Here is a 61,281-nt window from a genome sequence, read left to right as displayed (position 1 = left end):
AAATTGGTGTGGGGTAGCACTTTCAGCAAAGAACAGTGGTCAGGTGAAAGAAATAAAACTCTAATAAAACCCCCAAAATTTTGCTTTATGGACCTGCAGATAAATGACACCTGCAGCCCTTCTCTTATCCACTGATATAGTTACCCCATCACAGAAGGCCACTAGGTTGGTTGGAGAGGATTTTCCCTTGGTGATGCTATGCTGTCTTGAATCATCTCCCTATCCTCCATTGCTTTAGAAACATACACTTGGCTCATCTTTTGTTTTAAGGAAAAGCAAAGACAATCTCAATACAAATGGACTGTCTGGACAAGAGCCACCAGGAGTGAAGTCAGGACTGAGCTGGGGAAAGGTAATCCTGGCAGTGGGAGACTTTGACCACCAATTCATTGCCTACCTACCCAAAACGAACCCCAGACTCAAATGGAAGGAAGAACTGCACCTACAGACTGATTAGCATGAGACGCGATATCTATAGCTAACAAATACGGGGTTAAAGTCGAATTAACAAATGACTTATGTAATTTGTAACCAATGAATGCTGATGTCGTTGTTAAAATGTATAGCGTCAAGTTTTAAAATAGGTAAGCCACCCTTTCGTGGGTCACCACCTATGTCCCTACTTTGTGCAAACTAGAATAAAATTTAGGGTTCATACACTCGCCTGGGTGTATGAATTATGGGTGTATGAATTAGGCGCTGCGCGCCGGTTAACGAGCCCGCGTTCCGGACAACACCCGGGGGCGATGACACCGAGCAGGGGCAGGCCCCTCTGGCAGCTGCACCACCACCGGGTGAGAGCGGGTCCCCCGCGGGGTCCTGCCCGGCCACCCCCGGCCCCGGCTGCTCCCCTCTTCCGCCTCGGCCTCGGGGCGGCGGCCGCGTGGGGGGGCGGCGGCGGCCCGGAAGCTCTTTGGGCTCCCGCCGCTTCCGGGGCGGCTCGGCCCGGTCGGCGCGGCCGCGGGGCGGACATTTCCCGGAGCGGAGCCGCGGGCCCTCCTCAGCCGCCGGCGGCCACAGCAGGCGGGCTCCTGCGGCTGGCCTGGGAGGCGGAAGAGACGCCTGCGGCCGCCGCCGGTCCCGCCGGGAGGATGTTTTCCTTCTCTACCGTGCAGCCCCAGGTGAGGGGCTGGCGGGGCGCTCCGGCCCGGTGCGGTGCGCGGTTCGCCGCGCCCCGGGCTCGCTCTCCGGCGGGGGCTCGCTCCCTGTCCGGGCGGAGGCGCTCGGAGGGCCCGGGAGTTGCGGCAGGAGGAACCGAGTTCCTGCCTGCCACGTTCCCGGGGCTTTGGGCGTCAGCGGGGCCGCAGCGGGGAGAGGAGCGGGTGGGGGCAACGGCGGTGTGGGGTGCGCATCGGGGAAAAAGACGTAAATGGAAGAGAGAGGAAGGGGCTTTAAAAGCTTGTAAAGAGTAAAAGCGTTCTGAAATGACGAAATAACCTTAGGTGGCGCATTTTAGTGTCTGTTTTTGTAGCAGAAGGAAGGGGTGGTGACGTGTGTTACTACAGTTAAACTATGCTGTTAATTTTAACGGGTTATTGTGAAAGCCAAAAGGAAATGGCTTAGAAGGGTTAGTGGAGGGAAAACCGTCGGTGATTTGTTTCACAGAACAGTCCGAATGCAATCGGGAAGGCATCGTTAATTAGACAATGAGTCTGATGGGATTGGTGAGTTTTATGGATTTTGATCTGAACCAGTGGTTTTGGTTTTATTTTTAAGCTTTTTATTACTGTGTCATAGTCTGATTCCAGAATGGGATTTGATTGTTCTTTCCGCATGTGGAAAATGTGTTTAAAGCTTTAATTAGAGTAGTGAAATGGAAGAATTTTTAAGTTTCTAGTAACGTGTCATTTCACCAGAGTGAGAAATACAGGTGGAAAGTTTGGTTAGTGGTTGGGATGTTTGCTTTCACCTCTAGAAGCTTTATGGTTTTACCACAAGCTCTGAGTCTAATTACAACTTTGGGCAATTAATTATGAGGCAGTTTTTATGTCTCACAGCATTTTCTCTTTTGATCTTCTGTCTAGTCAACACAAAGGTGGTAGTCCTTGCAGAAGGATGTTCATAGGCATGCCCAATTATGCTTCAATCAGGGATCATTCCAGCAGCCAAGGTTTTGTCCCAGCTCCTTCCTAGTGACGTGTACTGAGTGGGGAGGTTCGGAAATGCTGGGGTTATTTATCCGATATGTTCACAAGAGATGTAGTCATGTGTTAAGAGGAGGAGCCCTGGTAGGTGGTGCACCTGGGCTTTTGTATTGGTTCATGAGGTGGAATGAATGCTGCTGAACTGCAGATTTGACTGTGCTTTCATTTTGATCCTTAAACTGAAAGTGTGATCCCAAGGGAAAAACGTAAAGGCAATGTTTAGAAATAGCTTATAATAATGCAAGAAAAAGTATAGATAATTCGAGTTATGAAAGTATTGCTTTAGAGATGAAAATAGGAGCTTCTAATCTGTCATATGTGCTTAGACTTTCTCTTTTTTCCCTTTAAAGAAAGTATCGGCTAACACTGTGGTTTTGAAGATCTTACGGTTTATAATTAAGTCCTCAGTTAAAAAGCAGTGTACAAGATATGCAATTATGTTAGAGTTTGGAGCCGAAGTATGTTTAAATAGTTTAAACAAGCTTAAGTCTTTATCTAATTTTTTTCCAGGCTACTGTTCCTCTGAGTCACCTTATCAACGCCTTTCATTCACCAAAAAGCTCCACAACTTCTGCCAGCAAAGCATCCATACAGCCTGTCCAGAGGGACTCCTCTCCAGAGCATGATCCTCAGAAGAGTGAGGTACAAAAAACCTTTTGAAAAAGTGATGGTGTAACTGATGGTAAATCTGAGTAATACCAGTTTAAGTGGCTGTAATATTTGTCTGGTCTATAAAATAATGTAATGTGACTAAACAAAACAGGGTGTTAACATATAGAGTGTATCTTTTTGGCAGAACTGCAGTCAATCAAAGTGTTTTGCCAGTAAGGATTCTACAAAAATACAGTATTTAATTTAAAAAAAGGAGCTGGTACTTGTCTCAGTAGTACGTTGCAAATGAGGAAGGTATTTGTTTTCATTTCCAATTTAATGGTTCTTTCTGTAAAAGTAGCAGTAAGTTTTCTGTTAATAGACCCTGTATTTTTATTCTGAGTTCTAGCAAAGTTTGTTTCATTATTGCTTGTGAGAAAATGGAGACTGTAACTTAAGGTGTGTTGAAGGTTTTGAGAGATTAAATGGCATATTTTCATGTTTGGTTTTATTTTTCTGTTAAAATAGCTTTCATTATCATTGGTTATTTCTTGCTTTTGACATTGAAAATTAAAACAGAGTGCCAAATAGTATTAGATATTACCACTTCTCTTTCAACTAATTTCTTACAAGTTTTTAACTAAGCACTTTTTTTGGGAGGAGAAGCATGGAATCCCTCAGTAACTTCAAAACTGTGGAAAATAGCATGGGTTGTACAGCTCACCACTGTGTTGTAATTCCATTCTTGGGGTTTTGTGGGTTTTTTTGGTTTGGTTAGTTTTTTTTCTTCAGTCTATATTTGCTTCTGCTGCTAATGCTTTCCCTCAGGTAATCTTATGTAAATTTTGAACATTTATTTCTATTTTTCAGTCTGTATTTAAAAATTTAAGAGATCTGGGATTGTCTGATTTGAAAGCTAACCAGTTCAGAGAGTTGGTGAACAGGCTACTTCCTGGCTTCTGTACAGAAAGCAAAGTCTCCTCACAGTGGCACACGTCGTACGTCTCTGCTCAGTCCTTCTTTGAAAATAAGCATGGTATGTTTGAGTGAAATGTTTATGAGAGTTGGTGGAAGTTAAGTTATAAAGGTCAATAGAGTTATTCTTTAGTTTAATCTCTTGTGCTGTCAATAATTAGTAGTTAAACATATTTAATAAAAATAGTATTAATCTATTTTTTATTGTATATAGCTTGTCTCTGTAAACTTGGGAAATTTAGAAAATTTAGCAAATCGTTTCTTCAGATTTCAAGTTAATTACTGTTAAACTTTTCTGAACTCAGCTGCAGTACAAGGCACTTGTCTTAATGATGAGCCTGAGCTGTGACTTCTCCCACCAGTTTGTTTTTAGCAAGACATTAGATTTTGCTAATCTACTTATGTCACAGACATCTCCATTTTATATTTTTATCCATTTTTTGCTTGAAGCAATGTTACGAAAAGATATTAATTAGAAAGGAATTCAAGGTGGCAGACTGTTAACACTCCATGTGGAGTATTTAATTGCTGAAATAAACAAGAGTAGTTCTTTGCAGGTGAAGATATCTTGTTGGAATTAGTCAAAAATGAAGGAAGTAAGAATATTGCAGATGCTTAATAATGTATTAGAAAAAGAAGTATATAGCTGGCATTTGAGATACTGCCTATACAGTACTGCAGTAGAGAGGAGTGCTAAGAATAATACTGGAGGACTGCTGTTAGAGAAATAATATTAAACTCCAAAAAAAATATCTGTGACCATTGCCTGAAAGCAAACAAATACTTGGAAATGCTTCAAAGTTTTGATAATGTTCTGGTAATTTCTTTCATTAAAGATGTCTGGAGTACTGTAGTAAAATAGAATAAATATTTAAAAAACTAAGACAAACTGTGCAAGAAGTAATGTTGAGTTGCCATTTAAAATAGGGTGTTTTTATACTTTGTTGTATCTTTTTGCAGGTTTTGTGGATGTTTTCAGTGCTTTACGCTCATCTTGTTTGTACAGGCAACATCCTAATCCCCTCCAAAATTTCTGTTCAGATGTTCGGTGTTGGCCAGGTATAAAGCATTAAACTACACTGGTTTTAATCTGTGTAGAATTCGTCTAGTCTGGAAAAGTATTTTTGCATTTGTTGTAGAGGCGTCATCACTCAGGAAATAACAGTAAGCTTCCAGGAGGAACTTACATTGATATTAACACTTTAAATCATGAAGTTATTTTTATACTTGAGTAGTGTGATTCTAGAATTTAGTAAGCACCATGTTGTTCTAAGATGTCAGTATTTGTGGATCATAAACTTGAAAGACCACAGACAAACTGACTATTTTTAAATCAATAAATATGTTGAATTAAATATGTTGAATTCAGTACTCATCCAGTTGAATTTTCTGAGGGGTTTGGTGACCGGCAGCATTAGTGAAAACATAATCAACAGTTCAGGAAGTTTAGGTATTCTCCTAAATTCAGTTCTTCTGATGCTATTCTAGATATATCTAGAGGGTTTGTATCTTGTAGTGAAGAGAAATGCTGACAACATGGAGATAGCCCAGTGATGGGTCACAAGAAAGGGTGCAGATTTTTAAGCATTTTATATGGGGAGGAAGCTGAAGGATCTGAGGCTTTAGTTAGCAGAATAAAAAGCAAGGAGTGATCCAACTGCTATTGGAGCCGTATCAGTTACCCTTCTCACATACACCTCAAAGAAGAGGCAACAATCCCATGTAAAAGCAAATTAAAACCTGTTTGAAAATTTTCACACTGAGAATGAAACAGATTGTCTGGAGAAGTTTGGTTATCTTAATCCTTGGAGATTTTCAAAACTGAGCTGAACAAGGTCCAGAGCTACCTGATTAAATGTTAGACCTTTCTTGAGCAGGGCTCAAGGGTCAGCTGCAGAAGTTCTTTTTATCCAGTACTGTTCTAGAATACCAAAAAGCTTAGTGAAACTGATCTGATTGACTGGCATTGATGTTTATTTTAAAACACAGTAGTGAAATGAGAAAAATATTCTTTGCTTGTGTTAAAACGTCCATCACAAGGTTTCTGATGTGGTAGGAGATGACTTTAGAGTGCCATAAGCTCGCTGTGATTAAATGGTCTCACTTCTTTTGTCACTTCCAAAGTTAACAGCACACTGAAGCCATTACAGATTTCCTCAGGGCACCTGATCAGCAGAGCTCACAAAGCATTATTCCTATCTTGCTGGGTTTGCTTCTGAATGTTTCATGTTTGTCAGCCTGCCTGGATTTAATTGCCTGAATGTCTCCTCTTCCCTGAGTAGGCCAATTAGCTATAATTTACAACATGAACCCTGATTATTTTAACATGAAATTTTATGTGAAACAGAAGTTTGCTTGCAAGGGCAGACTACAAATAGGGTTTGTGATCACATAACTATCCATTTACAGTACAGTGGATATGTTGGGAAGATTATATTCCATATTCTTTCATATAATAGTTTCTGAATTTTCTTAAGACCTTTTTTTTTTGTAGTGGTAATAATGATTAGGTTTTAATTTCTGTTTATTATTATGTAAAGTTTACATACAGACACGGAACTTTAAGACTCTGAGATCAAGAGCAAGACGTCTGCAGTCAACATCTGATCAATTCACAGAAACAAAAAGTTCACTTTCTTCACTTTTGAAGGTAAATACAAGTAACATGAAGTTGTTTTGGGCTTACTCAGGCCATCTCTTTCTCTTGAACAAGCCTTCAAAATTTTCGTGTTTTCTGTCACTAGCATGAAAAAATTTCTTAATTGTAAAACTTGAGCTAATGGCAATGTATTGTTTTTTCTTACCAATGTGTATATTTGCTTCACATATTCCCAGTTCTGAGATTATTTGAATTTTTAAGAGAATGGTTTCAGCATATAACTATGATTTTAACTCTAGAAATTAAATTCTTCATATTCTGTTTCTAAAATGGAATATAAACTAAAAATAGCTTCAAGTCAAAGGATTTATTTCTTTAAGCAGAAATACAGTCAGTTTAACATACAAGAATGTGTGTTTTCAAGTCAGCAGATAATTATTGAAAGCACTAACAAAACCAAGTTAACCTGGGTACTCTTTGCTTCTAATTGGCTGTACAGAAGTCAGGCTAATTAAGGCTTTTCATTTTACTGTGTGTGTAAATTGTTTTTGAACTCTTCCCTTCTTGTAGCCGTATGTGGTTTATTTCATCTGTGGACTACGTGTACTGTGGATGAAGATAAACCAGAGCTAGCTCCATGCAGTGCTGCTCTGAAATTTGACAGGGCATATGAGATGTATTTGCTTAAGTTCCATCAAAACAATACTTGAAAAGATACTTTGCAGTTGGAAGTAAAGCAAGAAGCTTAAGCTAAAAAGTCCCACTGAATCCAGTGAACAAAGCTGGTTGTGTACAGATCTGTCTTAGGCTGCATTTTCAGTTTGGAACTGGGATCCAGGAGGGCTCCAAAACCGATTTGCTGAGCAAAAATGGGAATGCCTATGCTCAAACCATGGGGATTCCACACTTGAGCTACTGGCCTGTACCTTCTAACCACCCCAACAGCACGTGAATTGCATGCTGTTGTAATTTTATTTTTTCTTATCACCCATGTTACCCAGATGATAAGCTAAGTGTTTATGAAAGCTTGGTGTATACTAACACTGCTTTGGAAAATATTGCAGGGTTTTATCCTGAGAAGGCGACGAATTGATGTTGAAAACTTAGACACACTAATGAAAACAAAAAACATCCCAGAGGCGCACCAGGATGCTTTTAAAACTGGTTTTGCAGAAGGCTTTTTGAAAGCACAGGTATTCCTGCAAAAAACACTTGGTAAGTTGTTTTAATTTACATATCTTATCTTTGCAATCAGAAAGAAATTTATTTTAGCCCCTATTAAATATGTTTTTATTTTCTTTTACAGATTCCTTAAGAAGATCACGTTTGCTTTCTTTCTTTCTCTTTGTTCTTTGTTTTTATCTTGCTATATATTCATCATTTTTACCTGGGAAAGGTTCCTTTTCTGATGCTGGTTAGTTAATTTTTGTTTTCCACACTGTTCCACTTGTGTTGTTTCTTCCAGCAGATTTAGCATAAATTAAATATATTTTGACATTATGATTCGGTTTTATTAGTACATTGAAAAGTTATCCTAAGAGTTATTTACTGCTTCTGGCTACAGCCCTTCAGATGATAGTGTGACAAAACGTTTATGAAAACAAAAATGTTCTGTATCAGTAAAATTACTTTATTTCTCTTGGTTAAGCAATTGCTTGGAACCAGAGAAGTCAGGCTGGTCACCAATTATGTATTGGACTTTCAGTTTAGATGATGTATTGTCTAGATCAGCTGTAAGCAAGATGGTTTCAATTTTCAATCTGTAATCACAGCCTAGTTTATAGCAACTAGGAGCTTGCGTTGTTAAATTGCCATCTTGAGAAATCTCTTGGAAATAGTGGAACAATCAAAAGGCTGAGCTCATGTAACTGGAAACATTCAAATTGATGCTAAGTTATCACCTAGGTCTCAAGGAAGTTAGGATATGTATAGAAACATTGAGGGAGAAGTTCTGGCTTTGTGTACATGCTTCTGGATGAAGAGCTTTCTGTACTACATGACTAAAATGCGTATCACTGAATTAATTGCAAATATTTTAAAGATTATTTTTGAAACATAAATCTTATTCCTGCTGGACACTTGTAAATGAACACATGCCCTGTCAAAAGGGCAGGTATAAGGTCAGTGTCTTACCTGCATGTGTTCAGGTGCAGCACTCAGTCTTGTAAAGAAATGACATTGTATGTAAATTTGTTGTTCGTCATCTGCTGTTTGCTCTTAGTACGCTTTCGAACATCAAGTATCTTTGATGCAGCAGTTGATCCAATCCAGTTGAAAAATGTCACCTTCGAACATGTTAAAGGGGTAAGCTCAAAAGTAAAATACGTGCAAGTTCTTGTTTTAAGTAATCATTATGAGTCTGTCTGATGTTTAACTAATCATTCTGAATGTCTTGCTCTGTTCAAGAAATATCTTTATATGAACTGAAGCCTTGTATACATTGGCCATTCCAAGAAGAAGGAAGGTTTTAGCCACTCTTTTTCTACTTTGTTTTTGTGGCATTTAATACCTTACAAAAGATGCACTCTCCACTTGTTGAATAACATTTTTAAGGCTAGAATAATAAATGGCAGGCCGTAAATATCAGTGTTTATCTACCTTTTGCAGAAGTTAAGTAGTATAAGAAGATAATGCCATTTGATCCTTTCTCTCTTAGTACCATCTCTTTCAGGCAGTGTTATTGGGACAGGACATATGGAGATTCCCAGAAAGAAGTGGGCATGTCACTGCTTAAGGGATACCTCTAGTTTTTCTGTTCAATTGTTCTTTGACTGTTAGTGGCAAATTGAGGATGTCCCCCTTTCCTTCCCCTTGGACAAATAGAATTAATCTCTGTGTAATTAATGAGACTAATACCTTAATGTAGAATTTTTGATTTTGTATTTATTTCTTTGGGCAGATCTGGTCTTGAACTGTTTGGTTGTTACTTCACTGTTACTAAGTTTAGTGTTTACTTAGACCTGCAAACAGATTTAGGATAGGTTGAATTAAATTTTGGTATCCACACAAATTCTGTGGTACACTTCAATATTTTTCTATTTGTATTTTTGATCAATACAAAATTAACGGCTTAATCTCTAGTGCAAAACTTATGTACAAAAGCATGCACTATTTTATAAATGCTTAGTTATATTTGTGGCATGTTTTTCATGTACAGGTTGAAGAAGCTAAGCAGGAATTGCAAGAAGTTGTGGAATTTCTGAAAAACCCTCACAAATTTACTGTATTAGGAGGTAAACTTCCAAAAGGTAAGAATCATTGTTCAGCAGAAGTGAAAAACCTGTGTAGCCATGGCTGTGAGACTTGTTCTGTACTGGGTGACTACAGCCTAGTTTCTTACTGTTTCTTCATGTATTATGCAAATGAAAATTTTGGGGTTAGACAAAATTTACTGTGCCTTCTTCAGTTATTGAGCTAATAAACAGTAGTACTTTGCCCTGTAAAACAGGGGGTTTATTAACTGAACTCTTGAAAGGGCTTTATTTCTTCCTTATGGCTTTTAGCACCTTGAATGCTTCCTAACTGCTTTAGATAGCTCAGAAACAAATGTTTTCATGTAAAAGGATGATTAAGATCACAGTGGAAATCCATGTGAATCTGAAATGTGTAGACCTGAGAAATCTGTTTACTGTTAGTGCTCTGCACTGTTTAAAGACAGTTACTTGGAAGGATTTGATTTAAAAATGAAAGATTCCACAGAAACAGCCAGGAAGATGTCAGTTTGAAGCAAACACTATTAGGGATTCAGCTGCTAAACTCAACAGTGAATCTGCAGAATACTTGAGGCTTCTGTTTTGATGGTCTTACAAGTCCTTGTTGTTGTTTAAATACGGATCAAATTTTATCTAGATTTATTGCAAGGAAGCTCCTTTAGACTGGCAGTAATGAGCAGTACCTGAAATGAGATCTTAGCAGCTTTTTGGAGCCAAGTGTACATTATTTCTTTTAATGCATGGAAGAAAATACTCATATAAGATGACTGTGTGGATGTGGTGGTTTTGTTGGTTTTTTTGTTTGGTTGTTTTTTTTTTTTAGGCATTTTGTTAGTTGGACCACCTGGTACTGGCAAGACACTTCTTGCACGGGCTGTGGCTGGTGAAGCTGATGTTCCATTTTATTACGCGTCCGGGTCAGAGTTTGATGAGATGTTTGTTGGTGTGGGAGCCAGTCGCATCCGAAGCCTGTTCAGTAAGTTAAATATTTGTGGGTTTGAAATCTTTTCACATGCAAGAATAAGTGTTCAGTGTTGTTTACGTGGCTTGATTAGTTACAATTCTGGTTACTGGAAAGCAGTAGTGTATAAAGCTAATGAATAAAGCTTTAGTTATGTAGGTAAATGTCACAATTCTGTGAGCATCAGTTAACTGTAGAATCTTCCTAACCATCACATGAAATTATAGCTAAACTTATAACTGATTTTACAATGTTCCCAGAGAGAAGTAGTAATTTGAGATGTAATGTTCTATAAACTAAATTGAATACTTGAAATTGTAACTTTTTAGTCATACATAAATTGTTGTAAATTTGAATTGTAAATTTCAGATAAAAAAATTGTTAACCTTTTTAATTACTGCCCTCATATTTAATTTTTTTTTTTTTTTTTTTGCTCTGAATTAAAGCTTTGTGGTGTTGTGGCATGGTAATAAGCTGAGATTTCCTTTCTCAGACCCATCAGTAGGCTCAGAGTAAAGAGCATGATAACAAAACTTTCAAAACTAATGCTTAGATTTATAACTTTCACAGAAGATACTTCCTGTTTTAAGTGTGGGGAGTTTTAAGTCCTGTTTTAATATTACTGGGGAGGAGAAAACCCAGTTTCTCTCTTAAATGGAGGATTGGTAGAGTCAAATATATGCAATGTATGATGTAGTTTGCATTTGTAGAAAAAAATGTGACTTCACATGGATGGGATGCAAAATATAATACATGTAGTATCTTAAAAATGCATTTCCTTCTGTTGACTGCAGAAGTGTAGATGCCTGACTTGTACATCAATATTATTACATATATGTTAATAATGTTACAGATACACATGGGGGGTGAGATGAATTGCATCCTGGTATGCATGTACCAATTTATGGTCTTCACTTTTATTAATGTGTTTTTATTTTGTGTTTTAATGCCTGTAAACTTGAGCGTGAACCCTTTGCTGTAAAATAACAAATTCTATTAAAGATAGTTAGTGTTGAGACCTGTCATATTTCATATTATTTTTATTTAATAGGCAAATATTCTCTATCCAAGCCTATAAAATAAACTCTTGTAGGAAGTTCATACAAAATATGACAATTTTGTAGTTTATTTTATTAGTGATTTCTTGTACCATGATAAAAATAAGCTGATGAGATACAATTTTGAAATGGCGAAATAAAGAGAATCAAGATTCTGTTTCCCTTTTTTTAGGCTAAAAGCAATACCCTTTTGGTGATGTCTAATAGGAATAATAGAAACAGTAGAATCCTAAACTACCTGATACACTGTCTGTTCCTTTGTGTGGTTCAAGGCTCCTTCTGCTATTTTTCTTTTGTCAGGGGAAGCAAAAGCAAATGCACCTTGTGTTATTTTCATTGATGAATTGGACTCTGTTGGTGGGAAAAGAATTGAATCTCCGATGCACCCGTATTCAAGACAGACCATTAATCAGCTCCTTGCTGAAATGGATGGGTAAATATATGGATTCTGAGGGCACAGGAGGTGCTTGACTAACTAGTATTTTGGATATGTGGGTGCATGTTTTCTTCCTGACACCTTTGAAGTTTCATGTAATTTTTTGTAATGCTTTTTAGGATATATATTTAATATGCTTTTATGGCTGTTTTCTAGTACTGCCAACAGTAGCGTTAATGGACTTATTGTAAAGAATATAGAAGCTTTTGAGTTGTATTTGCACAATAGCTGCTGTTTATTTTAAATAATTTCTCAGGTTTTTTAGCTTGTTTAGTTTAATATATCTATAGGAAGAATCTCAACACTGAGATTAGACCATGTTTTTAACTACTTGTTGGGTTAAACATGGTCATTCTTGGATCCCATGTAGTTGTGTGAAAGCATATTTTTGACTGGTCATTGAGGTCAGTAGCAGTAGTTACTGACAAAATTGTAAATTCTATGTCCAGAAAAAAAAAAATTCACACCTTGTTTTCCACACAGCTTTAAACCAAATGAAGGTGTTGTTATTATTGGTGCAACAAACTTCCCTGAAGCATTAGACAAGTGAGTATAATTCACTGCTTATTTTACAGACCATGCAGTAAAAAAAAACCCTGCAACAAATCCAAAGTTGCTTGTGATAATCTGCAAGTATTACAGTGTCATAGCTGCAGTTTTACAGGTTAAAAAGGATGTGTATTGACCAGTTTTTGGTATTTAATAGGTTGCAGAGTTAAATACTGAGAAATGATTAATATGTTTCTAAGCATTTGAAATTTCTGTTAAGTTTTCAGCTAAATTGATAAGCTGCTTTCCCTGTTCACAATGCAAAATTTTTAAATGCGTAAAACTCTTCAAAATGAATTGTCAATAAATATCTTTCATATTTTTACAAGCAGATAAGAAAAATATATTCTTTGCATATGTGCATGAGGCATAATCTATATACATATTTTAGCAATGGATTTTTGTTCCTTGATATACGTTAGTGAGTTTGCTGCAGCATTTTTGAGTCAATGTACTAAACTGTCATTTCCTTTAGTGCTCTAATACGTCCTGGTCGCTTTGATATGCAAGTCACTGTTCCCAAGCCTGATGTAAGAGGTCGCACAGAAATTCTGAAGTGGTACCTTAATAAAATCAAATATGACCCATGTAAGTAAATGTTTTACTGTAGTATCTTTTTATGTAACAGTTTTTATATGAGGGATATATATATACATATATATATATATAATATGAGGGATCAACCCGCTCATATTTGTCCTGTATTCCATTGGCAATTGCGGCTTTACTGCATCAATAAAGAACACAAAAATTGTCTTATATGTATTATTTCTCTCTAGTCTCTGAGTTCATAGTGTCTTGAAAATAAGGCTTAATTTCTTCTAAAACTGATTTATTTTGTTTATTTTTTTTGTGGGGTTTTTTTGTTGTTGTTTTGTTTAATGCATAATTTTTAATAGGATATGATTAGTTTAAAATTTCAGGAGCAATATGGACGTTAATAAACCAAATGGTTTTGTTTTGTTTGTTTTTTCTTCCCCTACAGCTGTTGATCCAGAAATAATTGCACGAGGCACAGTAGGATTTTCTGGAGCAGAGCTTGAAAATCTTGTAAATCAAGCTGCCTTAAAGGCAGCTGTTGATGGAAAAGATATGGTAACCATGAAAGAGCTAGAGTTCTCCAAGGACAAAATTCTAATGGGTAGGATTTTATACAAATGACATGCATGTATATTACAATACACAGAGCTTTTCTTGTATGATGAAGACTTTTACAGGGAAATAGAGAAGTTTTTATGGTGTTGTTTTTTGGGTTGTTGCACTGTGGCTTTTTTTTGTTTGTTGGTTTGCTTTTTTGTTTGGTTCAGTTTTTTTATTGTGGGGGTGGGGGGTTTTTTTGTTTGGATTTTTTTCAACAAATAAAGTTTCCTATTAGTTATTTCTGAATAGAACCTTTTTTGACCAAAGAATATGTAAAATCTAGTGTGGAATGCATTCTTTAAAATTTGATACCATTTTTAAAGTTAAAAATGCTACATGTCATACTTCATTCTGGAGGGAGACACAGGCTTGATTTCTTATCCTTTCCCTACTTAAGACCAGAAACCTGGAACTTAAGTTTAACTTCTCATGTGGCAGCACAAATCTTAAACATCTTAGACATAACCACTATACATCTGGTCTGTTCATGCTTGAGAGAAGAAATGGAATTTTCTCAGATACTTAGACTGCATTTAAAATGTATTACTTTAAAAGCAGCTTGTCTGTAGAATATGTTTGGGTCCATTTTTAGGCATTAAAATCTGACTAGTAAACATTTTGCATTTAAGCGTTAGTTCCCTTTGATCGTATGTTGTTCCTCGGCTGCTTTGTGCTTTGAGTATGTGTGGATTGTGGTGGCCAGCTGTACAGAAAGGTTAATTTAATGTTCCTCTGTTTAAGGACCTGAGCGTAGAAGTGTAGAAATTGATGAGAAGAACAAAACCATCACAGCTTACCACGAGTCTGGACATGCAATCATTGCCTATTACACCAAGGATGCCATGCCGATCAACAAGGCCACGATCATGACACGAGGAACAACACTGGGACATGTGAGTGTTTCTTCATCCAGCTTTTTTAGTATTTTTAAATTGTATTTAGTTTATTTGTATTTATTTAGTTTTATTTTTATGTTGGTTTGGTGGTGTAGAGGAATTTGTAAGGATGCTATTTGCTGTGATTATGTTAATAAATACTGTAGTCTGTTGAAATACTCAGTTATGAGCAATCTCTTGGAAAACCCAAGGTCATCTTTTCTGTGTGATAAAAAGCTTGCTTTCTTAATTTCGTAATAAATTACCGTGCACTAATATAACAGTTCACATGGGAAATATAAGTAAGCTTGATTCTATTGAAATGTTGTGTGCAGTTGAAATAGCACCCAACAGCGAAATTTTGAAGGACATCTAAAGGACTAGCAAGTAGAAGCTAACTGTACTTCTAACACAGACATCCTTTATCAGGTTGTTCTTTGTCCAGTTTGGCTTTTTTAAACTTCATCAGTTACCTGCCTTGTTTTTTGCACAGATATCCATAAGTTTTTCTATTTTGCCTTTATCTACCATGCATTTGAACAGAAAAATATTTCTATTACGTCTCTTCCTGGTGAACATTTTCAAGTTTATGTGTTCAGTTAATGAAAACCATTGGTCTGAATCCTCTGGGCAAGTTGATTTGTACTCAGTCCAGATGTAAGAAATAAGGAGAAACTGACAGAATGGGTTGTTCTGTTTCTTCTGGCAGTAGGTGCAAGTTGCTTGCATTGATGGGGTGCTCAGGGTCCGAGGAGGCTGTTTCAGTGGCTTAACCGAGGACCTCCAAGCAATCCTGATGAATTCATATACTAGAGGCAGGCCAGAGCATGCAAAGTGTTACATAAAATCTTTACCTGCTTCAGATATAAACTGGAATATTTGTGAGATTACTTCAGTACTTCTTCAGGTTTTGTTACCTGACCACAGTTCTGTACCTTACAGGTATCTTTGCTCCCAGAAAATGACAGATGGAGTGAAACTAGATCCCAGTTGCTTGCACAGATGGATGTCTGTATGGGAGGAAGAGTAGCAGAAGAGCTCATATTTGGAAGTGACCACATCACAACAGGTCAGCAGATTTGTAGTTAAGAATTTTTGATCAAGGCTGTGGACTGGCATGTTTAATGTGGTTTCAGTAATATAACTTAGATCTGTTTGCTCTCTAGGTGCTTCCAGTGATTTTGATAATGCTACTAAAATTGCAAAACTGATGGTGACTCGATTTGGAATGAGTGAGAAGGTAGTATCATCAATCCTGTAATATTTATATGGAGCAAAAACAGGTTCTGTTCTGTAGCTAAAGCCTATTTGTCTGTCAGTGATCTCTGAGATTAGGGTAAGTGGTTTTCACAAAAAGAGTAAGCCTTATGACCTGGTCTGCTACAGAGAGGCCAACTAGAAAACCTGTATATTTGACAGTTTAAAAAATTGCCTTGCAGGATTTTCACTTCAAAATTGCCTTGAAAATTAGTAATATCTTCAGGAAATAGTTACAATAAAGCCAGACATTTTGGAATTGAGGATAATTCTGAATCTGGGTGGGCAAAGGGGGTAACAACAGTTAGTTTTCTAGACTTTCTTTAGAAGCTTCTTTAGTTGTGTTGATTGTCCATCAAGTGTTAGTAGTCTAGGCATTTTGTTTTGGTTTTTAAGTAGGAGAGCGCCTAATTTGGATCTGTACCGTGACCTATTGAAACAGAATTCTGCAGTAACTACATAGTTGATGAATAGGCTTCTTGTTTTGCTTCTGCCTAAAGCACTTCATTTAACTCATGATTTTGTTTGCATGCAGAAGCAATAGGTGCTGAAACTCACAGAGAGTTTTATGTGTATGACTGCAACAGCAGTGGCAAGATAGAGATATTTTTGTTGTTGTTTAGCTTGGTGTTATGACCTACACTGATACGGGGAAAGTCAGCCCTGAAACCCAGTCCGCAATTGAACAGGAAGTGAGGACGCTTCTACGGGTAAGAGCCCCTCCCCGTCCACTCATACTTCTGACATGAATTGAACACCTGCTTGCTTGATTAATTCATTTAAGTAATGTGTACTGGTGAAAATACACAAATGGGTGGAAGTATTACCAAGTATTTAATGTAGCTGCAACTTTGAATCTCTGCATATCAAAACTTGTTGGTGATTGTCATGCACAAGTAGCGTGAATCAAGTTGGTGGCGTTGGGCTCTTTAATATACTCTTTAACATTTCTCTTGTATTTGGTCAGGATTTGTATTTTTCTGATTCAATTCACAGGAAAAGTATGGCTACAAATTGTTTTAGATTAGATATGGATGTTTTATGTTACTTTCACATTTCATAACTCCCAAGACAGATAATTTTGTACAAAATCACAGGAATGGTACTATCAGATCAAAGTGTTGCCTTCAGTATCCTGTTCCTCACAGTGATCAGTGTCAGATGCTTAGGAAAATTTGTAGCTTTTGATAATCACTGAACTTCCTGATCACTGTTCTGGTAATCTGACTGAGTATGGTACAAGCAGGAGAATTACTTGTAACATTTAAATGAGTAACACTTTTGCTGTAGTTGTTTTTGAACTCACTTGGCCTTGTGAGAGCTTCCAGGGCAGAACTAAAAGTTGAAGCTGGTAATGCTGGCAGTGTGCTTGCAGCAACTGGTGACTTTCAGTAGCTGGTAGCTTTCAGCTTTCTAAAACTACATAGTATTTTGAGTTTTATAAATATTAGAAAATGCTAGTCTTTGAGGAACAATCTGTGAATGTTGTGGTTTTGCTCATAGTGCAAAAAAAAAAATTTGTTATAAAAATCAGGGAACTTTCAAATCTAGCAAGTCTTTCCAAGTCATATGTAACAATATTAAGGTTTGTCTCAGAATTTTGTTTCTAACCCTACTTGTGCAAAATACACAGGTGGCATAAAGTGTTTGGTTGTTTTTTATTCATTATGTCAGCTATACTTTAAAGCTTTATGAATTAGGGGCCGTGCTAGCTTTGAAATGTAAGGCACAACTTTAAATGTTTGTCTCAAGCTCTGTTTACCTGGAAACAATTTTTAAAGTGGAATCTTGCTATTGTTTTTGTTGTAAAGTCTTAAAATCTCCTTATACCTGTTCTTCAAATTAGGACTCCTATGAGCGAGCAAAGAACATCCTGAAGACTCATGCAAAAGAACACAAGAATTTAGCAGAAGCTTTATTGAAATATGAGACTCTGGATGCCAAAGAAATCCAAATTGTTCTAGAGGGGAAAAAACTAGAAGTAAGATGATAACTTCTGGGATATGTAACTGATAATTTGAAGAATGTACATCTAGCAATGCAGTAGTCTTATGCAGCATAGCCTCTTTTTCTCTTCCTGATGTGTGTATGGCATTAATATTAATCTGTCTCTTGTGAGCTTCTGTTACTCATCTATTTGTTGTGTCTCATCAGAATAAGACACAAAATAAAGCAAGTTCCTCATGCTCTGCTCCTTATACTCTTCGCACAAGAAGTTATTCAGAAGGATAAATCTCAGGGTTGAATTCAGCATTTTGATTCAATCAAATGTGTTGAAGCTGAGAAGAAAAACACGTGGATACTCCGGTGTGTGTTGGCACAGGTTCCTGGGCCATGCTGCTACATGTGTGTTTGAAGTGATGCCCCACAATATGTGCGCTGGAATGCGTTATGGAGAGTGACAGACTGAGATGTAAAGCAGTAGTATGTCATGTAGCTATTGCTCGTACTCTGAGGTTAGAGACCACTATTAAAGACTTCTTATTTAGAAATGAAACAAAACATCTCAAAGAATGAGCAAGCTACATTGTGTGAGCACCATGCTAGACAAAAATGCTAGTGGTCATGTTTCCAGTACTCTTGGGGTTAAAATATGCGCATGTATGGCTGGGAGAGAAATTTTATTGCAAAAACAACAGGCTAAATGTTTCTAAGCCTCTTTGGACCATGTTTTGGGCAGAGCCATAGCAGGGATAAGAGAAATACCTGTGACCTCTGATGTGCTGCTGACAAATTTCTTAAAATTTTATTACTGCAGTAGATAGATGACAGTGCTTTGATGACAGTGCTTTTACACTGCTGGAGATTCTGCAGAACTAGTTTCTATTAATACTGTGTATGGGCGTTTGATAATCCAAAAGATAATCTCTTTGAAGAGGACAACATTGCTCAGTGAAGAGTAATTCAGAAAATGTTTGAAGCATGTGTTGTTTCAAATAACATTCCCAGTTCTGTTCTATGGTAGAAGTAGGGAAATAAAACTTTTTATTTCAACCCTTACAGAAATCTCAGGAAATTCTAAGAAAATAAAAGGTTTTGAAAACAAGAGCAGTTTCCAATCAAGTGGAAGTGATGGCAAGCAATTATATGCTAGTATTCCTCTGATCTCATGGAGCTGTTTTTTTAGGAATAACACATCTTGATCATAATTCTTCTGCACAATCATTCATAGCGTTGTGGTATTACAAGCTTCTGTTGCAGAGAGGCATGTATTAGCATATTAATGTTGAGGGTTACCATACTTGGACATTATAATAGTTGGGCTGGTGCCAATAAATGTGAATGGATGCCGGTAGCTACACCTGAAACTAAAAGTAACAGTACTGTAGAATTTTCTGAGTGTAATGCTTGATTATAACCTAGTTTTTTTAGTAGGAGCACGTTTGGTTTATTTTTTTTTTTTCCCCTTTCAAAACAAGATCAACTTCTTGCCTGTTTTTGTCAGCTTACTATAGTGGCATCCCACTCAGCGTGGGAGAACTTCCAAATGTTATAAAACAGTATAGGAAATATCTAGGCTGACTAGTTACAGTTGTACTTGTATTTCAGAAATATGCCAACAGAAACAGAAATATACTGCATATTTGGCATCTGTTTTTGGAGTAATAAAGGTTAATTTTAATTATGCACATTGGTTTTCTTCTTACTCACTGTAAAGTGATATAAAATGTAATACCAAGTTCCCTAGAATGTAAATTGAGATGTATAAAACATTTAAAATTGTAAATAAATTTAAGAATTATGGCAAAATTTCACTCTCTCTAAGTAAGATTTCTAGGGAATGTTCTCCCTAGAAATTCACACATTTTTTCAATTGCTGCTTCAGTAGTGGGATATGAAAGTAATCTTTTCCAGCTAAATAGTGTGAATTTGCATTTAGAAAGAGAAGCAAAAAACCATTTTCTTGTTTGAAGTTACTAAAATCTGTATTGAATGATCTTGTTTGGGGGGGTAAGTCCTTGAATTCCAACTACTTTTCTTATTCAAAAACTTCTTGCTACATGCATAGGATAGTGTCAAAAAGGAAAAAAAAATAGTGATGTATCACTGAGTCATGAAAGATTATTACAAGATTAGCCATGAAGTTGTAAAGGCTGTCTTTGCTTTCTGGCCAACTTAGTAACACAAGTGTTACTGAAGAGTTTATTGTCATTCCTAGTTGGTTTTGTGTGTGTAACATGAGGTTTCCAAGAAGCTTGTCTGTTGAGGCATTGGATTTGATCACTGATGCTCTTGGGAGCACCTAGGAGCTGAAAGGTCACCTTTCAGAATTACTGGGCACAGATGGAAGAGCACTGGATTGGGTTGGTGTGGCAGGGTTGTTGTAGTGAGAAGGCTACATGGGTGGCAACTGGGAGAAGATGCCAGAAGCTTTCCTGTGTCCAATAGAGCACTGCCAGACACCTCTAGGAGAACCTGCTCCTGTCCAAGGCTGAGCCCATCAGCCCCAGTGGTAAAGCCTCTGAGACACCACATGTAATGAAGGGGAAGAAGCTCTGCCCTAAGAGCAGCTGCAGCCAGAGGAGTATGTGGGAGAAACAGTTCTGCAGACACCAAGGTCAGTGAAGGAGATGTAGCAGGGTTAGAGTGGGAGTGGCAGAGACAACCTGTGATGAACTGACCACAACCCCAATTCCTGTCCCACCCCCACCCGGCTCTTACCACTTGAGGGGGAGGAGGTAAAGAAAAGTGGAAGTGAAGTTGAAAACTAAAGGGCTAGCGGAAGAGGTGGTAGTAAGATTTGGTTTTATTTCTGGTTTGGTTGGCATGAAACTCATTTTACCGACTCAAAACTGTTTTGTCCATGATGTTAAGTGGTGAGTGATCTCTCCCTGCCTCCATCACAACCCCCAAGGCCTTTAGCCATGATTTCCCTGTCCAGCTAAGGAGGGGAGTGGCTTTGATGGGCTCCTGGTGTCCAGCCAGGGTCAATGCATCACAACCACAAAAGCAGCTTCCAGAAATCAGTCGAAAGGGTGAGAATAATAACCTCAGTTCCCTTTTAAGTAGGAACAGCCACCTGCTGTTGAAAATGGGGCAGAGCTAAGTACTTAAATAGACTGTTTGCATATTAAATACCTCTAGTCACAAGCAGGATGGCACATAAAAATAAGAAATTCAGACTTGGACATAATTCTGAATTTTTTGTATTCCTGAGGCTGGCATGCCAGAATTCTACTAGCAAGCTTAATACAAAGCAAATGCAAACTTCCAGTGAAAGTCATGGCCTGCTCCTTCTGGCTCCTTCCTACTCTGTGATGACCTGAGTCAGCTGAAATGTCAGTAGAATTTTCTACATCTTAATCCTTTAAACTGGCTGTGAAGTTAGAACAATCAAGCCATTCCTAACTTTCTGCTCTATTGATTGGAAACTTTGGCTAGAAGCAAGGAGAGCTATTTTTGCTTCTAAAACATGGCCAAACACCACAATGAGAGGTGAGAGTACATGCTTCAAATAGGCTGCTCGCTCTGCTTTCCTCAGATTTCCATTTTTCCAAACCCATGACTCACATGTGTTTATTAAGAGGCCTTTCTCTGCCATTGGCCAGTGTGAGAGCATTGTCTGCTGCTTCCACAGCATCATCAGTGCATAAATGGCTGCATCATTAGCCATTAGAGCACTACTAGGAACAGTGAGGTGTTTAGTGGGAGAAGTGGGGACTAGTGCATGGGGTTGTGCAGTCTAGTGCATTTGTTTTTCCCCAAATCTAGCTTTGTGGCTAGTGCCCTGTCCTGGAAACTTAGTGCTGCTGGCTGTAATTCTGATTCAGCATGGGATTTTGACTTCAAGCTCAGGAGCAGATTTGTTCTAAGATTGATATGAGTTTTCAGTCTTTCACTACTCTTTCAGAAACTGTTCTGGAGGAAACAGAAGGATCCTGCCCTGTTTACCGGGTCTCATGAAATGGCCCAGAAGTCACAGGAAATAGAGGCAGACTGTCACACTTGCTCAGTCAGAAGAAACCCTCCACAGTAGCAGATTTGGACTGAATGGTTTAATAAGTCCTTCACCAATTTTTCCATAATTACATCAGTTACCATAATTCACTTTATTTCCAATGGGTCATTCATGATATCAGCAACAAATTATGAATTTACTTCTACCTACTATCTTGTCCCTATAAGTTAGAAGGCGCTTCATATATTCTTAGCTCTTACTCAGTGAAAGCTCCTCTGTTCTATCAACGTATCAGAGGATGAACAGAATGGAATTTATGCGTTTACAGGACTGATCTGCTTAAACTTGAGTTGCTTTTTCACTTTGTCCCAAATCAAGCTGTGATTCTCTCCAGTGAATTCTTGCCCTGTCATACCATGGCACAACATCTCCCAGGGTGGTTACTCAGGAGGTCCATGCAAGTTCAATAACCTACAGCCCATCCCTTTGCAGGGAATGCAGCCAACAGAAGCTACAGAAGCTACACATAAACTTCTTAAGGGTACCAGATGTTCAACCTTAGCTAGAAAACAGGAGACCAAGAAAAGGCTTTGAATAGAAAATGGGAGTCTTCCCCAAGGGTTTCTCATGCTGCATTAGGGACCTAGGAACATGTTGTCTCCTGAAGGCTTACGAGATATCACAGTCTGAGACAGTTCTGACCTCTTGTAATTTTGCTGTAAAACATCCAGCTTTGAGCCTCTTGGGCAAAAATTGTCTTCCAGCTCAGTGTTGGGATGAGTTACAGCACCAAGGCAAACAGGTGAAAATGCAGTATGGTGGAAGTTACTCTTCCCCATTGTGAACGTGTCCTGACAAACACGTAATGTAGTCTGTTAAGCTGATGCATTGGTCAGTATTTTTAATAACTTTAATACATTCAGTAAACACAAAAAAATATTTAACAACATTAAGACATTGACACAAAAATGAGAAATGCAAATGCAATCTCTAAGTTTTATTTTTTCTGTTATTTTTCTTGCCTGGCTTTTCTGAAGCTTTTGCTTCCCTGTTCTGTTTATTTTTTTTGTCTTTCATTTTCTTCATGTCTTATATTCCCTGACAGTCATTACAATTGAATCTACATATAATAAATATAAATTATAACACATTAAACTTAGTCACAAACAACTGTTACAATTTCTCAAGCTCAAATTTTTTAGTTTTGGTATTGGGAGATCTGCCAAAGTTTCCAAAAAGTGTTAAAAACACTGGAATAAAAACAAGACCATGAAGAGCCCCAAACAAAATAACAAGGAACATGATCTTGAAGAATGTCCTAAAGATGTAGGTGTTTGCTGCAGCCAGGACAACTATTCCTAATATTGTAGAAACTGCACCTTGTAGTACCGGGTAACCTAGCAGGGACAGAGCTTCAATTGCCCTTTTATTGGCTGATGACTCTCCACTTGTAACAAAGGCATAGGAAATATGAGCAGAAAAGTCTACTGAAAACCCAATACAAATGACCAGGTTGATCATGGATATGGAATCAAGATTGACATCCCAGAACGTCATGAAACCAGCAACACCAACTATAACAGAGGCTATAGCAAAAGTCACCCACAAGCAGCACAGTGGGTTGGGAATGAGCAGAAGGGAGACAACGAGCATCGCCCCGGCAGCAACGACAACGTTCTGAACAGTGTTCTGCACTATTACTAGGTACTGGTCATAGTAGATGAAGGCTGGGTGATACACCTTCAGTGGAATGCTGCACTGCTTGGCTGCCTCTCTTAACTGATTGAGGAGATTCTTCTCATCCACGGCTGATGTCACATTCACTGTCTGAATGAAGAAACGTGAAGCTTCTATTTCATCCTGAGTCTTGTCTATGTCCCACTCAAAACTGGGAAGAATTCTGAACAGTATAGTTAAGTTATTTAAGAAGTCCGTCTTACTGTTTATATTTATCAATTTGTTTCTTTTGGCAAGTTGTGTGTATTCTCGCAGCCATGACTCTGAGTAGTTTTTATCTACATAGGAAATGTTCTCTAAGTTCTGTACACAGCTCTCAATGCCAAGACGCACCGACTCATTCCAATAATCTACACCCTCAGTAATGACAACCATGACCCTGGGTCCATATGCCGAGAAGTATTTATCATCATCATCGTAATATGGAATAATGTAGGAGTCGTCATTTGCCAGATTTCGGAGATCGATGCCTTCCCTGATCTGAGTACACCCATAAATGCTGCCACCCAAATATGCTCCGTACAGCAACACCATGAGCAGCTTGATCCATTTATTTGTAACAAAAGGGCCATAATACTTTTTAAAGAATACACTCATTGGATGCTCCCCTTCTGGCTGAGATGGCTGCCTAGAACAGCTGCCGATACAGAAAGCATTGTACAAGCAGGAGTTCTCAGCCTGATCTTTACCTACATCCACACGCATACAAGTCAGCCAGTGTCGGTTCCCTTGCTCCCTTTTGTGATTTAACACCAGAATTGCCCCAAAGAAGGTCATGGTATATACATAGCAGAAGACAAAAGCTGTACCCGTATAGAGGCAAAAAGACCTCACAGATGGAAAAGCAGTCCAGGTGCCAATGAAGAAGGCCAAAACATCCGTGAGAGTGGTGATGGTCACAGAAAGTGCTGCCTCTGCATAAGTCTCAGACAGCAGAGATTTAACATTGGATTTCTCTTTTTTCCTTGAACTTTGTTCCCAGGAAGCAATCATGATGAACATGTCATCAACGCCAACCCCTGCAAGAGGAGACACTGTTAACGCTGCACTGCAAATGGCAGCTTCCAACACCCAACAAAACAACATCAATCACATTTCATTCTGCATAAAATTTTGAAAAAGGAAGCTTTACTACTAGCAATGCTCTAGTGCTGATGCAAGTTACAAGAGAATGAGGAAAACAGATCCTTTGTGTGTAGCTGAATATATTGTCTTTCAGCACATTCCTGGTGACCTGGTGGTTTGTTTTTCCCTCACTGACTGCTGAAGGACTGAGCACACCTACTGCATCTCTGACAAGTGTCTGGTAGCTGATGTCCACATGTCCCCTGATGCAGATGACACAGATTTCAAAGCATCGCATATTCTGATGCTCAACTATTCTTATCACTGGAAGCATCCCCTATTATCTCAGGAATCTCTTCTTCAGCACTGCAGCAACTCTGACCAGTAATTTCTTGTTCTGCCTTCAGAGTGCAGGAAGAGCAGTTGCTACCACATGGGAGAAGAATGATTCCAGTGGCTTACTTTTTTAATGCTCTTTGCCTTCCACTTCTCTCCAGTTTATCTTCCAGCACTTATTCACAATTTATTATCCATTTTTGTTCACATTTATACTGATGCACTCACAAATATTACCTGCCAGGTCCCTGGGAAAACCTGCTGGAAAGACTGGATCTTCCTGGATCTTTTTGCTAAGATGTTACAGTAAGTGAGCTGATGTTCAAAAACGGAGAGCCAATGGGCTTCTCTCACCTCTGCTAACTCCCAAGATTATTATCTCACACCTTTCAGTATTTTGCCATGTTGTTAAGAGCTCTTGTGTTCACTAAAAATTACTCACACAAAAGGGAAAGCAAGGCTATGTGAATAGTGGAGTGAGATTTAGCCAAGCACAGAAAAAGAGATTAAATCATTACCTGCTACCTGAACAGGCAATTGCCAGTAAACATGCAAAGATAAATTAAGCAGCATGTCAAAAGGTACTATTGGATGGCACTGAGCCTGGCTGATTCAAAAAGCAAGCAGCCTTCAAAAAAACCCTCTGATGTACTGAGAATTTGTTTGCTTTAACTCAAGGAAAAGTCTGTATGTTATTTCTGAAGATCTGAAGAGACTGGGCTTAAGCCCTTTCCCATACAAAAGGGGCTTTTTGATAGTTGGAGCCACTGCAATTGATAAGCAAACAAAAGTAAATAAAAAATTAATTGCAATTATGCAGGAAACAAAGAAACAATACCTGCCCTAAGGAGCATTTGCATTGGACAGTTTAGGATGATGCACAGTCTCTGTCAACCTGGGAGCTCCATTTGTTTTCCTCAGCATGAGACCAAGCCCAAGAAAACATCAGATTAATGTATCATATATGAGACCAGAAAGGATTTAAAAAGCAATTATTTGTTTGCAGCAACATTCTCTAACAGTATTTGGAAAGTTCAGCACTGGCTGTTAAGCAGTCTGTGTAACAAGGAGGCAAAGATACCAACTTCCTTTGGTTTTTGGGGGGAGCTGCTTTCACAAATGGTGCATCACTTCCGTTGCACAGCTAAATAAGACTGGTTAGTACACAGATGTTCTATAGCAGAGGATTAATCATTCTGGCTACATTTCCAGGGACGCTAGAATGCTAGAAGTACTACCCTAACCACTCTCTCATTTACAGTCTTCCTGCTGTAGCAGTAGATTTAGATCAGTCTTGTCCTCTGGAAAAAGCTGCCATTGCAGTAGAACCCATCTCCAGTCCCACTGTGGGCACACTGAGCTGAGCTGAGGGGCTTGCCCACCTGTAGGTGCTCTGAGGGGGCTGCACCTCTGGGTATCTCCTCCACTCACTTCAGGAGAAAATGTTGTATTATCTGACATTCACATCATAAAAGACTGACATTATTTTAACTTCACTCTGGTCTTTGTATCTGAATACAACTCACATTTTCTACTTACCCAGAATCAGGAATGGTGCATTTGCTACAGTGACCACAAATGGCACTCCACAGAGGAGCAGCAATCCAAAGCTGCTTAATACAGCTAAGCCAGAAGAAAGCACTCCACAGCTTGCAAGCCAGATATTATTTCTTATACAGCTCAGTCTGAAAATATTTCAAGGAATATTTTAGTTATATTTCACCAAGTGTTTAGCACGACAAGTATACAGATACCAGTGATACCCTCTCTCAGAATAACTCCTGATAAAAGCTGCTAGGAGAGTTCACAGGTGTCAGCATTACGCAAAGTTAATTTCTCCAGGAGGTTGTGGGAACTGACAGTGGTCAAATAAGGGATTTTCAGGCTTCAGGCACTAGCTTGAGCCTGTGGAAAAGTCAAGTACACAACTTTCTCACTCTGGCCTGGGAAATCATAAGGAGGAATCCAAACAATCCTTGGAAGGTGAAAAACCATTAGCAGGTGGTGTCTTTCTAACTTGTTATTTACTTGGAAATAATGGTCAAAGATGTTGTTCTAAATGACCAGTCATATTCATTGTACCAAAGTGGTGTAAAAGAAGAGCATGTTTCTAATAAACCTTCACTCTAATGCCCTCTGATGAAGGCTTGGAGTCTCATATCATTATATTACTGTCCCAACTTGTAAAGATAGGAGGTGTTATACACATTATTACCACTGTCCAACTGCATTCTGAAGAGTAAAGATGTGTACCTATCTTTGCATCAATAACAACAGATGACGGCAACATAAGGATACATAAACTCTACCAGTGAGGCTAGACTCTGGGTGACCCAAAAAAGGTGAATTTCTAGAATGTCTTTGATTTTACCTGAGTCCCTGCCATAAGCATATCAGTGGAAGCACCCTTCAGGCAGTACATGCCGTGTAGAGAAGCTTTCTCATCAGGCAGGTTGGCTACCAGCCTTTGAGGGCTGGCTCAAGCATTCCACAATAAATGCTCTAACAGGTGTGATGCTTGATGCAAGCACTAAACCAGGCTGCTCACCCTGCAAGTACAATTTTCTTTGGAAGTACAGGACACAGACACTGCTGTGGTTCACTTTCCATCAGGACAAAGAAAGGACAGGTTAAGTTCTCTGTGGACAGCATGTAAGGCTCTGATTCTACTAGCAAGCAAAAGAACTAAGGCTGTACCTAGACTTGCAGGAATCTATGATGCTCCTGCTCATCCACCTGATCCTTAACTAAGTACTGAACACTTGTTCAAGTTTTCACGGGCCATCTAAGCATCTGGGAAATACACACAAAGAGACAATAAAAATCAAAGAAATAAATTTTGCCTCTAAAATGTCATAGAAATTCTGCAGCTTCGAGAATACCTTCACTTAGCAAGAGCAGAAACCAACTGAGAGAGGTAAAGAGCAAAGATCACTGCTCGTTGAGCCATAGATTAGAGACATTTTACCTTAGGCAAGAGATGACTGCAAAGTTTATTGTTAAGAAGTATGTTATGGAGAAGAGCGGAATCACACTCTTGGCATTTCCTTCAAACTCCTGTTGTCTGGACAGCGAGGTAAAGTAAGTCACCTGCCGTTAAAAGACCAAGGAAAGAAACGATGAAACACTTTTCCTTCTCTTCTTGGTCTTTTTGCACACACACAAGCAAGGCCAAACACCAAGCTGGCAGAGGAGCACTGCCCTGGCCCTCGCAGCCATCCCGCCGTCCTCTGCCACCGTCTCTTTCCCTTTCCTTTTCCCTTTTCCTCTCTCTTTCCGCGAAGGAGCTGCCCGGACATTTCTGTCTCGGCGGCTCCGCACGGCCGTACCCACTCCTGCGTTACCTGAATGGAGCCGAGGCGCAACTCCGCCACTTTGGACGAGATGTCCCGGAGGAAGCTCTCCAGCCACTGCCGGCTGTCCTGCGCCTCGGGGCCGTCCTCCCGCAGGTAATACACCAGCTTCAGGGCCCGCGCCCCGCGCACCCGCCCGCCCTCCGCCTCCACGCCGCCCAGCGCGGTCCCCAGGAAGACGCTGTCGTTGACGGGGAAGCGGAGGCTCCCCGGGGCGGGCGGTCCCGCATCGCCCCGCCGCGACAGCAGCGGGTTGGGGCTGGCGCAGCCGCCGGCGGTGCGGGCGCAAAGCCGCTCGTACTCGGCGTCGTGCACGGTGGCGTTCAGCCGCAGCACCTCTGCCCACGCCGCCGGGTCCAGGACCGAGGTCCCGTTCGTCGCCACGGCGATGAGGGCGGCGTAGGCGCCCTCGGTGGGCAGCCGCGGGGCGGAGAAGCGCTCCGAGTCATTGGTGGGGAAGTGCCGCCGCACGAAGTCGCGCTCGGCCTTGGCGGGCCCCCACGTCGGTGTGAACTGCCCCTCGATGTCGTTCGCCTGCCGCTGCGGCAGGAAGAGGAAGCCGGCGCCCAGCCCGCCCGAGAGCAGTAGCGGCACCAGCACGAAGGGCCAGGGGCAGGCGGCCACACCGCTCGCCAGCCCTGCGAAGAGCCGGCGCAGCGGCCGCTCCAGGCAGTCTGTGCTGCGGCAGGAGCAGCGCCCCGCGGGGTCCCGCGGCCCCGGCATGGGCGAGGCGGGCACGGGCTGCCGGCCGCAGCTGCTGCCGAGGGCGCGTCCCACGCCGGGGCCCGGCGGTGCGGTCTGTGCCGGCGCCGGAGGAGAGGAGAGAAAGAAAAAGGGGAGTTCAGAGCAGCGCTCTGCCTGTCAGGACCTCGAACCGCGTTTTTCAGCGAGCGGAACCGCCCCCGCCGTGACTCAGCGGGGATTCCACCGCCTCCCTGCGAGGCAGCGGGGGCCCGGAGGGCAGAGCAGGCTCCCCTCACCGCGTCCCGCCCCGGCTTCCTGCCCCCCTTGCTTTCTGTTCTCCCCGTGGCTCTGGCTCCGCGGGGTCCGGCCCGTTTGCATCGCCCGCCTTGCTGAGCCGCTGTCCGCAGCCCTGCTTTGGCTCCGTGCTGTCCCTGCCGCTTCCCGGCACAACCCCACGCCTGCATTTCATCCTCTAGACGTCATCGGCTTTTTAAGTGTTTTCCCCGAAGCCGCTGCAGCCGCTACTTTACTACTATGCATTATTCTTCTATCTGAAAGCAAAACACAGACAGTGGTGATGTAAACCTTGCAGTGTTTGCTCTCTCAGCGTACTGGTTTAGAAAACAGGAACGTGACAGCGGAAGAAATAAAAGACTTTGAAACAAGGGTTAGTGATTCCAATTGTCAAGTCACAAGAATATCACCGGTGTGATATGTCAGAGCTTTATGCAGTAGCAGTGATAGAAAGGACCTTTTACAAGTCCAAAAACTATCTTGCAGCCTGGTGTTCCTGACACCGGTGCAAGTGATTTGAGTGGCTTCAGGCTGAGAAGAACATTAAGTTCAGATGTGACAGTGCTAGAGAGGTGTCCAGACAATGTCACTGGCAGGCACTTGTCCTTGCCTTTGAGAGAAGCAACTCCCTTCTCTCCTGGCAGTACTTGCAGAAAAGTTGTAGGTATTTCTTTTCTCACAACTAGGGAAGACAGGCTTGGCACCTGTGAGTATAAAAGCCAGCCAGCCTCTGAGCAAGGTTATATATCTCCTGCTTCACTCAGCGCCTGGGGCAGATTGGATCCTGGTGATTCCCTTTTCCGTGCACAGGTGTTCTGAGACAGGTATGTCAGGCACTTAGAAACTATTTCCTGTAGCTCCTAACTTGTTGAAACCTAGGAACTGGTCTGGTGGCAGTAGCTGCCCAGTCAGGATACCCACTGGGCACAGGCCAGTGCCTTTAGGCTAACTCTGAGGCTTGGGAATCTGCCTTACAGCATGGAAAGATGGCTCCACCAACTCTCAGTTCAGAGTGGTGTTCAAGAATGTGAAAAACAACATTCACTTTCCTGGTAAATTTTTAAAGGTTTAATAAAAAAAAGACAATAGGAGACAAAGAAAATAAAGCAAAGGGTTAAAATGACCAGGTGCTTGGCACTCTGCTAAGAGCACACCTGGTGTTTTGGAAACACCCTTTATATACCTTTATATATTGCATCAACTTGATGCATATTCATAGACTTTATGCATATTCAAACTTTTCTATTACCTAGTTTACATTTTCAAGGAACTTTTGAGCATGACCATTCCTTGGGTCCACCTTTTTTAGAGCATGTGTGTTTCTTGGCTTGTGGTTTTAATCCTCTTCTTATCACCTTTTAATTTGGGCCTTGGCTCCCTCTTTCCACAGATGGTGAGTGGTGGTAAGCAGCAGGGTCCTCATCCTCTGTTCATTGAATGTTATCCTAACTAAGCAGACAGTTCAAACATACTATATTGACTATTACAGCAAGGCCATTTTAACATTATACATATAGTATTCATCTTAATACTTGCAAAAAGCCAATATTATAATATGTATTTATAACAAGTGCATGCCAGTCTTCTCTCAGAATCTGGATTATTGTCCTTGTTCCCTGGCCTATTCATGCACTTCATCTGAGTTCTAATAAGATAAAGTATGCTCCTTGGGGCAGGGCCAGGAACAGTCACAAGACTTCCAGCAAGTCAAGGTTTCTGGTATTTTTTGAAGGAAGTCACAACCTTTCTCTTTGTTGTTATGTTGCATTTGCTGGAAGTTTCAAAATGAGATTCCAATGAATTACTCTTTGGCCTTCCTTCCTTCCCTCCCTCCTTCCCTCCCTCCTTCCTTCCCTCCCTCCTTCCTTCCTTCCCTCCTTCCTTCCTTCCCTCCTTCCTTCCTTCCCTCCTTCCTTCCTTCCCGCCTTCCTTCCTTCCTTCCCTCCTTCCTTCCCTCCTTCCTTCCCTCCCTTTGCAATTTTTTTGAGGACCCTCTAACTTTTGTAGTTTCTTTCAACCACGAGCATTTACAAATCTTGACTGCTCCCTTCCCTTTAAGGTGTGACATCCCTTTTCATGGACAGGATGCCGTGGTTAAAGGGGTCCATTTGGGATATCACCCGTGAATTCCAGACAAGTAGTGATGGGAACAATATAAGGTGTGCCCAACTCCCCTGGGCACAGAATGAGAATGTGCAAATGGAAATTCGAATAGCCCTGGGGCAGGACTTAAATGGATAAATGTGGTGTTAAGTGAATAAAAGGTACGGAAGCAGAAAAGTAAAGCAGTTTTATCTGCTATTTTTTGCCCAAAAGGAGAGGTATGCCAACAAACAGGCAGGGGGAGAAATTATTGGATCGACGCAGGGTTTGGTGAAAGGACTGCAGGATCAGTTAAATGAGAGAGGAAATAGGCTTTAGTAGCAGGTGTTGCTTGCTGCCGGGGGCGATAGTGAGGACAGGCTGCGGGCTGCTCGCTGCTGAGCGGCCTGAGGAAGAGGAAGAGGAAGAGGGGCGGTCGGCGGACGCGCTGCTCGAAGCGCTCCAAGAGGCTGCAGGCACAGGGGCTGCTCGCAGCTCAGCAGGCTCGGGAAAGGGACAGTGAGCTGCAGGCAGAGGCAATGCTTGCAGAGCAAGAAATCCACAATGGAGAAGGAGGAAGGAAGAGGGGATACCTGGGCGGGGGTTGGGTCCAAGGTTTTACCAGAGCAGGAGCTGAAAGGTGCAGCCTGGAGAAGCTGCTGCCAGTGAAGGAACCAGCCCCGTGTTCACTGGTCTCCTGTGCTACCCACTGCCTCAGCAAAGGAGCTGAGCATGGCCTGGAGTGAGGGCACTGAGGAGCAAAAGGTCTGGGGAGGGAGGAGGAAGTGTCTGAAGGAAAGCAGGATTTGTCCTGAGAGTTGTTTGGTTTTTTTTCAGTCTCCCTTGATACCAGAATCTGTAATTAATAGATTGTAAAATGGCAAATAAATTAATTTCATTTAAATTCCCTGAAGGATGAAACAGCTTTTGCCTGTGACAAAATCTAATGGAAATTTCTCTGGTACAATTTGTAACAGTCCATCTTTGTTCTTTCCCAAGATACCTCTGAGAGCATCCTGGCTGTGTCTTCCCTGTACCTTCCCATAGGATGTCTGAAGACATCAAGATGCTCCCTACCCATGGTCATCTCCAGATGAGACCTAGGTCCTTTGCCCTGGTACATTCGGTGCTCCAGAACCCAACCATCATGGTGCCCCTCAGTGGTCTCATTCCAGTGAGCTGGTATCTCTCTTGTGCTGGAGAGCCCTGCCCTGAGCACCATGGTCATGATGAGGTCTTGAGCTGAATGAAGAAGATAATCACTTCCCTTGCAGTGCTGGCTAAGCTCTCTCACTGATGCAGTCCCCAGTGTGGTTGGCTGTCACCACCGCAAGGTTGTGTTGTTGACTCATGTTCATACACTGCTAACTCATGCTTAGCTGGGTTTAAAATAAAACTGTGACGTGTAAATTCTTATGAAATAAGGAGGAAGGGATGTCAACAGACTTAGCGCTTTTTAGTTTCTCAGCTTCGTGAGTATTTATTTCCAAGCATGCATTAATGAAAATCCCTGTCTGCTCCGTGTTTCATAGGTAGAAAATATCTTTGTGATTTCTTAATTATTTTCTTTTGCTTAATAAATCCCTTTAGCCTAAAGTAATTTCCTTACAAAGCTGCAAAGATACTTTGCAATCATGTTATTTGAAATAAAATGCCATGAGATAGCATTTCATGTAAGTTTTCCCAATTTTTTGAAAATCTCATTAGGAATTCTAGCTTGTACATTCTATTGTTTGGAGTGTTTAGTTTACACAGGAGAAATGACCATTTTTCTGTGCTTTATTTCAAGTTATGTTAATACTGTTCTTTAGCTACTTTTCATTTCTTAGCTGTCTGCTTTCATGAAAAAATAGGAAATCAAAATGTCATTATTAATAGTAAAGCAAAATCAATTTCACAGAATAGTTCTCGTTAGAGAACTGTCTAGAGATCTAGTACATTCTGCCCTGCTTAAGGGCCCTCTTGCTCAGGACATTGTCCAGTCCAGTTTTGAACATCTTCAGTGGTGGATCCTCCACAACTTGGAGCAACCTGTTCCAGTACCCGAGAATCCTCACTGTAAAAAGGTCTTGGTTTGATTCTTACTATGGAGGTAGTATAGAAAAGTTGTAAAATCCACTGTGAACACCAGTGCAGCTATCAAGAAGTTAAGAACTGAATTTGTCTTGTCTATTTTCACAAAGTCTTTGAGCTCAGTGGTAGACTGTGGTGAAGGGCAACACAACCAAGTCTCAGAAAACACAGTGTGTTTTAATTTCAAAATGCAGACCTGTGTTCTTACATTTTGAAGGGACATTTGTAGTTCCAAGTTCTCAGTCAGAGCATAAATGGCTTATTTCTGACCCTCTCTTTGGAATGCCAGGGCAGAGGGGCATTTCCAAATACTTCCAGTCTGCCCTTGGAAGGTGCTTTGCAAATTGTGTGAGACACACTGGACATTGGAGTAAAACAAAGTGGTATCAAGTAGTCTTGTTCATTCATAGTTTATTCAGTAGGTGTTTATTCATGCCGAGGAGCTGCTTTTCCTCTGCTTTGGGAACTCACAGTGACACTGAAATTGTCACGTGCTGGGCGCTGGCAGGATGAATGCCTCCTCTGCTGCATGATAAGACTGCATTCATTTGATTTTTCCATTTTTGTTTTTGAGACGAATGAAGATGCTTAAATGTTTTAAATGTCTGGATGATACTGTGGATAGAAACTGTCTATTTCAATTGAACATTATCATGATGAACAGAATTTCAGCTTTTCAGTGTAAGATACCAGAAAGGCAAGGTGAGCTGCCAGATATTACTTTAATTCTGGGGAATATTTTTTCCAAGCTGACTTAAGAAAAATTCTTGTCTCCACAGAGATTTCATAATCACGAGGTTTCCCAAGAAGACTGCATAAAACCCTGGAAGGCAACGATCTGATGTAATGTGAACATCATTCTACTGAAGAACCCAATCAACTTTTGTACTTGTACATCCCTATAAAAGGTCCATAACATTTCACTTAATGTGCATGAATGATTTCCCAACTTGCTTCCATGAGAACTGAATTTGTTTGCCTCTGTAATCAGTTGTTATTACTAGAGTGTGTTATCTTTGTAGTCTGCTTCTTTTTGCATATGTTTATAAGTTTCCTCATAGAATGGTCAGTCATTCAGGAACTGTAAGTGCACATTATTATGGAGAAAAACAGAAAGTAAAACTACAGTGCCTCTCTTTTACTCCTGCTTTGATCAGGTAATGTCTGCTTGAAAATTTTTGGTGGCTTTTTTTTTAAACACTACCTTATTTTGTATATTTATGTATCAGAGAATACTGATCTGAATATATACCGAACTGTGATTTATTAGAGCTCAGAAACACAACAAATATATTGTAGGGGCTAATGTGAGCATTTATTCTGTTACCCATGGAGGGGATGACCTTTCAAATCCCTCCCCATTTCATTTACTGGAAGGAAATTTTCTTCCCTGACAAGGAAATTTTCTGCCAAACACACAACTAATATGACCACTGCCCTTTTGCCCCACAGTGTTTCTGTGCCAACAGGATATTAGAGAAGGTGACTCCTTGTCAGGTTAATCCAGTCTCCCCTGGCATATGTTGATTTATTATGGGTGTGCATATCAGGGTAATATCTTCTTCTGTTGCTGGTGCAAACATGGAAGTCTGCTTGTCTGGCTCTATCTATGCCTATATATTTTTATCAACGTGTGGTTTTAAACTTCATTCTGTGAGCCAGAATATTTCCAGAGATGTCAGTACCTGCTTCACATACAGTATAGCAAAGCCCTATAGAGAATTTCAGCTTATTGAATGCCTGTCAGCTTGGGAGTATGTTTCTTAGAATGCTGACATGTCACATGGAGACTTCATATCCTTAGAAAAAAACCTTTTTGATCCCTGAGTATTTACAGCCACATTAAATATTACTTCTCAGCAATGAATCAGAGTGCATCCTGATCCCACCTTGGTGTTCCCCTCGTACCTTCGTCTTTCTTCATCCCTTTTTTTTTCCTCACTGGTCAGCTGCTGGAATATGGTCCATGGAAATCGCTCCTGTTCAGTTAGAAATGCTCTCAGACTACTAATTGTAAAACACAAATGTAATGCTAGCTGTCTTCCTTTCCCTTTACCTTTCTCAGATAGGAATTATCCTCTAACTGAAAGAGTCTTTTTTCTTCCTTTTTCAGCCATTCCTCATGTTCATTTCATCCACTTGGAGTGGGAGTCCAGTAACCACTTGACTGGTCCACAGCTCTGTTCAGTGCTCCACTGCCTTAGTTGGCCAGATGATGTGGTGTAACCCTAGCCAGTAACGGAGCACCACACGGCTGCTCACTCCCTCTGAACTCCAGCTCAGGTTCAGACCTGTCCTGTGCAGCAGCACACAAACAGCAGGAGCACCCTGGCCACCTGCCAGCCCAAGCACATTGCCATGGCTGTTATCAAGATGTTCCCAGGCACAACTCAATAAGGTGAGAAGCAGCAAAAAGCAGTCACTAACTAGCACCAGGCCCTAACATGCAGTCAGGAAAGTGAGCCCCATGGCAAGCACAGGTACCCACTCATCACCAGCTAAACAGCACTAACAGATATAAGTTCAGTCCAGCACAACCCAGTCAGATCTGTCATTGTCTCATACCCTTCAAGCCCCATGTTGGGCACCAAGCAAGGACTATTGTGGTTTAACCTCGCTCAGCAGCTAAACCCCAGGCAGCCACTCACTCACTCCCTCACCTGCAGGATTAGGAAAAAGAATTAGAAGGATAAAAGATAGAAAACTCATAATCTGAGATAAAGAAAGTTCAACAAGGAAAGCAAAAACTGTGCAAACAAGCAGAGCAAACCAGGGAATTAATTCACTGCTTCCCATTGGCAGGTAGGTGTGTTCAGCCATCTCCAGGAGGGCATGGCTCCATCATATGCAATAGTTACTTAAGAAGAGAAAAGCCATCATTCCAAAAGTGTTGTGTCTCTCCCACCCCTTCCTCATTTTTCTCCCCAGCTTGATATACTGAGTATGATGTTTTATGGTATGGAATATCTCTTTGGTCAGTTTGGACCACCTGTCCCAGCTGTGTCTACTGCCAACCTTCCATGCACCCCCAGCTTCCTTGCCAGAGTGACAGTACAAAAAGCAGAAAAGGCCTTGTCTCTGTGTAAGCTCTGTTCAGCAATAACAAAAACATCTCTGTATTATCAACTCTGCTCAGCACAAATCCATTACACAACCCCGTATCAGCCACTGTGAAGACAGTTAACTATCCCAGCCCAAACCAGCACACCAGGTCTCCATAAACTGTTAAAGGCACACAGACACTCATCTCCCATGTAAGTAGATCCTTATACTGTCACCATCTAGAGTGGGTGGGCAGTCCTAGGTAAAGAGGCTTCAATTTATGTGTCCTAGATTAGTATATAAATCTTCAGTTCACGTGCCTGTCTGACATTTACACGAGGTCTGTTCAGAAGAATAATATTTCCAAAGAACTTTTCTGTCAGTAAAGCAGAATTTCAGCTGTTCAGTTTCTTCCGGCTCATTCTAAGGCTACAGTGTTACCAAAATAAATTTTTAGGAAGAGGCAAATTTCCACAACATGAGACTAGTGCTGGATTGTTCAATATCCAAATGGAGATTAGTGATCAGTGGTGTCATCAGGCTTCCAAATTGGGATCAGTAGTATTTAATACCTTTATCAATGGTATGGACAGTGGGGTTGGGTGCACCCTCAGCATATCTGTAGGTTACACCAGGCTCAGTGGTGCAGTTGACAGCCCTGAAGGACAGGATGCCATCCAGAGGGAGCTGCACAAGACTGAGAAGTAGTCCCATGGGAATCTCATGAGGGTCAACAAGGCAAGGTTCTCTGCCTGGGTTGGGACAATCTCTGGTACCAATACAGGCTGGGGGATGAAGGGAATGAGAGCAGCCCTGCTGAGACAACTTGGGGATACAGTGGTGGATGATTCTGCCCCTCTGCTTTCCTCTTGTGGGACACTACTGTGAACTGTGACAGTGTAGTCCCCACCCTGCCTTTTTCTGCTTAAGTAATCGCCACCAGTGGTGGTTGTGATGGCTGTGTCTGACTTACAGATAACACCACAATGGCTAAGGGCCCTAAATCTTGCTTGACAACTAAGGGCAGTCAGTTTTGCTCAACAGGTCAGGGCTAGTTGAGCGTGCAACAATCCAAAATACATTTTTCATGGTAAGTAAGTCAGTCTTATTCCATGAACAATGGACAGTCTGAGCCCATTGAGCTGCCCTGTATGGGAGGGGAATTCATGCCAGGATCTCCCCTTGATCAGGGGCACCTCTTAGGTCTACTCTTCATGGCTGAGAGACTTTTACTGTAACAGATTCTTGGTAACTGATTAATAGCATGCTAAACTTTGAAATCATAGCTGAGTGGTATAAAGGATTGATTGTATACAGGTTATCCTTGAGGCATAAACCACTGACCTAGTCTGGAACTAAGTCTGCATCCATCTAAATTCCTCTCAGAAAGCAGTTTAGAGAGCAGTAGGTTTTTTCTGAACCTTGTGACTCAATAGGAAAGTGTCCCTGGCAGTTTTGTCTGACTCTGACCTGTACGCAGTTAAAAATCAAGTGTACCTTGAATTAAATCTTGTTAAACCACTGTCATATTTACTATCAGACTTTGTTAAATTGCTTGTTTATATTAATAAACACATTGCTACTTCTCTCTTTTGGGAGAAGTGCATCACTTAATCTGTGATACTGTTCTGGAATACTGCATTCATCTCTGGAGTACTTAGCACAGGAGAGACATGGACCCATTGGAGGGGGTCCAGAGGAAGGCCACAAAAAAACCCAAAGCAATGAAACAGCTCTTAGAGAGCTGGGATTGTTCATCCTGAAGAAGAAAAGGCTCCAGGAGGACCTTGTTTTGTCCTTTCAATACTTAAAGGAGGCTTATTGAACAAGACTGGGACAGATTTTTTAATAGGGTCTGTAGTAATAGAACAAGGTCTCATTGTTTTAAAATAAAAGAGGGTAGATTCAGAGTAGATATAAGGAAGAAATTTTTTACAATGAGAGGGGTGAAATACAGGAACAGGTTGCCCAGAGGGGTGTTAGGTGCTCCAGCCCTTGAAACATTGAAGAGCAGGTTGGACAGGGCTCTCAACAACCTGGTCTAGTTGAAGAGATCTCTTCTCATTGTAGGGGGCTTTGACTAGATGACCTTTAAAAGTTCTTTCCAACCCAAACTATTATATTTCAAATCACTTTGAGGTCTCTTGCCTAATGGGAATGGCTTGAGTTAAAAAAAAATCAATAAACAAAAGACCGAGAAACCAACCCATTCTTCCTTACTGGGAGGACTGTTAGTTGATGTGGAACAGAACCTCTTGCAGAGAGGCAGAATTTTTGGTGCAGCAGAACATTGCTGTTCCTTTTCCAAAGATTCCTTGAAAATTGGTACTTACCTGTCTTCCTTCCTCTGTTTTGTGATTGCTCTCACAGACAGTTCTTGTCATGCAAGACAAACAAGAGAACATAATCCGGGTAGGGAGTGCCCTGCATGGTAATTAATTATCTGCTTCAGGTTAATTGGGTCAAGTGTGCATCTTAGTCTGTTTCATTTGGAACATAATACCTGTCTCTGACTGGGATCTTCTCTGTGATTTTGAAAGTTCAATGCTTTTGGTTCATTGTTTGTTTTTTGCAGTTTTTTTATGTTTTTTTTTTTTGGGGGGGGGTGGGGGTTTGTCATTTGAGAAAATATGTGGAAGATGAAGATTAGTTCATGAGTCTTTTTAGGCTAATTTTCTGTGGCATAGGTTGCTGTCAACTTTGTTATCAAGAAGTACAATCTCACTTGACACTTTGGAGCTTTTCTACAGCCTTCAGAAGAAATCAACTGTGGATTTATAAGGAAGACTTTAGCCAGAAAGGATAAACTCATTTGGTGGGTAAGACTTTAACACCTTGATGGTGGACACTCACCTAGCTGATAGGCTTGTAGACTTCACAGTGAATCCAGAAGCCAAAGGCAAGTGGCTGTAATCCCCTAGTGGGATGAAGAAATGGGAGACTCAGGATGCTGAACAACAAGAAATGCAGAGGTTAAGGAGTAGGAAGAAGTTCTACTACCAGTAAAAAAAAGGAAATGACTACTCTGGGTGGCATAGACTATCCCATGTTTTACAGGCTGCAGATGGGTAATTTAGTGTACCTGGAGTTAAAAAGAAGTGAATAGCAACCAGGTACAGAAGTGACAACTTCTTCAGTAGCCCCTTATTGCCTACAGCCACTGACCAGGAAGGGTTGAGCATGGTTATGAGTGCCTTTAGCTGAGTGGCTGCATGAGGAGGTTAAAGAGGGTGCCAAGAGGGCAAGCAGAATGGAGCTTGGCTCTGCAACCTAGCAGCTAGGGTACCCATTTGGGGGATGAAAATGACTGATTCTGCTTCTGAATCAAGACTAACGGTTTTATCTGAAATTGCTACTGCCTCCACTAGCAAAATAATTCAGTGTAGATGGTTCAAAGTCTTCCTGGTGATTCTGTAGTAATTATGTGTGTAGATAACAGAGAACCTCATTATGGTGAGCAATTTATTAGCTCTGGCAAAAGGCACCATCTTCAGTGTCCACAAAGCTAAATGAATAGAATGTCATCAGTGCTATGTTTTGAAATAATCTACATGTGTTGGTTGTGCTCTGGGCCTTTTAAACCAGAATGAGCTCACAGGAGTGTCTAGTGTGTCTCTGGAATCTCATAGGCTTGCTAGAACAGGTTGGTTACTTTTCCAGGGCATAAAAGTTTTGGGTCTGAACAGGATGTCAATGATGTCTTGACAGCTCAGGGATCTTCTAAGCTGAAGACAGAGGTATCTAACCAGTTCATATTCTGGTCTGCTTGATTAAGTTTGGGGGTCTTTTTCTTGGTTTTGTTTTGTTTTTAATTAAATTTGTCTGTTAAGTGCCAAACATTCACTGAAATTCTGAGATAGCTCTTGAAATCTTTATTTGGATATAGTCCATATTGCCTTCCTGTTGACAATGGTAGATGAATATGTTTTGTAAGATGTTTTTAATCAGAGAAAAAAAATAATCCTGGTTGGAGTGCGGCATGCAGCACAGAAAATAAAAGGGTCATTGCATGCTGGTCTCTACACCACAGTTTCACTTACTTAGTAACTTTTTTCTACTTCCATTACTAATGTGTTTTGGAGCCTCACTTCAACTTTGCAGTTTTCACTGAACTCTGTTGACAAGCTTCAAGTTCCTTCTTGAACGGGGGAGTTGAATCAGATGATCTCTGTAGGTCACTTCCAACCCAAACCATTCTGTGATTCTATGAAAACTTGCATTTCCCACAACTTTGTTGACATGCCAATTAGTCATGCCTGCAGGGAAGCAAGCACGCAGGCAGAGAGAAGAGTCACCAATAGTCTTTCTCCTGGGCTGTTGCTCACCTGTTGTCCCCTGTTTTGGTGATTGTGCTGTAAAGAATTATTAATAAATACTGGAATTGTACCTTGAACTGCAAATGTCTGAGGTGGATCTGAGTTAACTTTGCTGGGAGCCTACAACATATATTACATCTTAGGAATACTTTTGTTAGTGAGAAGCTCTGTTTCTTACTCTGCCCACATCTTAGTCCCAGAGGTATCTCTACAGTGCAGTGCTTATCTGCATGACAAGTTGTATGTTGACTGCTTTTTTTCACTATGAGTATGAATGTGTATAATTTGTGTATCTGAGATCCTGCAAGGATTTTCAAATTCCTTTATCTTTAGCAAGGATTATTTAATTCCTTTGACTTTACTTATCTCTCTATTGGCTAACATTAGCCATTTGCACTTCATGACCTGGTATATGTTTGTGAGTTTTGCATGTCTTATGTGTCAATGTATGTGAAGTTTATTAAAATAGTTAAATGTGTTATTGCTGCCTACAAGACTGACAAAGTAACCTGTACATTTGGCCAGCTAGAGGCTCCCTTCAGTAATACCTATATTTATTCAGTATATTCAGTAATACCTGTATATTTAAACAGTTATATGGTTGTCTCACCACTTGCAAAAGAGTCTTGTGAATTGCCAGAAGATGCAATTTCCGTGAAAACTTGTTTGCTGTCTAATCCTGTAACAGCCTGCCAATCTGCAAAGGCTGATACATGCTCTCAAGTTGAGGGCTGCTAACAGGTTTGTAGAAAACAGCAAGAAAATGAGCTTTTCTTAAAGGAGAAGTTGATTGGGCTGTTATTTGAAGCCTCAGGCTGCAATTTATCAGCTGTCAAATAGACAGCTTCAGCCTTACTTCTAATTGTTTTGGTTGCTGACTAGATTGAAATGTGCACAATTTATTTTTGCATTAAAATTCTTAATTGTTCAATAATTTAATACTGAAGAAAAGTATAAATTATCTGCTCTGGGATGTTAAGAGAAGTCAGTGAGGCGTGCAGGGGTGGCTATGGTAAGGTGCATCATGGCTGAGTGTAGATCAAAGAGTACAGGGGGTTCCTGGTGCCAGGGACACCCAAGGCAGGGCAGGGAGCTCCTGCCTGCAGCCAGCAGCTCTCGTGAGAGAGGCTTCTGCAGTTCAGGCCTTGCCAGGAGCAACTGTGGGAGACTGAAATGGCCCTGGGGAGCAATGTGACCAGGATGGGCAGATGGGGATCAAGAGAGTGCAGTTGTTTGCACAGAAGGGCACGTGGGAAGAGCTGTGCTCCCTGCCTGTGGGCCCACAGCCCAGGGAGGTGCTCTAAGTCTCTGCCATAATAGTGGGCACATGCCTCATACAGAAACCCAGTGTTTCTAGAGAGAAAGCCTCTGAGATGTTTGAGGCTTCCATGCAGATAGGAATGGCAAGAAAGGAGACTTCAGTAGAAGCAGTAGATTTCAATGAGTGACCACATTCTTCTCCTGGAGAAAAGGTAAATCCTTCAAAAGATGTGCACAGGGTGTTGCATCAGCTGGCTGAGTTGCAGGAAACAGTTAAAAGGCTGTGCAGTGCTAGATAGGCTGAGATGGGCATAGATAAGTGACTTGAGAACCATACACCCGTAGCAGACAACGCAGAGAATGTGACATCTTTGACCCTTGGTACCCACAAAAGCCTGACTCTGGCTCATTCTCCACCCTCCATCATTGCCACCAAAAACAGATGTGAGGCTTGAACTGCCGTAGACACTCGTGAACAAGGTCTGAAGGGAGAAACTGTACCAGCAGCAGGCTGTGGGTGCCACGGGAGTGAATGACAAGTACTTGTAGTGAGTGGGTGGCACTCTGTTAAGGGGTATTGAGGCACCCATCTGCTGGCCTGGGAACAGGATATTCTTTCATAACTGTACCCTATTTGGGAGGGATGGAATCCACCTCTCTGGAAGCAGAAGGGAGATCTTTGATAGCAGATTGGACAATTTGGTGAGCTTGACTTTAAATGGGAGGACTCTGGGGGTGGGGTACAAAGTGGCAACACTTATGCCATTGCAACCAACTGAGGAATAAGTCAGGCCAACGGAGTAGTGACAAATTTTCCTTATTTGCCTGGTCAAATAGAACCGGAAGGCAGCAACCTGATACCTCAAGTGTGTGTTGATCAGTGCACACAGTTTGAGGAACAAACAGGAGGAACTGGAACTTCATGTATCAGTCAGAAAGTTACGATATCTCAGGAACAAGTGAACCACGGTGGGACAACCCACATGACTGAAGAATCACGATAGATGGCAATAGATGTTTCGTAAAGACAGGCAGGGATGAAGAGGAAAATGAGTCATGCTGTATCATAAGGAAAACCAGAATATGTAGAGGTCAACTACAGCAATTGAGATTCTAGCTGGACATTGATGTCTGGATGAACATTCTTCACAACAAGAACAACCAGTCATTGGAATAATCTCACCAGGGAAGTGGGATTCCCCAATTTTGACACTTTTAAGATTCAGCTGGACAGGGTGCTGGGCCATCTGGGGCTTTTTCTAAAAAAGATTGCAGCAGATGATCCTTGGGGTCCCTTCCAACCTGGTATTCTACATTACTATGAAATGCTTTTTTGTATTTACTATAAGGGCTACACATAGCTCAAGGCTAGTTCTACCTTTTTTTTTGTATACCTATTTATGCCCAGATATGTTCCATCTTTTTTAAAAAATAACATCTTAAATGTCTAAATGTAAGCCTTGATACCAAATGCAGTTACTCAATAGTGGAATTGCCAGGGGAACTTTTTGAGATAGCTGAATGCAGTGTCATGTATCAAGAATAAAGTGGGAATTTGAAAGGAAGGAGTACTTCCTTCTGAGAAGCTGCAGTTCTAAAGAGGAAACTGGGAGTCCTGTTAGATAATAACCTTAATTCACATTTCAGATTAAGTGCAGGGAAAAAGAATTAATGACATTCCTGCATACATGAAAAGGAATATTGGATAGGTATTGGGAAATTATTGTTCGACTGCATTTCCCAGTGAAAGTGGTTTTATACAGCTTTAACTCTCTAAATTGATCTGATCTTCCCACTGCAGGTTTTTCTTGTTGTTTTTGGAGAAGAAGGCTAGATGGTTACCGCAGACTATGTGCATAACACATGTGTAGCTCTGGTTAAATGGGGTGAACTCTCTCCCTGCCCCAGCAATGTCCAGAGTTTACACAAGGCATTACAGATTCCACCTCGAGGAAGTTAAGAGAAATCCTCTTGTGCTCCATCCTTTCCTTATCATTCAAATTTTAGGAAAATTTTGCAAACATCTTTATACTATGATGTCATGTCTTCTCTTCTACTTGTTGATCATCAGGAAAGCCTCTGTCCGTGCTCAGACTATTAGCATTGGCACTACACTATCCACAGTTGGTCTGAATGAGGCAGGGCCTGGATATTGTTTCAGGCTTTCAGCAAATGCATGCAGACAGTTTTACATTATTTACTGTCATATAAAAAGCTTTTGCAATCATACATGAGATTACTATAAAAGTGGAAAAAAAATCCAAGAAAAATAATTTAGAGGCCAAAATCTGCTCTTCCTTTTACTTCTGCTTCTCCTGAGTAGCCCCATAGTTCAGAGCTAATAAAAAGAACTAGGGATTGTCACATATATTACTCTTTGTGGTGGGATCCTTTTTCTCCCTATGGATTAGTACAGCTCCCAGCACAGCTGAACCCTGCTGTGCTTGGTGTTATTAAAACTTCTAAAACAAAACCAACAGTGATAATAAGTGTACTGGAAAACTTCATGGGTGTAAAATGAAATTGGTAAAAACTGCTCCCTTATTCAATGACACATGAATTAATTATTAATTATGAGTATATGCAAAGCTAATTTTTGAGATTTGACTAACTGGAAATTGTTTTGCCCAATAGCCAGTGCCTTTTCTTACTATGTTTTCATGATAATGCAGAACGACATATTAGTGTCACAACCTCCTATCTTGTCAGAGCACTGCTTCAGTGAAGAAATTATATCTAATGATTTGTGTAGTAATCCTTCTTGTGTCCTGATGGAAATGGGGAGCCCACAAGTATTTTAGTCTTAAAATCTACTTGGAATTAAAAAGCATTTAACTTTTTTTCTGTCCATGTTGTCCTTGAAAGACATGCAGTCCTACAGATACTTCACCCATGCATGTTTTCTCACCAGAAGACAGTAAAAAATTGATTGAAATAATGAGGACTAATAGCAAATAAATAGCTATTTTCCTATATTGGAGTCTCAGTTGAATGTAATTGTTTGGGGAAATACACATATATTTTATTTCCCTTTTTGGAATTATCAGATATAGGTCTGGATAGAGGAAGCCAAAGGTTTTGTTCATAATGGCATGGGAGACAAAACAAATGCAGTGCCTCCCGTGTGACAGGTCTTTGTCTCCCTTTTCAACTTTTTACTTTTAAATTTAGATTAAATGCATGACAAATCAACACGTAACTTGATGATAAAACAACATGTAATTCAGTTATAAATAGACTGCAACGTTAGTAACAGACTCGATTCATTATTGCAACATTTGCATCCATACTTAGTTCCTATTTCTATTTCTGTCATTTCTTAAAAGGATTGGGAAAGCACTTGGGTTTTATTAATATATTCCAACTATGATGAGACTAGTGCAAATCATCAGCACTCAGGCAACACACTGCTAAACTGTAAACAAAAATGTTCAGAACCAATGATGTGAACAGCACTTTCTTAGTCCTGCACCAGTGTTCACATTGTTCCCATTGTGTTGGGATCACTGAGGTTCAGATTCGTTTAACTTGCATTGAAATTAATGGCCACGGATGTGCAGGATTCTTTTCAATACTCTACCAATACCTAACCAATACCTCAAAATATGGCTTAGCAACCACTGCTTTCAGGTGCTGATTGTGAAACTGTAACAGAGGTTCCACAGTGCAATCCTAGTTCACTTGATGAATCCACAATCTCTTCTGCTAGGGAATGTAAGTGGTACCAGCACTAGTAAGAGCACTCTTTAGAGATGTGTAAACTATGGAGGTTCTCAAGACACTTTCAGATTAGCCATCTTGTTAATAAGCCTCGTAATGATATCAGGGAAGTGGGTTAATTAAGTTAAAAAATCATTAAATAACTCCCAGCAGCCTCAGAATTCAGAAAAGTGAGTGAGTGAGATATTCAGCTATGAAATGGAGAGCAGAATTTAAAACTTTTCAGTGCAGGTTATGAAGCTACTTGGTGGTAGAATAAGCAGTTTATTCTTAGCACAATGTTTTTTTGCTGTCTTTGTGAAAAGAGTTGGGTCCTACCATCAAGGAGAACTTTAACCATAAGAGAATGTAACCCTATGTTTCCATTGCAAAGTCAGAAGAGGAGAAAGATCATTTTAGGTAGTTGGGATGAATTTAGATGAGGAAGAGTGAAAAAGGGATCTAGCAGTGACTACTGGACTTGTTCCCTTCAGAGTTTACTTCTGGATATTCCAGTTTGGCTTTTAAGCAGCTGGCAGTTTTTAGAAAGAAAGCTCAATATTGCCTTTCATGTTGTAGTAGACCCAGAAATATTTTAGGACTTTTTGTATTTTGACAAGGTTTTTGTGCTTGTACATTTAAATGGTCATGCTCAGTAAAAGAAAGCAGCTGTGGAATCAAACATGAGACTTGGGTTTTAAGTTTATAGAGAGTTCTTCATTTTCACAAATGATGCCTTCAACAAATAGTTGGAGCTTTAACGCTCGTTTGTATTTATTGATATTAAGAGCAAACCACATTGTGTTGTTATTTTAAAGACAGTCTTTTCAATCATAGTCTTAGGATCATAAAGATTTTATGGGCTATTTCATGGCAAGATATCTCAAGTTAACCATCTTTCTAACTGTAAAATGTTAGATAAGACAGAGGTTTTACTACTGTTTTGGTGTGAAAACTTATGACATCGAGAATTTACTACTTCAGGGAATTAGTTTTGAACTTTAGTCGGGTTTACTGACTAATCACATGACTCATTTTCATTTTTCCTTTAAAAGGCGTTACCAATTTAGCATGCCAGCTTGAAAAAGAAACCACACAGAATCCTATATAAATTACTTCCACAGACAGCCTATTGCTCCACACCACTGGGATTATATAAGGTAAGAATTATATAGCTCTAGAGATGACAAAGATATGTTTTATGTTATGACTGGAAGGTAATTAATTTTCTATTACTTGCTATTTAAGTGATAATTTAGGAAAAATGCTTAAAAGGTACTTTAGAAATGAAGGAATTTTGTTGGGCTTTGCAGCTTTAGTTTAGCAGTTACATTAAAATAAGAAATCATCGAATCATAGAAATCATAGACAATTCTGAAAGAATTTAAAGGAAACAATTCTTGTGTCAATTTTGAATTTACATTATTAGTAAAATAGAATTTACTCCTAGAAAGCCAGATCCTGTTTTCCTAATTTTTGCTAGGTAGCTTTTTTTTCTGTATTTTTCTGTTCTTAATGGAACCTAGAAGTAAATTTTTCAAAGTATGAATCTAAGCAGCTACTCTTAATTTCACCTTTCAAAGCAAACCTCCAAGAAATGATAACTCTGAGTGATGTGTGGGGCTGTGAAACAGCCTCATCTCTGCTTCACTATTGTCAGTCAGTGACTGAAAAAGCCTCTTTGGGACCTGCTGTGCTATCTCTGAGATGGGAAACTCTCCCCACTGCCAAGAATCCCCCACAAAACCTTTCTAGAGGAATATTCTCCTCTTTGTGGGTTGTAGGATGTCCAGGAGGGTGGCAGGGCTTAGAGATGGGCATCAACTGCTTGGTTTCAAGTTTGGCATTCGTGAGTTCTAATTAGTTCAACTGAACTGATTCTCATCTGACAAGTTCTTTTCCCAGAATCAAGGAAAGTTAAACCATCTGTCAATTCTATCCTGAGATATTTAATTTGATGCCAAAAGGAACTCTTGTCTTTGCCATCTGATTTGTTGGAAACTTTTACATTTTTTTTTACCAGAGGTTAAACAGTAAACCAGAGTTAAACAGTAAACTAGAGTTAAACTGGTGAACCAGGTTAAACAGTAAAACCAGAGGCTAAACAGTAAAATGATGCATGGGATGCATGATGCATGAGAGAATTTGGGGAATTAAACAGGTGATTTCCCCTAAAAATAGTGACAAGAGGAAAAACATAGTACATCTCTGGTCACTTGTGGGCAGTATCATTTGTCATCACAACCAACAGTAGATCATTCCAGATTAATTAAGTTTTAAACAAGTTTGTGTGTTTGTGGAAAGTTCACCTTTTAACCTAGTATTTATCAATGGTAAATGCATAGTTGTTGGACTGGACTGACATGACTCCTGTCTTGTGCAGCCCAGGAGATGGAGATTGAGACTGCAGATGAAGTTGCTATTGTTGGAATAGGATGCAACTTTCCCGGAGGTAAGTTTGGGGTAAAAGCAAAGCAGGCTGTGAGTGTGAAAAACAGAGCTTTTTATTAATGTTGAAATGGAGGAAACCAACATGTTTGTCCCTTAGTTGAATTTGTTATTTTGCTGCTTGTGGATCTTTTTGAAAGGTGGTACTGTGGTGGAAATTACTTGGCTTGAATTTGTCTCAGACACACAGACAGACAGACAGACAGACACAAAAGAAGCTGCAGCGCTGGCTGTGGACAGGGCATTGAGCTGCACATGAAACTGAAACTCATACAAATGACCTGAATGAGTCTGGGATGATTTGAACTTTCTGTGGGTTCACTGGCTGGTGATTGTGCATTGTAACAGGACTCTAGAGCCATAGGGACAGGATAGATGAAGGGCTGGACATTCTCATCAGCAATGCCTGTAATATAAACAGGTTGGGTTTTCCTAAAAGAAAACTTCCTGCTTTATTACAGTACTGACAGCAGATGCAGTGAGATGGTAGGGAAACGGGGAGAGAAAGTGGTTAAGGATTTTGTGGGGTTCCTTTGCTTTCAGACAAACAGTGAGGGGATCAGTCATGCTTTTCCATTTTCCTCTCACAAAAGCATGATAATTTCTTTCTGTTCCAAGTCTATCTGAGCAGCCTAGATTTACATGTGGGAGGTCCTTGTTGCTGATTGTACATTTCTGAGTCTGCATGGAGTGGGGATGTGCATAATTTAATCTGTTTTAAAAATTTTGTACAACAGGAGATGGAATTGACAATTTCTGGAAAGTCCTGGAGGAAGGCAGAAACTGCACTGTAGAAATTCCCCCTGAGAGATTTAATGTCAAGGAGTGGTATGATGCAGATGCTAACAAGCCAGGAAAAATATGTACAACACGAGCTGCTCTTCTCGATGAGTGAGTCTGTTATCCTGCTGCACCACTGATTTTTGTAGTACTTAGATTATGGGTACAGCTGCTCAGGGGCTGTGACTAGTGTGAAGAATAGGAAACAACAGTAAAGTCAGCATAGGTGTCTTTTATTTGAATTCCACATTCACCTTAAATCCTCAGGCTGTAGAGCTTCAGTCGAAGGAGAAGTTGACATGCACAGAAGAAATCATACTGTGTCCTGAGATTTATACTTGGCAGGGTTGAACCATAGGACCCAGAATTAATTTAGTGCTTAGTCCCATGCTAGATATTGAATCCTGGACTGAATCAAGAAATTATAGAAGGCAATATAAATCTGATCTTGGGACACAAGATTACATTTGAACAGGATCTTTTGTATGCATAGGCCTATTTTGAAGGTGCTTTTAAAGACACACACATACACAGAGAAAGCATTTTGAATGAATTGTAGGAGAGGCATGGGTATCCCTTGAAAATACCTGAGCTGATCCTCTACTTTTTGTTTTCAATTGTAAAGCATAGGTCTGTATTGGCTAAAAACAGTGTAGAAAACAGTATTTGTTTATAACTTATTGTCTATGGCCACATTACAGCAGAGGGAGTCTCATTCTGCACATTTCATAGTTTGAGGAATCCAGCTGATAGTAGTGCAATAACTATGAGAATAAAAATGGGCAGGAGTGGGCTCTTAACTCTGAAATGCAGTATTGTTGAAAAGATGACATACTTTGTGGTGGGACATAAAACAACTTGTCTTATAAATATTTTCATCTGAATTTCATAAATGGGAACTGTGGCTTAAACACCAGTTACTGCTCTGCTTTTCATGAAGTTGCAAAAAAGGTTTACTGTGAGTCTAGAAGTAAATGTATCTTATACACGTATGTATGTCGTGTCATATCCTATTCTGGTCTGTGTATTTCAGATTTAATTCATTTGACAACCATCTGTTTGGGATTAATAATATGGAAGCAGAACGTATGGATCCACAACAGAAATTACTAATTGAGTGCACATACAAAGCCCTGGAGGATGCAGGAGTTCCTGTAGAATCTGTCAGTGGCACCAAAACAGGTGTTTTTATTGGTAAGATGAAAATTTTATGGCAAAGTGTGTTTGAACCTCACAAAGATTGGAGGCATCCTTCATAACCTTTCGATATGTTATCTGTCACTGGATCTAGGCTGGATTTAGACTGGAGATCTAAGGCTACTGTGCTATGGCAGTACTGGTTACTTCTGGTAAGAATTACCAGGCTACTCTAGAAGCCTAGCTCCATGGCTATCTGGCAATTGATGTTTGACATGTCCACATTAGCCCCTTATCTTCTGAGCTTCTACACAGTCCTACACTTTTTCCCCAGTATACTGTTTTCCAGTATAATTTTGGTTAAGGTGTTCAGGGGATTAACATCCCTTTAAAGCAGCAGAAATCCTCCTTCTGGACATTAGAATGGTACCACGGTGCACTTGTCCAACTTCCTTTGTCAGTACCCAAAAAGTTACAGAGGAGATGATCTCAGATGCTGTTGAAAGATATTTAAAAGACAATACTAGAGTAACAGCACATTATTGCTGGTGTAATCTATGTCTCTTTTAAAAAGGAGCTTTCTGGGGGAATTTGGTTGATGTACATATAGGGGAAATGCTTTAGATTACCTTTTAGTCTGAGAGATGCTCTTCTTCCACTGGGGGCACTATTCCTTGCTCTCTGGATAGAGTTACTGCACTTTCCACACGTGCTCATGGACTTGGAGATCCACAATATTTCAAGCATACTGTTCCCAGAAAGAGCACACAACTGCTCTCACAGGCATAGTAACAGAATAGTAAAGTTCTTTTTTACTACTTCTTACTGGTTGCAAATGTGAAAAACAAAGGTAAATACAAATTACTGGATGTAGTTTGTGCTGTGACCTTTAACGTGGTACATCTGAGGAACTGAAGCTAAGTTCTTGTACATTTATGTCTGAACTACCCTCCTTGTTGATAAATATTCTCATAGCTAAACTAAACCAACCAATCTCAAACTAAGATACGGGGGTCTCAGCAGGCTAGAGAGAGCTTAGCTGCATCCTACAATGAGCTGAGTCACCATGAACAGCCTGTCATTTCCTGGGAAGGCAGGATTTTCAAGTGTCTGGTATGTTTGTGTAAGCTGAGTCCGGGGGAATTGCTGTGAGTTTTGCCTTTGACTTGTGATGGAGCAAAGCTTCATGACAGGAGCACTGATGCCACATTGTTTCATCTTAACACTGAAAACCAAACCACACCACCAGGTTTTGAGCTGTACATACCTATTGTTGGCTTGGGTTAACTTGACGAGTATCTGATTTTTTCCAGGTCTCATGAATCGAGACTATGAAATCATAGCCAGCAGAGCACTGAATAAAATAAATCATTATGATGGAACTGGAACAGCAATGAGCATTGCTGCCAACAGGGTCTCTTTCACATTTAATCTGACTGGACCTTCTCTGACTGTTGACACTGCGTGTTCATCTTTTCTTTTTGCTCTGCACTACGCCTTGCAAGCCATTAAATCAGGTAATGGGACTGAAGAGGTGCTGGACAATGAAATCAGGATTTCTACTGTTTCTGTCTATCACCTGGGCCATATCAACATGGGTGTGTTTCTGTTTGACTCCAGGAGAATGTGAGGCAGCAATCTGTGGTGGGGTAAACTGCATCATTGATCCCTGCACCTTTGTATCTCTCAGTAAAGCAAAAATGATTTCTCCAGAGGGCATAAGCAAACCCTTCTCCAAAAAAGCAGATGGCTATGGAAGGGGAGAAGGCTGCGGTGTTGTTTTCCTCAAACCACTGAAAAAGGTAAGATTGCTTGTGAAGCAGCCTGAAATAAGACTGGTTGCTTGCCTGAATTTTGTGTCTTCAGCTCTAATAATGACTATTCCAGAGAAGTTTCTCCAATTCAAGTTTAAGATTAATGAAGCATTTCTTAAGAATTTGTGCACTTCCCCTAGCATAGGGAAAGGATCCCACATTTAAAAATTCATTGTCATGTTCTAGTTGTTCTTGGTTTTGTTGTGGTGTTTTGTTGTCTTCTTTAAAGAGAAAGGATGAGTTTATTAAAGATAATTCAATTTTTCATGGGACAGGCAAAGGAAGACTACAGCAAAATCTGGGGTGTGATAAACATCAGTGCAGTCAATCAGAACGGCAGGTCCACAACTCCAATCATGAGACCATCTCAAACAGGGCAAGAGGAGTTACTGCGCAGCATTTATGAAAGTCATGTTGATCCCTCAGTTCTGCAGTACATTGAAGCCCATGGCACAGGAACTGCTGCTGGAGATCCTACTGAAGCTGAGAGCCTGGGTAGCGTCATTACCAAAAACAGGTCTTCCCGAGTTTCCATTCTGAAAATCGGTTCAGTGAAGGGAAATATTGGACACACGGAATCAGCTGCTGGAGCAGCTGGGTTAATCAAAGTGCTCCTGATGATGCATCATGGAAAGATTGTTCCATCCTTGCATTACTCGAAGGAGATGAGCAGCATTGATACAGAAAAATTAAACCTTGCTGTTGCCACAGCTGTGGAGCCCTGGGAAGAGTCCAGTGAATATGGAAGAGTAGCTGGCATCAACTGCTTTGGATTTGGAGGAACCAATGCTCATGTTGTAGTCAGGCAGATGAAGCAGCCAGAGCCTCTTCCCGCCTTTAAGAAGCCCCTGGAATTAGTTCTGCTGTCAGCAGCATCCCCTAAGTCCCTTCAGATGACAATGGCTGATACAGCTGAGCAGCTGAGCACAAGGAACTCCGTAACTCTCCCAAGCCTGGCCTATACCTCTGCCTGCAGAAGAAGCCATGCCAACTACAGGTACCGAAAAGCGTTTGTCACAAATTCCCTCCAACACTTGCAGCAAGAGCTTAAGTCAGCAGTGAGCATGGAACCTGCCATGTCCAAAGTGAAACCACAGCTGGTGTTTGTGTTCTGCGGCAATGGTGTAACGCTGAAGGAGTTCAGTGAGGCAATGCTGAGCTCAGAGCCGGTGTTCAGAGACAAGTGTAAGGAGATAGAAGACCTTTTTCAGCAGCACACTGCCATCAGCCTCCTGCCAGCAAGAAATCATAGCCCAAAGGATTTGTTGAATCCAGAGCTTTCCCAGCCCTTGCTGTTTGCCTTACAGGTTGCTGTAGCTTCCCTCCTGAAGCACTGGGGTGTTAATCCCGTTGCTGTTGTTGGCGCCTCACTGGGGGAAGTTGCTGCTGCACATATTGCTGGGTACCTTTCTCTGGCAGATGCAGTCAAAGTGATTTATCACCGGAGCAGGCTGCAGGCAAAGACTGCCCGTGGCAGAATGCTGGTGGTTGGAAACATCCCTGTTGAAGAGATTGCTGAACGCCTGCATCCCTACTCAGGAAAGGTGTGCATTGCTGCTTTCAACAGCCCCATTTCCTGCACCTTGTCTGGGAGTGTAGACGCTGTGGAAGCTGTCCAGAGAGAGTTGGCTGAAGTTTTCAGACAGAGAAACATCTTTCTTCATGTTTTAAATGTTCCAGTTGCATATCACAGTCCCAGCATGGATATGATACTCAGGGAGCTGGAGGAACAGATAGAGCCTTTAGAAAAGCAGAAGGGGGAAATGGAAGTGATTTCAACACTGACTGGAGTTGCTGCATCTGAAAATGACTTTGCTCAGGGGAAATTCTGGGTGCGGCATACTCGTGAGCCTGTTGCTTTCACACAGGCCATCCAAACTGCAGCCAGAGGCAGGGAAAACGTGGTGTTTGTAGAAATAAGTCCTCACCGAGCATTGCAACGAAGCATAAAAGAAACACTAGGAAAAGACACAAAGGTGTTGTCTTCTTTGCAAACGGATGCAGAATATCAGACGCTCTTCACCCTGGTAGGAAATCTGTTTGAATTGGGGCTTAATCCCAGCTGGCAGCACTTTTATAATGGGTATCAAAGTGTTCCTGTAGCCATTCCACGATATCAATTTGATCGCCAAAAACTCATGGGCTGTCTGGATATCCATCAGCAAGCAAACCAAAGAGGTGGCAATGCCAGTCATCCTTTGATTTATGGCATAAACACTGACAACATGGAGTTTGGCTGCCTGGTGTCTCAGGACACAACACCATACTTATATGAGCACAAGAACAATGGCGTGGCCTTAGTCCCTGGTGCTTTCTATGTGGAGCTTGGTCTGGCCTCTGTGATGAGCAGCTCAAGACCTAAAGTGCCTCTGAGCACTTGCCAGCTGAGTATCAGCTTTTCTGCACCATGTGTTCTCACACAGAGTTCCCAAGTGCTGAGTATCAAGCTGAGTCCACAAAAAGCCATGACAACCTTTGAGGTCCTCTCTTCCTCCAATGCAGTTTATGCTGCTGGTCAAGTGGCAAAGGGGCTTGAAGGTGTGGTGGAAGAAAGCAGCATCTCCTTCCAAGCCATCTATCAAAGATGCAGGTCAGTGATTAGGAAAGAGGAGGTTTATGAAGCACTGTCTCAGGTTGGCTTTCAGTACGGCTCCATATTCAGGCAGCTCAGTGATGTTCATTACTGCCAGGAGATAAAGGAAGCTATAACAAGCATAAAGGTGAAGGAGGAGACTGTCAGAGACATGTACAGCTACTGTATCCACCCAGTGCTGCTTGACTGTTTTCTGCAGATGACCGCCGTCTTGACCTCAAGGACACTCCAGTCCAGGGCAGGTTTTCCTTCAGGGATAGGCAGCCTGGTGGTGCTCCGCCCGCTGGAGGAGGAAATGATGATATACATGAGAATGAGCAAATCCACTGGAAACTGCCTTGAGGTCTGTGGATGCTTTGTGGACAAACACGGCTCTGTTTTGGCTGAGCTCAAGCGTGTTGCCATCACTTTTGTGAAGAAAGCAACTTCCAGGGACAATGAGTTCTTGTTTGAAAACATGTGGAAAGAAATCTCTCTTTCACAGACAATTGGACATCTGAGGGTTAAGCCCAGAGCTGTCGTGTTTGCAGACAAATTTGGGATAGCTGAGCAGCTTAAAAAATACTTGCATCCTGCTTCAAGATATGTTATGTATGAAGGCTGGGAATGCCTCATGGAAGAGGATTCACAGAATAAAATGAGAGCAGAAGTTGAGGATTATGATGAAATCCTCTTCTTGTGGGGAATTCAAAAGTTAAATGAAGATTTCCCAAGTGAAGCAGTGGATCAGTTGGCAAAGTGCTGTGAAGCCTATCGCCAGATAGTGGTGGCCCTAAGAGAGAAGACGTGCCGCTGTTCCGTCAGAGTGATCACCTACAGAACAACAGAGAGATATGTGGACCACATCAACTGTGGGTTTGCATTGTATGGCATGACCAGAACTTGTATTGTTGAAGTTCCAGAAGTCACATTTCAGCTGATTGACCTCAGCTCCTCCACTTCCCTGGACATCTCAGCCTTAGCAGATGTTCTTGTCAAATACAAAGGTGGGGACTATCCAGAAGTTTGCATCAGCCAGGGAAGAATTTATGTGTCTGAAGTTAGACGCACTCCTTTTGTAGATGCAGATTACATCCAACCTGTAAGATCTCTCCAGGAATCACAGCCATTCACTTTGTACACTTCTGATCCATACACAGCAAAGGATTTGTCTGGAGAATTATGCACCGATGCTGCTACTCAGATTGACAAACAGAGTGTTGAAATTCAAGTAGATAAAATTTGTCTGCATTCAGAAGATTATTTTCCCATTAGTGTTTCTAGCTGCAACTTTGGTAATACACTGTATTGGAACTCACAAGCAGGAGACAAACACAGGCTTCTAGGTCTTGATTTCAGTGGCACAGTCACTGCAACAGGCATTGATGTAAAAAGAGTGAAAGTGGGAGATTATGTGGTTTCATGCTATCCCACTGCTGCATCATCCAGAGTTGAGATTCCAGGAACAGTTTGTTTCAATGCAAGAAAATTCCCATTCCTCCAGAATGTCCCTTGTGTGTCATACTTCATCATTGCATGGGAAATCTTCACTCAGAGGTTACCCAAGGGGAAACATGGCAGAACCTTGGGTATTATTACTACAGAGCCATCATCAGTTTTGTGCCATGTTCTTTCAGCAGCAGCAGAAGAGATGGGCTGGAGAGCAGTCCTTGCAAAGCCCACTCCTAATGTGTTCCAGTATATCAACCTGTGCAGTGCCCTTCTTATTCTTCCTCCAGCCAACAGACTGTCTCGGGAGGATCTGGCCCACATGTACTTTCTTAAAGATGTGGTGATTTTGTGTGGCAATCAACAGTCTGAATGTATCCAGAATGTCAGTGAAATTGACCATGAAAACATCACCTTTCATATCCTCACTGTTGCCAGCCTTTTCCGGAAAGCACCTCTAAAGGAACTGCAGAAGACTGTACATGCCTGGATCAGTTCCATGGATATGAAACAGTTTAACTATCTCTCAGGTTCTGTTTTTCAGCAGCCTGAGAACTTTGAAGGGCTAAAATCTGTGACGTCCTATTTTACCTGCTCTTCTGTCCCCCTTGCTGTTCTGAGAAGGCAGAAGGACATCAGTGTGCTTTCAGACATTCCATTGTACGAGCCCCAGAAGCAGCTGTTTAAGCAGAATGCTGTTTATGTAGTAGCTGGGGGGCTCACTGGGCTTGGCTTTGAAACGGTGAAATTCATAGCTGAGAACGGAGGAGGGTGCATTGCAATACTCTCCAGGAGAACTCCCAGCAGTGAGAAGCAAAAAGAGATAAAGGCTTTGCAGCAACAGTACAAAGAGACCAAAGTGGTGTCTGTGCAGTGTGATGTGGCTTCGACCAGTGATGTTGAGAAAGCTTTCCAGTCCATTGCCAACACCTTTGTGGGGACTCCAGTCAAAGGGGTATTCCAGAGTGCTGTTGCTTTACACGATGGCCACATTGAAGTCCTGAGGCTGGCTGACTTCCACAAAGTGCTGAGCCCAAAAGTAGCAGGAACCCTAAATCTTCACTGGGCTACCAGAGGCCAGGAGCTTGACTACTTTGTGTGCTACTCCTCGGTTACTTCCTTTCTGGGCAATGCCACCCAGACAAACTATGCAGCTGCAAACTCTTTCCTGGATGTCTTCTGCCTCTACAGGAGGAACCGTGGGCTTTCAGGCCAGGCCATTAACTGGGGTGCTTTGAACCTTGGCATTCTGCTCAATCAAAACCACATTCAGAGCATCCTGGCATCCAAGGGCATAGACATTCTGCAAGTGCATGAAATTCAGGACTATCTCAGAAAGACCTTACTTATAAACAACCCACAGCAAGCTGTTGTGAAATTGAACTTTCAAGCTTTGTATCATCATGTTTTTACTCAGATTATTTCTCTCAAAAGTCGCTTTATATCACTTATGTCAGAAGATTTCAGGAACAAGATTGAAACCTCTGAGGAAACTGAAGTCCCAGAGACTGCCTTTCTCAAATCTGAGGACTACATCACCTCACTGTTGAGTGACCTCACAGGAGTGAAAGCAGATGAACTAACCATGAATACACCGCTTTCGTCTTTGGGCATAGACTCTATGTTAGCTATGACAATTCAGAACCGTGTCTTTCAGGAGCGAAAGGTGGACATACCCCTTGTGAAACTGCTTGATCCTCACACAACTCTGTCAAGTTTAGTGGTAGTTTTAGAAGAAACAAGCAATGCAAATGGAGCACTTGAAAAGAAGAATGCTGTGGTTGAAAGTGCAGAAAATGATACTTTGCCATAGTAGTTTTCCCAATTAGGAATTGTGTAACTTTGACAACACTCAGACCCTTTGCAGCATCTAAGAATATGTCTGTCATTGAAGACAGGGTAGAACATCTGGTAGTTCTGGATGTACTCTTCTGCATTGACCCAGAACCCCTTTTGCCAGGTTCTTCTGCCATTATTCTGCTAGCTGTTTTGATTTCAGTCAGTTGTTTGACTTCTTACTTTCAATGTCTTTTACCATAATTTTCAATAGTTTTAACTGGTAATAAGTAGGTAAATTCCTTCATATTTTATTGCACATTGCATTTTTTTAACTGTATTCAAGTTTTGATGAAAATTGTATATTTGCACCTCTAAATAGTAAATATATACATAAAGCTGAATAAACTTATCAGCATTTTTGTCATATTCTATTGTTAATATGTAATTATTTTTTTTAATATTACCAAATGTTTATAAATACAGGCTTCTTTTTGAAAGTTTGATGTTGTGAACCTAGTGTCTTGCTTATGTCTTCAAAAATATTAACAATTTACCAATTGTTACCTATTGTGAAGCATACAGTAAAGCAAGTGTTTTTTATTATGAATTAACCAATTTTTATGAAAGCCCAAATAAAAAAGAGTAGTAAAATGTTTAAAAAAAACTCCTAAAGTGTATTTTTATCTTATTTGATTTTTTTGTCACTCATCTGCTCTCATACTTTAAATTTTGTAACCCCAATACCTGCCCTTCTTTTGTTCCAGTGAGAAAAAACAGACTTTTCCACAAAGAAACTGAAGGAAACTTTGTTTATAGTCTCTTAACACGGGAATAGGGTATGGTATTATTCCTTCTCTTCTCCCTAATTATGAGGAGTTGTTCCTTGCAGATCTGGTAGTATTCTCCAATGCGTGGAGTATCCATGGCCTGTGGGGTCTGCCTGAAATAATCCAATCCCCAGGCTGAAAAGTTCCCTTAGTCTCTCTTAGCTCTGGTGCACCAGCCCCAAAGATCTTGGTGGTCTTATGCCAAAAGTACTCAGGCTTATCTATACCTTTCTCACAGTGGAGGACCCAGAGCTGTACCAGGGTTTTCGATGGTGTGTAATGGATCAAGCGTGGTGTACTGGTGGTGCATGTTAGACCACTGTGATGCAGAGCTCCCTGCCCAGCTGCCTGCTGGCTTTCATTGTGTCTGAACTCATGTTCAATCCACTGCCCATCAGGACCCCCCTGTCCTTTCCATCCAGGCTGCTCTGCAGCCAGTCAGTCCCTGGACTGCAAAGCTTCGCTTGTCTCATGTGCAGAACAGGTGCAGGGGGCTAAGCCATCCCAGGTGCAAAGCCTTGCATTCATCACAGTTGGAAATAATGAACTTTCTGTAAAGCTGTTTGTCCCTCTGAATATGGGACAAACTCTGAAAAGGCTTTCCCTTTTGATGTGCCAAGTGCTCTCACCTAACTCGATGTTGGCTAGGCTGTTAATAAAGAGCCTGCAGGATGCTGCTACTGACACACTGCCAGATGGACTCGGCACAGCCTGGCTGTCACCAGCTGTGGTGATACCACCTTTTAGGCCTGGCAGCCCAGCGAATACTCCACCCAGCTTATAGTTGTCTTTTTCAATCTATCTAGCTTCAGTTTGTCTACAAGGATGCATTGAGACATTACTCAAAGACTTTATGGAATCAAGGTGCATAAAAACTCTCTCTCCTCAGTGTTTTCATTCTTCAAGATAATCAGGCTAGTCAGCCACCATACCTCTGTGGAAAATCTGTGATGGTTATTCCTAACCACTTCTTCATTCATGTCCCTTAGGGCAGAGATCCTTGTGACCTTGACCAGACATTTTGGAGGGAAATATGGTAATGAAGTGAGGAACAGTTAACTTTATACATCTGCATCTACATCTACATCTACATCTACATCTACATCTACATCTACATCTACATCTACATCTACACATACACATACACATACACATACACATACATATGCAGAAATGCACAGAGGAGATTTCAAATCCAGAGTGGTTCTGGTGTGGCATAGCCTGATCAACAGCCAAACAAATTACAAAGCAGAGAAACACATATTCATTGTACTCGTTTTCTGTCCTGTTCCCTGTGCAAAAACACAAGAAACTTGCAGTACTGGTGTCAAGGTCAAAGCCGTAATCTAACAGGGCTGCTTTGCACAGCAGGAGTAGATAAAGGTATGTCAGACAGATGTTAGGTGTATGACAATCTCTCATAGATCTCCACGTTGCACAGTTGTGACTGTACCTATTGATTTCAGCTTTTATACAGACAGCTCTGATTCTGAAAGACTGAAGCACCAACTTTGGCTGGCTGCAGCTCTTTGGTTTTCTCTTGCCAAAGCAATCACTGTTCTGTCAGTACTATGAAATCTCATCTCTTCTGTGTTTTGCTTTTGACTGCTTCTGTGAATCTGCCATAAATGCCCCAAAGGTCAGAATATTTGAACAAAACCAAGATCATTGCCAGCCTCCAGAAATACAGTGAGAAACCTAATCTCAAAAAATGCTCTGGCAAGGGGATTTTCAGCTGCAGCCAGGGCAACTAGAGTTAGCAGTTTGTAACACAGGGTAAGGCAGCAATGGCAGAGCACTGACTACTCTTTCATTTGTGTCTGATAAATACATAAAACATATGACCAGAAAAATAGCCTGGAAAGTTCAAACAGATGACACAATAACTCAGAGATATGTTTAATGTCCTGGGGGCAGCAACCAGCTGGAGGAGAAGGCAAAGATATCTACAAGAAGCACAATGGACTGCAAAAACATAGAAACAACCTGCAGTGTTGTAAGAGCAGTGAGAAAGTCCTGAGTCCTGTTCTATCCTACTAAACATCATAAATGGAACAGATAAAGAGGCCTTTGCAGTTGGCAATGCTTTTCCTAATACAGCTCAGGGTACCATTTGCCTTCTTGGACCGCAGGGCACACTGCTGGCTCATGGACAACTTGTTGTCCTCCAGGACCCCCAAGTCCCTCTCCGCAGAGCTGCTTTGCAGCAGGTTTACCCTCAACCTGTCCTGGTGCAGGGGGTTATTCCTCCTCAAGGGCCAGACCCTGCACTTGCCCTTGCTGAATTTCAGACAGTTCCTCTCTGCCCATCTCTCCAACCTGTCAAGGTCCCTCTGAAGGGCTGCAGAGCCCTCTGGGGTATCGGCCGCTCCTCCCAGCTCTGCCTTGACAGTGAACTTGCTGAGGAAGCCTCTGCCCCTTCATCCAAGCCATTGCAGGGTAAATTAAACAATACTGGGCCTGGTATGGAGCCCTGGGGGACCCCACTCGTGACAGGCCTCCAGCTACACCCTGTGCCACTGAGTATCACCCTCTGGGATCTGGTGTTCACTCAGTTTAGCTTAAATTAAGCTAAAACTTAATAAAAGGTTTAAAAGGTTTTTTTCCCTTCATCAGTTGATGTCAAAAATTATTACAGGGACCTGTACTGCCACTTCCTCCTAAAAAAAATTATGTTCTTCTCAAAACCTGATTTGTACTTAGATAAATTACTTGTGAAAAAAAAAAAAAAATCTGTATCTGTGTTTAACAGAAGGCTTCTAATGACAATGTTCTTTGGTGTTTGCAGTTAATCTCAGATTGTTAACTACATAGGGGTATTTTTAATAATTCTGTGCC

At 41.0% G+C, this 61,281-nt stretch overlaps 3 protein-coding genes and 1 long non-coding RNA gene across 4 annotated transcripts; 3 read left to right on the top strand and 1 right to left on the bottom strand.

Moving 5' to 3' along the window:
• Positions 1-909: 909 nt before the first annotated feature.
• On the top strand, positions 910-17,997 carry YME1L1 (YME1 like 1 ATPase). Its single transcript, XM_058832405.1, has 19 exons — positions 910-1,121; positions 2,655-2,786; positions 3,606-3,771; positions 4,671-4,769; positions 6,251-6,360; positions 7,374-7,524; positions 7,616-7,723; positions 8,531-8,613; positions 9,467-9,557; positions 10,345-10,497; positions 11,841-11,973; positions 12,460-12,522; positions 13,001-13,113; positions 13,511-13,666; positions 14,407-14,558; positions 15,483-15,609; positions 15,707-15,780; positions 16,421-16,507; positions 17,644-17,997. Exons 1-19 carry the CDS (start codon positions 1,092-1,094, stop codon positions 17,785-17,787), a joined length of 2,172 nt encoding a protein of 723 aa, XP_058688388.1. The 5' UTR covers positions 910-1,091; the 3' UTR covers positions 17,788-17,997.
• Positions 17,998-21,757: 3,760 nt separating this feature from the next.
• Positions 21,758-29,299, bottom strand: LOC131576081 (patched domain-containing protein 3). Its single transcript, XM_058832404.1, has 4 exons — positions 28,179-29,299; positions 27,803-27,924; positions 26,374-26,519; positions 21,758-24,452 (listed from the first exon to the last, which is right to left on the bottom strand). The coding sequence occupies exons 1-4, from the start codon at positions 28,908-28,910 to the stop codon at positions 22,870-22,872; spliced, it is 2,583 nt and encodes an 860-aa protein (XP_058688387.1). The 5' UTR covers positions 28,911-29,299; the 3' UTR covers positions 21,758-22,869.
• LOC131576087 (uncharacterized) lies at positions 28,151-34,437 on the top strand. The gene is made up of 3 exons (XR_009276921.1): positions 28,151-28,283; positions 32,247-32,581; positions 34,100-34,437. It is a non-coding gene; the product is annotated as an uncharacterized LOC131576087 (long non-coding RNA).
• A 12,296-nt stretch (positions 34,438-46,733) lies between these two features.
• On the top strand, positions 46,734-58,273 carry LOC131576080 (uncharacterized). The gene is made up of 7 exons (XM_058832403.1): positions 46,734-46,797; positions 48,021-48,089; positions 48,823-48,976; positions 49,899-50,059; positions 51,316-51,519; positions 51,623-51,804; positions 52,092-58,273. Exons 2-7 carry the CDS (start codon positions 48,029-48,031, stop codon positions 57,648-57,650), a joined length of 6,321 nt encoding a protein of 2,106 aa, XP_058688386.1. The 5' UTR covers positions 46,734-46,797; positions 48,021-48,028; the 3' UTR covers positions 57,651-58,273.
• Positions 58,274-61,281: the final 3,008 nt, after the last annotated feature.

This window comes from Poecile atricapillus, chromosome 2 (genome assembly GCF_030490865.1).
Source record: "Poecile atricapillus isolate bPoeAtr1 chromosome 2, bPoeAtr1.hap1, whole genome shotgun sequence".
NCBI lineage: Eukaryota > Metazoa > Chordata > Aves > Passeriformes > Paridae > Poecile > Poecile atricapillus.
The sequence above is the reverse complement of the archived record's forward strand: the minus strand, read 5'-3'. Positions and strand labels throughout refer to the sequence as shown.

Coding starts and splice junctions, on each gene's coding strand:
- YME1L1 (XM_058832405.1), top strand. CDS start 1,092: ATGTTTTCCTTCTCTACCGTGCAGCCCCAG. Junction 9,558..10,344: donor AGGAGGTAAACTTCCAAAAG/GTAAGAATCATT, acceptor TTTTTTTTTTAG/GCATTTTGTTAGTTGGACCA. Junction 14,559..15,482: donor GAGGAACAACACTGGGACAT/GTGAGTGTTTCT, acceptor TGTACCTTACAG/GTATCTTTGCTCCCAGAAAA.
- LOC131576081 (XM_058832404.1), bottom strand. CDS start 28,910: ATGCCGGGGCCGCGGGACCCCGCGGGGCGCTGCTCCTGCCGCAGCACA. Junction 27,925..28,178: donor TGCGCCTCGGCTCCATTCAG/GTAACGCAGGAG, acceptor TTTTAACGGCAG/GTGACTTACTTTACCTCGCT. Junction 24,453..26,373: donor TGCACCATTCCTGATTCTGG/GTAAGTAGAAAA, acceptor CTCCTCTTGCAG/GGGTTGGCGTTGATGACATG.
- LOC131576080 (XM_058832403.1), top strand. CDS start 48,029: ATGGAGATTGAGACTGCAGATGAAGTTGCTATTGTTGGAATAGGATGC. Junction 48,090..48,822: donor AGGATGCAACTTTCCCGGAG/GTAAGTTTGGGG, acceptor TTTGTACAACAG/GAGATGGAATTGACAATTTC. Junction 50,060..51,315: donor CAAAACAGGTGTTTTTATTG/GTAAGATGAAAA, acceptor GATTTTTTCCAG/GTCTCATGAATCGAGACTAT.